The 60,948-nt window shown below is 39.2% G+C and overlaps 1 protein-coding gene and 1 long non-coding RNA gene across 2 annotated transcripts; both read left to right on the top strand.

Annotated features, from left to right (window-relative positions):
• The first annotated feature begins 1,336 nt into the window (after positions 1-1,336).
• Positions 1,337-15,597, top strand: zgc:174356 (uncharacterized protein LOC100137120 homolog). Its single transcript, XM_048974205.1, has 7 exons — positions 1,337-1,453; positions 3,212-3,950; positions 4,239-4,336; positions 7,710-7,848; positions 9,324-9,407; positions 10,821-10,977; positions 15,546-15,597. The coding sequence occupies exons 1-7, from the start codon at positions 1,337-1,339 to the stop codon at positions 15,595-15,597; spliced, it is 1,386 nt and encodes a 461-aa protein (XP_048830162.1).
• A 16,138-nt stretch (positions 15,598-31,735) lies between these two features.
• On the top strand, positions 31,736-47,104 carry LOC125707614 (uncharacterized). The gene is made up of 4 exons (XR_007382308.1): positions 31,736-31,859; positions 32,052-32,095; positions 39,650-46,270; positions 46,745-47,104. It is a non-coding gene; the product is annotated as an uncharacterized LOC125707614 (long non-coding RNA).
• Positions 47,105-60,948: the final 13,844 nt, after the last annotated feature.

The following is a 60,948-nucleotide window of genomic DNA, read 5'->3' as shown; positions in this document are numbered from 1 at the left end:
CGAATGTACAGACACACTCCAAAGACTCGAAAACCCGTTGCTCGGTGTCTCCCACCTCCTCACTTTTACCAATTATTTTTCCGCTTTGAGAAAGGGCTTAACACTGAGTGCTCACTCTCTGTGACTATACTGCCTGCAGGATTTCTCCATCTGGGAAGCGGCACACAACCTTCCACTCTTCTCTTCATTATTGACATTTTATTAGTGATAAATGTTTCTGCGGCAGGCTCTTGTTTTACTTCTTTACGTTTTTGCGATTTACTGCATCGCCGAGCTTTTGCACAGACGTATTTGCATTTCCCAGGTTGTCTGCTTTTTACATGTCAGTGAATTTTGAAAACCATCCAGTTTCCTTCATTATTCCCCCAGATCTTACCGTGATTTCTTCCATTTTAAAATTCCATCCATCCATCCATTTTCCAAACCGCTTATCCTACTGAGTCACGGGGGGGTCCGGAGCCTATCCCGGAAGCAATGGGCACGAGGCAGGGAACAACCCAGGATGGGGGCCAGCCCATTGCAGGGCACACTCACACATCATTCACTCTCACACGCACGCCTACGAGCAATTTAGCAACTCCAATTAGCCTCAGCGTGTTTTTGGACTGTGGGGGGAAACCGGAGTACCCGGAGGAAACCCCACGACCACATGGGGAGAACATGCAAACTCCACACACATGTGACCCAGGCGGAGACTCGAACCCGGGTCCCAGAGGTGTGAGGCAACAGTGCTAACCACTGCAACACCATGCCACCCCCCATTTAAAAATTGTTCAGGATTATTTGAACCTATCTTTTCATGTCATGGAAAAAAATAAAACAAAAATGAAATATCATAAAAAGCCTTTTTCGAAATGACAGGTACAATAAATCCATACAAATATCATGTCAGGAATGTTACATGTTTGGTTGTTAGGTCAGCTGGTTAATTAGTTAGGCCTATATTTGTTTCACACTGTGCTCCGATGTAAGTGTGCCTGTGTGTGTGTGTGCCTGTGTGTGTGTGTTCTATTGCTGTATCACATGAACTGTGCTGAACTTTGTCATGAAATGAGTCATAATTCACACTTTTACAGCTGCTTACAAGTTGAACTCTTGATTAGTCATGACATTCAACTTCCTGCTACGTAGTTGACAAGCATATGAAATATCGCATATCAGTAAGCTTTCTGCTATGGAAAGGCTGTCATATTAAACTATAAGTTCTATTCATTACTACTCTCTGGTACTATTTCATAGGAATTTAGGTTTTCGTCTTTATTTTACATACGATTACTATTATTTCTGTTATTATTTAAAAAAAAAAAAAAACGAAGTATTTTAGTGGTCATTAAACATGCAAAGATTGATTGAGAGGCTAAGAGAACACATCACTGTGGAGCCAGTTATACTACTATATATGATGAGCATCTTCATTTTAAATCCATCCTATCAGCAACTCATCATCACTAAGGTAAGTGCACAACGCGGTCCATTTCAATAGCTAATACCTACTATGAGCACAGACTCTGGTACAAACAAGACCGAATCATTCGCATTGCAGAAAGAAAGGTTCTTTTTTCAGCTAGGATGGAATGTGCTAGAAAGCCATAAATAAAAATGTGCAAAATGAAAATTATGTATTGACTGAATGCAGACGGTTTTACAAAAAAATTTGCAAGACTAATTATTGCACTTGAGGTTTGAACAATGAGGTATGAATCATTGCAAAGCCGCTCTTTAACGTACTATTCGTGTGCAAAATTCACATTCATGCTAAACTCAAGTTAGATACAGTACATAGCTGGCAGTTAGACATATATGTCTTGCAAGGCAATTCTAGAACTCAGATGAGATTTACCCACATAGAGTGCCATGCAATAAATAAAACAGTAAATAAATTGCTTCAGGTGTGTTTTAAATTTCAGTATTTTTACTTAAAAATAAAGAAGAATAATAGTGATAATAATAAACAGTGCGCTGATTTTCCAAACCTTTGTCCAGGACAAGTTCATTTAAGTCTTGAGCCTATCCCAGTCGCTGTAAGGCACATGGAGGGGTTAGGGTTAGGGGTTAGGGTTGGGGTTAAGGTTAGGGTTGGGGTTAGGGGTTAAGGTTAGTGTTAGGTTTAGGGTTAGGAGTTAGGGTATACCATGGACAGAATGTCCACTGCAGGACACATACATGCACACACACTCTGGGAAATTTAGAGACATCAATTGGGCATAAGTCAATACCTGAGTCTGACAGAGAAACTGGAGTTCCATAAGGAAATTCGTTGGACATGGGGATGCAAACTCCACAAATACAGAAAAGAACCGTAATTTAAGCCCCCAAACCTGAAGAGAGACCAAAGGAGCCGCGTGGGCAATAGTGCTTCCCAAAGCACCAAATTAGGACTAATATACATTATTATTAAGCTACTTGGTATGAACAATCTAACAAGAGGAAACAAATAATCTGTACTATTACCCGGTCCCTCACTAGATCTGGGTGGACTAAGACGAAAAGGCTTAAAATTTGCAGGTTGGACATTTTGGTTCTGCCGTACAACAATTGCTCTGTTTGTTGTCATCAGTGGTGTCTCTGTCAATTATTACATTTTATGACATGGAAAGCAAACATATGTGGGTCAGTACAAATGCCTACAGTATTATGCTTTATGCACTCAGTGCAAAATGTTTACAGCATTAAACATTAGGGTGCCTTGTTATAAGTTATAAATTAAGTTTTTTTTTTCCATTATTATCCATTATATATTGGACTGAATAACAACATAAAGTACTTCTGCCATTATACACCGTACATGCATAAAAATGAAAAGAGTTTTTTTTTTTGGCAAGCACATGTATGTTTTGCTACAAAAAACTGAGAGGTGAAATGATGTCTCTGAATTTCCGAAAAAAATGATCTGTGAGGGAATGGGACCCTGTCCTGGGTGTCCGCAGCCTTGTACTGTTAAATACCTGGGAGATGCTGCAGACCCACTGTGATCCTGTGCTGCATGAACAGTAGGGATATAGATCAATGGTTTTGCTGATTTAGTCTTTGACTGAATCAAGAAATATTTTTTACAAGTACATACTGTAGGAGCACAGTGTGAAACATTTCTGTGCAACTTTCTCAGCAATTTTTTTTCTTATGTTATAAAATTATTAATGGAAATATCGAAACATGCCGCATATATTCCCATAACTATTCATTGTGGAAAATAATTGGGTCTGTATTCTAGGTTTGCCAAGAACGGTATGCTGGCACAGAAATCTGCAGGAATCAAGAAAATTACAAGGAAGACAAAGAAATCCAGGAACGTTCTTCCGTCATCCTGCTAATATTCACAGCCACTCTAAGCTTATTCTCCATACCACCGGCTATCTTACTGGGGTCCCGGTCTGACAGAGCTGGCCGAAAGCTCGGCATGCTTTTGCCAAATGCCTTGTCGCTGGTTGGCGGCGGCATATTAATCACTATATCAAAGGTGGAAGGAGTAAATATCTACTGGTCACTTGCTGCAAGCTTCGTCGTGGGGCTTTCAGGGGGTCATGTCTCCATCTTACTTAGTTGCTTCAGCTATTTAGCTGACATCTCTGACTCCAGCAACCGCACCATAAGAATGGGAATTGCAGAGTCCATGATTTTCATAGGTGGGACCCTCGGGGGTCTCCTCAGTGGCTTCCTTCTCCAGAGCTATGATTTTCTAGCAGCTTTTGGGGCTTATTGTGGCTGTCAGATCCTGAGTGCTCTCTATGTGGTTCTGTGGCTACGCAACCCCAAGCCTCCTAATACAAACGTATGCCTGCCAGAAGCGTCCTCGGGAGCAGAATCCAATAGCGATGCTCAAGTCAGACATTCCATCCTGATGTATGCGAAGCGGACCTTCAGGGCAGTGATGAAAAAGAGGCCGGGCCAGGAAAAACAAAAGCTGTATTTGCTCATCCTCTGCCTGTTTCTGAACAACACTATCGCTATGGGTAAGTCAGTGAGGAGATTCTTAACTATTGTTTTCATTGTAAAATGGGATATACTGGCCTTGTCTAATGAAACTGCATTTAGTAATTAGGATTTATCTGTATAATACTTCTCTGCTAACTTTGTGACAATTGTAGCAAATTTGTTTATTGCTAAAGGGCTGCATTGTGAAAGCAGTTGCTTTGTTGGTATAAAGTATCGATTTATAATTTTTTTTTATCGTAAAAAAGCTACATTTTGGCTTTGCAAGCTTATTGCCTAATACAATATATATTTTTATTATTAAATAGGGGATCAAGCCATTCTGCTCCTCTTTTTGATGTATGAACCTAGAGATTTCACAACAGAGCTCTACGGTGTGTTCAACTCCGCAAGAATGATTATATCAGTAAGTGACCCATTATCACCTCTGAAACTTAAGAACTTAGGAACGTTAAAAGAAAACATTTTAAGAATCTGTATTTGCATTTAGATCAAAACTTAAACAGTGGCATGATCCATACCAGAAAATTAACATATACATATAAATCAGTATATCATCATATGCACACTAAATTTTTGAGTGAAGCACTGTATTATATATAACCTACAATTAAATATTTTATTTACGTATTTAAAAAATTTACCTTTGGTAATTTTTTTTCACATTTGGTGGATAATGATTAATGTTTTATTCAGAAACTTCTCTCCTATAAAGTTGACAGATATCTGAATTAAAAGGAAAAGTTGAGCAGCAAACCCGTGTATTTGGACATTAAATATTAAATTAAATTCATTAGCTGTCCTCTTGAGTTAATGCACTCGCTGATATCAACTAGCTCTATAAATATGTAATAAGTACTCTTTCAGTACATGACAGCAATTACAGCAAGCTTTGCCGGTTTGGCTCCTTTTATTGGTTTAAATATAAAGGTGTTAATTTAAAACAAGCTGATTTTTCTGAGGGCGGAGACCATTTATTTTTAAGATTGAATTTAAAGTATGATAATAAATTGTGACATAATAGTCTTGTCTTCTAATTAAGCTGATATGATTTTATGCTGATTGTGATTATAATATGTCTTTATGAATTAATTTGCTTGTCTGTTCAGCATGTACTGTACTTGTTTGCTTGTTTATCTATCTATCTATCTATCTATCTATCTATCTATCTATCTATCTATCTATCTATCTATCTATCTATCTATCTATCTATCTATTTTTAATTATTCAGAGTATGGTCTACATTTTCTCACTTTCTACAAACCATGGTGTCATGCCCGGCTCGTCCGGTCCTCGTGTGTGTGCCACGCCCCCTGCTTACCCACGTGTACTTCCCTGATCGTCTCCTGCTGTGTCTGATTACTTAGATTAGTCTTGTCCTGTTTTAAGTCCTGGTCTTACCTGTGGTCCTGGTCCGTCATTGATGTTAGTTGGCGTTCGATGTTTCCCTCTCCCAGTCCCTTGATTAAACCCCTAGTTTTGCCCCGTATTTGCCTGTCTGCCTGCTCCTTTCACGCCTGCCCGCACGATCACCGCTTCCCGCGAACGGGATCGTAACACATGGCACTTGCATCAAATAAATTAGTAATTTAATTTAAAGGAATGCATTAAGAATAAATACAATGGAACACTTTAAGGCTCCTGCTCCGCCCCTGCAGGGCTTGGGTACAATTACACATAGCATTGGTTAGAGGGGGTTAAAGTGATATTTTGTCAGGGGGCCCACAATTTCTAGGTACCCCTCTGTCTGCACTACTAGAAATATATAAGAGGAAAAAACTTATTTATACCAAACCAGCATTTACAATCCCCCACATAATGCATAATACACACCACAGCCATGTGTATTATGCCTTATGGATGCATGAAATGCTCTATAGATACATTTATAATGCATTATAACTGTCAGTATAAGCATTAGGAATGTTTTTTAACTGCTTTATAAAGGCATCTGTAGTGCATTATGAATGAGAGCTTCATAAAGCATTCATAATGCATAATAAACATGACTGTGATGTGTTATGGCTTTTTAGAAACATTTCTAATCATGTTTATAAATGTATTATTATTTGTTATAAATGCATATAAAACATGGCCTTAAGTAAAGTGTTACCATTTTATTTATTATTATTATTATTATTATTATTATTATTATTATTATTATTGCTACTATTATTTATTAATTAGCTTACTTTGTTATTCGCCCAAATTCAGCACCCAAGGAAAAGATGTCAGAATAGAGACTTCGATATCTGCTGTTCTGCTTTTTTGTTTCTTTCCAGGATGTCAGTATGTGACGTAATAATCCTATAAACATACCTGCGCATTTGTTTTTATGTTTCGTGGTGATGCTTTGCAAATAATGTGCGGAGTGAATTGGCGCGTAATTAAAGTAGGCCCTCGGCAAATTATTAAAAGCCACAGACTTCACTGAGTTGATTGAAGTTAAAAACATAATGTGCTGACCTTTTCAGGGAAATGTTTATGCATTCTGATTATTCTTTCTGCTACAAATTGGGGGGGGGGGGGAGGGTTGATGACTCTAGTGGCTCATCACCCAGAGCTGCGGGGATAATTAAATCAAACCTGTCAGCACAAACATAAGGGAAAAATGAGTCACAGTGCCCTGAGAGTTATAATTTTTTTCTTTTTTTTTTTTTTTTTTTGGGGGGGGGGGGGGGAACCTCATTTGGCTACATTCACTGTCATGCATTCACTCACAAACTTAATTTAAAACTTCTACACACCATGTATTATGAATTAGAAACTTCATTATCTAACAATGCATTTAAACTTGAGCTGTCTAACCAATGACACCAGACTTGTCTGAATCATAGCTGCAGTTTAAAGGAAACATTCGGTTGTAATTGTGTTTCTTTTTTGTTCTCTAACTTTTTCCCCTTTGGTCGGCATCCGAAATATTTATCCATACTCGATCAGCCGCAACGCAAGGTCCTCTCTGGCACCTACTGCTTCCACCAGCCTACGTTGGTGATGAGTAAGGGGCACATTACTACATTGGTGATGAGTAAGGGGCACATTACTACATTGGTGATGAGTAAGGGGGGCATTGCTACGTTGGTGATGAGTAAGGGGCACATTGCTACATTGGTGATAAGTAAGGGGCACATTGCTGTGTTGGTGATGAGTAAAGGGCACATTGTTATGTGGGTGATGAGTAAGGGGCACATTGCTACGTTGGTGATGAGTAAGGGGCACATTGCTATGTTGGTGATGAGTAAGGGGCACATTGTTATGTGGGTGATGAGTAAGGGGCACATTGCTGGTCATATGCCATCTCTGTGGGGACAGTAAAGAGCACTGGCTGGCAGTAGCCGAAGGAGCACTTATCTCACAGTCACTCACAATGTCCCAAGGGCACCGCAGCCGTATGACTTAAACTGGCCAACTTAAACCCATTTTACTGAGGTGAAACTATGATCTAGGGTCTAGGATTTAGCCAGTTCCCTGGGTGAATGTTTAATTTTTTTAAGGTCACCCTAGATATTTTTGCTTAATTTGAGTTTAGTTAACTTTTTTTTTTTTTTTTTTTTAGAACATAAAATAAAATATTTTATTTCACTTCTCTACTATGTTTATCAACTTGCCAGTGACACCATGGGGTCTGAATGGCTGCAATTCATTAATTCATTAGCTACAAAGAAAACTTTAAAAAAAAAAAAAAAACTAATAGAAAACCAGGAATCTGCAAAAGACCAACTAATTGGTCCCAGATTGAGCTCATCCAGCTGTAGTAATGTATCTTTTTTTCTCCACAGGGCATTTTTCTTATGTGCATATTCCCATGGCTCTTACGCTGTATAGGAGAAATGACTCTGGCCAAAATTAGTATATTTTTTCGTGGAGCCTCATATGCTCTTCTAGCTTTTTCAACAAATGCATGGATGGTGTTTCTAGGTAAGACCATATTAAACTCAAGTGCATTTTCTCAAGCATGAGAAAACATAAAAATGTATTGAATTTTATATATATATGGAAGCGTTACAGGGGGCATTACATACCGTGTACCAGTATGACAAGATTAAAAGGTTATCGTTAAACATAACGATGACATTGTCCTGCAGTATGACACAAGCTTAAAATGCCAATAGCCAGTTCTTATTTACTGGGCATTTGAAAGTCATTATGTCATATTGTGTGACTCAGATTATGACTGGAGTTCCTGAACATTATGCCATCATAACTACTAAAGAGGAAAAGTGAATTAACATCGTGACCTTTCTAACCCTTTGGTGTACTTGTCTATAATACAACATGATGGCCTTAAACAAGTGTTTTAACCATCATTATCATATGAAGCAACTTTATGGGCAACACAAAACAAACACTCAATATGGATACAATAAAAATACATTAAAATAAATTAAATACATTAGAAAATACATTAGAATTAACTTGCTGAATCTCCATCCTACATGACTCAGGAACATTGCAAACTTGAGGATGGTGTTGGAGCTGTACGCCGCAGTACGTTATGAATCAGGAAGGTGAACAGGAGTGGCCTGAGTACATAGTCCTGGGGGTGTAGGTGCTCGGTGTGCTGATGTTGAAGGTGACATCCCCAGTGTGCACCTACATTGTAGACAATGTCCCTATGAGCTTCTGGGGGGGTGATGGTATTGAAGACTGAACTGAAGTCACTGAACGGCATTCTTACACTAGTGTCCTTTTGAGATGGGAAGGAAGCCAGATGGAGGGCAGAGGATGTGGCATCCTCAGTGGACCAGTTTGGGCCATAAGCAATTTGGAGGGGATCATGTGATTAGGGGCCACATGACTGGCCTTTCCAGACACTTTATAATGACAGGTGCGAGTGCTACGGAGGCAGCAGGCAGCGGAAGAACACTGAAGAAAACAATACATAAAATATAGAAAATACAGAAAAGGTTTTAAAAGATAACATGGTGGCATCTAGAGTAATCAACACCTGCATTCTGCCGTATTATACGTCTGCAATTATAAAGGTCAGCATGACAGTTACTCAATGTCATCTTCTCCATTGCAATGCTGATGCGCCGTGTCATGGATAAATAAACACACGGATGGGGAGGCAAGGCAATGATCAGACTGCATGTTAGAACATTATCAGTCTGCCTTCTTCACTTGTACTAGTCCTGGTTCTGGTTTCACAGGACATAAGTTAAATTATAACCAGGCAGAAATAAGAATACAATTACCTAATTAAATAGAATTTCATTAAATGATAATACAAATGTCAAATCATTATTAGTATTGTTGTTGTTGTATTCAATAGTGTCAAATGTATATGCAAACAATCTGAATTTTGTTCGGTTCTCTGTGTTGTTCGCAAACAAACCTTCTGTGAGCGTCAGCACCCCGGGATGACATTTCGTTTCATCTCATTGTCCCAGTGGCAGTAGTGGGGGCTCCGAGTGGAATCCCTCAGGCTGTGATTCGCTCCAAGTGCTCCGCTGTTGTTGGACCAGATGAACAGGGTGAGTTTCCGTGCCGCAAATCCCAAAGCGTTGCCTTTTCCAGGAACTTTTATTAGTTGTTTTCAGCGCCAATGTAATGCACAATAGTAAAACTGAAAAGCACCTACGGGAGGAAAGCCAGTCAATTGAAAACCTTTCCTAAAAACTCCCCACTGTTTGCAGCAACTGTCCAATACATCAATGTACCACTAGCACACCTAGTCTGGCTAATCGGTATTTGATTAAGTTATTTAAGTAATTAAGTTAATTAATTAGGTGGTGGTGAAATTTAACAAATACATGGAATGACTGAGGTGCTCCTAAGGAGAAATTTGGTACCAAAGCGTCGTACATTTAGCTACCCAACAAGATACCAGTAACTTTTTGGAAAGCAGGAGAAATTCTTACTTTTAACGTGTAACTGTTAATTTGCATATGTCCGACTATTAAATTGTGTCTTTTTCTGAGGAAATACACTAACCTCACAGATAAATAGCCTTAAACAAGTTCTTTGCACAGTACTGTGCATTTATTCAGTCTTTGTCTGAGAATATTTGAACTCCGCAATATTTGCTGACTGGGCACCTTTGACATTTCTTTCTGTTGACTGGTTCACTCCTAGAACGTTGTGACTGAGTGTTTTGTCCACGGTAGGAGGTTCCTCACTTCGTGTTGGTCAGATTCTCCGTTAGACAATTCAGAATGACCCCTGTCGTCCCCACTGTTTCACTGTCCTCTCCCATTGATCAGCTGGTATCCCAGGTTAATAATCTCAGTTAAACTCGTTGTTAATAAGATTCTAACTCATATACGAGATCAAACTTCAAAACTTCCAGTTACTCTTTACCGTACTCGACTTCTACTTCCATTATATTTGTCATATTATATATCAGGGGCTCTCAAAGTCCGGAGTGTTATCTTGACACGGACCAAATCACATGTTAATCCAGACCCAGCTGATAATGCATTTTATGAATTAAAATAGTTAATGTAAAAAGGCTCAACATAGATGGAAATACAAACATACAATGTAGCACCACGAAACCGCACACACATAATTAGTTATAATCCCCTCCCCCATGACAGAAAATTGAAATGATCAGTGATCAGTTCCCATTATTGTTATATATTGATGTCTATATTGAAAGTCATTTGTTCATTCATTAAAGTTTATGGAATTCTGTTTGGTTAATCTGATGTGGATCTATGAGCCCTGTTATATACAGATTTGGGTAAAACAGGTCTAGAGCATAAAAGTCCAGACCGGGATTTTGTTTCAACCAACTAGTTTAATATCTGGTACTGTGACTCTTTATGCTCAACTGGTTGGTTCAAACAAAATCCTGGTCTGGACTTTTACTCCCTGGACCTGTATTACCCAAATCTGGTAATGTAGCATATGCATGTTTGAACTCATTTTAATTTTCTTCAAAGGTGCGATGTTTTCCTTCAGCGCCTCAGTGGAAGCATCATGCATCCTCATCGGAGCGGTGATATTCAATGGTCTATATTCTTTGACGCTGACATCTTTTCCGGGGATGTCCTTCATCGTTATGGCGGTGTTTTGCTTCATCATGTTAATCTTCCTACAGTACGTTACTACATTTAGTTATATTTTGCTATCATTCTTTTCTACATGCAGTCCTGGGCAAAAAATTAAATAAAACATCAAAATTGCTAAGCATTAAGCTTTTAATGGTCTCACCAGCGAACAACTGATCAGGGGCACGTTTCCTGCGAGCTTATTAACACTATGTCAGTACAGTAAGTTCTACCTTAAGTTATTTCTTAACACTCTGACATGTTTCCTGAAACGTTCTTAGTTAAGTATATCTCCCGTGAGATATTCTTTTGTAAGGTTGGTCAGTGCCTCTCTAAGCTATGGGTGCACTTGCAGACAACTTTTTACAGGAAGAAAAAATCAAAAATGTTAAATGGCTTTAGTTGAAAAATGTTTACTGCTTAGTTTGTGTTTAAAATAGGACCAAATTTTCTCTGTAGGGTCCAAATCTGGACTCTGACCAGGCAACTTTGCATTTTGCCCTTTTTTTATACCTGCTGCACATATACAATGTAGAAAATATCATAAAAGTGCACGAATTTCTGTGATGATGGGTATTAATTTAATCAACGGCCCTTTAACAACATTCTTGTTCATAGTCAAATTATATTTAATGATGCAAAAGATTACCTACTTTCACATTTTTTAGAATGCTCTTGAATGCTGTTAGATTATATAACATGAGTATGAACGACACTTAAATTAAAATTATCTCATCATGGTTAATAAACCTACTTGACTATATAAACTGCAGGACATAAATCATAAAACATATCATTTTAAAATTTAACATAATTATTTAAATATAATTAAATATATTAAATGCTCATTTTCTGTTTCTGCATTTAAAAAGAAGTCTGATAAGAAGTCTAATACCTCACTTTTCTGGATATTCTTCATCATTTTAAAGACATTTGTTAAATATTTACTTTTGCGTAATTTAATTTCAGAATTTATCCAACAAAGCTGCCCATTTTGGTAGATTAGCAAATACATTTCATAATAATTTATAATAACAATAATAAAATGGCAGCATATTAATTTCATTTTAGATGGCATACCTGTTCATTGAAGATATGTTTATTGTGGATTTTATGTGTTATTTATTCATAAAAGATAAATGAATTATTTGGTATACAGATGGGTACGTATATTTTATGCTCCATGCATAGTTCATCTACATCATTAATTTTAAAAAGTAGGCCCCCCATTGTCTCTCATCCATTATTTTAAATGAAACTTTTTCACCTGTTTAGTCATTTTTGTCTGATTTCCTTTATATATAAACAGGCACATTAAAACAATTGAAGTAGGTATTTCTTCAACTCAAAAACAACTAAAGCTTTGAGTTGATGTCAGTTTATTTTCTGGTTATTTTCAAATTATTGTTGAAAAGAAATTTCCTCAAAGCATGGTACTCATTTCATTTAACTGTGCTTAGCAAAGAGGCATCTGTTACATATATTTAAAATGCTATGTTTACACTCTTATTTTTTCGTTCAAAGAGGCAGAATCAACATTGTTTAACTTTTTTAAAGCGCGTCCTTCTTCTTTAGAGACTCAAAATCATGTTTGTAATAGAATGAGTTTTTCTCATCTTCCTATAACAAATGAACCTGAATATATTTTTGTCTTCAAATATCACACAGTGAATAAAAAGTGACAGCTCTGCAAACTAAAAGGCATTTAAGCGAAAGTTCCTTGTGTTTAAAACTATTCCCCCAATGCTTGTGTTTGCTACATAGTATTATCTAGTGGAAAATAGCCTTATTGCTCAATTAAATCCTTGAAGTGGCTGTAAACCAAGTCCACTATTGGCTGTTTTTATGACATAAATGGGGCACAGCAACTATAATACACCGACAATCTATCAAACGTGAAGTGCTCCATGTTAATGAACTGGTGACAGAAAGCTACTGTTATAATGTTAATGCTGTTAAATAGTTTGACTAAACTACGAACTTACTTTCCCCAGTTTTCCTGTTGTTCTTTGACGTTTCTGCATGATTAGCTCAGAATACAAGATTTTTCCTTCTTTTAATACGTTTTAACAGAATCTGTATTAAGACTTTGCAGACAGTAAATTTCATATATACAGATTTTGACCTACTTGTAATGTCTTCACCTTAATCCAAATGACTGACTTGCTACATTATTGACACCGACCAACTTATTTTGGGAATTTGTTAATCTTGCAAATATCAGTTAGTTCCTTGTCATAGCCAATTTAATAAAATCAGACTAATAGTTATTTACGTAACCAAACAGTCTGTGTTAAAAAGGCTGTCTGCTCCGTCAGTCTGTATGGATCCAAGTTTTAGCTACTGTCCTCAGAGGAAAGCAACTATTCTCAAAGAACTAAGATCTAACTGAAATTTAAGAGAATCAATAAAACATTGTTGTTAATGGCTTACCTAAGGGAATTACAGCATATGTAAATTTAGCATGGCTCATATGAATATTTAATTATTTTGCATATTATAAAAGTAAAATGCCTGGCAGAAACCTAAATTTTTAAATTCCGCATGTGATATTGAGTCAAACATCGAATTTTAAGAAATGTCCCATGGGAGAAAATGTTTTTTTTTTTTTTTTTAACTTTTTATATCACCCTCTAGTGGCGAAGATCTACTGACCAAACAGCATGAAACCCCGGGGATTGTCTGCCAGTGTTAATAATAGGAAATACACCATCCAGAATTACATAAAGGCCAATCTTCTTATCTGGGATGACGTATTTCCCCCTTGGCAGTTAATGGAAGTTTGGTGAACTGATTGTATTGATTCAGACACTGGATTTGTGCGACTTGTTAAATCCATACAAATCCTCTCTGAGAGAGACCTCTTTATTGCTCTGCTTCAAGCCAAAATGAAAATACCAGTCCGATCAATTTTTTTTTCTTTGTCTTATTGCTTAATTTGATATTAATTTATTTGAGTGGCCTACTGCATGACGAAAAACATTTCCAGTTTTCTGAAATGTTTGAGAACAATATATTATTATTATGGCCAGTAATAATAATAAGAAGATAGATAGATAGATAGATAGATAGATAGATAGATAGATAGATAGATAGATAGATAGATAGAATAAATGCATGATTTTTCTTCCTTAGTATAGTCTATTATTATTGTTGTTGTTGTTGTTGCCTAAAGATGGGGAAGCTGGATAATGAAAATTAAACATTTATGACTTTGGAATGATGCCGTTTGACTTTGAATGGAGATTAAACTGAAATAAGTCACTTTTATCTTTAAAATACCAATTTAATATACAGTATGTCCTTGCTTGCCCATCTGCTAGAACAGAACGTGTGGCCCATCTGTTCACAATGTTACAAAAAAGCAAGACTTGCTCAGAGTATAATTGAGCAACATACAATAAACAAATAAACAAATTAATAGGAAATGAGTTAAAACCCATGCAAGAATTCCAAGAATATTTGGCTGCTGGGATCACAATTAATATACTGTGTCCAAAATGACTGCTCTGAGGTTCCATCGTTAATAATCAGTTTAGCTGGCTTCGGTTATGTCCTTGTCACAAATATAGCTGAGGTTTGATGAGATTACCTTCAGCTCTCCTGCTGGGTGTGGCACTGAAACATTCAGTAAGTCCTAAAGCTGTCAGGGTATGTACTGTCTGACCCCGCCCTGTGTGACGTTTGGCCAGCAGGCGTTGTTGGCCATTCCGCCTTTCCCCCTCTCTGTCGTTTAGTCCGTTCGTTTCCTATGTGTTCACACCCTGTGTGGCTAGCAGGTGCTGCTGGTCAGCCTGTTCCCTCAGTCTTAGTTCCAAGTCCCTAGTGTGTTTTCCCTGTTCCCTGGACTGCTGTTAGCTGAGTGGGTTGCGTGTGTAGCCCGCAGTCTGTTCACTCTCTGCTTGTGGGTTTGAGGGTCATTTCTTATTTTGTATTTGTTGGTTTTCTGTTATTTCCTAGTGTTTATTAGTAGTTTTTTCTTTCCTGTTTGCAGTTTTCTCTGCTTGTGTCCTGTTCTCGATTTTGCTTTTTCTTGTACGTGTTCCTAGTGATGTCACCCCTAAGCCCTTAGTCATTAGTTAGTTCCCTAGTTCTGTGGTTGATGTTATCAGTTACTTTACCTGTTGCCTGTTTTCCCTGTGCCAATATTTAATCGTTCCATCTGCTGCTAGTTGTCCTGTGCCCTCCGTGATTGGTTGACTGTTTGATTCACACCTGCCGCGTGTCAGTCCTCATTATCTGTGTATTTAAGTGCCTGCCTTTGCTCAGTTACCTAGTCAGTTGTTGCATTTGGTGCCTATGTTGTGGCACGTTACGGTGTTCTGTAGTCCAGCTTACATCCCTAGTCCGGCTCCCTGTGTTGTTCAGTTTGTAGTTTCCCCAGTTTGCGTTCAGTTCCTTTAACAAACGCTTTTGTTGTCTTTGAGCCACCGGTGGATCATCACCCTCATTTCTGCGAGCACCGAGCCCCGCATCCATAACAAACGTGTAAAGAAAAAGCACAGCGCACACAATCTGAAGAAATGCAATCAGAATAAATGTTACTGAACACAGCATGACTGCACTGCTTGTAAATCTCCCATGTGTATTTCAGTAACTGTGTCCCTTCTTTCCTAGGTGGGTTAGTGAATTGCCTGCCACTCAGCCCCATTTCATTTCCCAGGACTGAACGGCTGCACAACTTCTCACTTTATTTTTAACGTGGCTTTGGAACAAAACCTACTTATTTGCACAACTCAGAGTGATGTCAATTATTTTTTTCTGTTAATTTAATATGCAAGATTTGCCGCGCATTGGACAAGTGGATGTAGGCAATGGGTGGATGGATACTTGATATCTATCATTGTCCTATGGTGTTCTCTTTATTATGCTCTACATAGATACATTTTATTGTAAAATATGTAAGTAAATGATGAAATTATAAAGAAACCAAGGCTGCTAATTACATTATCTAAAAAAGCACATATTTCTTCAGTAAAGTAATGGGAATTTTTAAAATAAGCCTAATAGATGACATGTTGTAAGCAAAATAAATGAACTAGTATGACTTTTTATTTACTTAATTTCAAAAAGAATCCAATTTTTTGAAAAAATAAATATATATATTTTTTAAAAGTCTTAAAGTGAACAGGTGTGCTTTAATTGTTTTTAATTCAATTCATGACGTCCAAATGACTTTGAGGAAACGGAGCAGGAACAAAAAGACGATACTGGGAGAACTGACAGAACAGCAGAATGGAAATTGGTTATCTGGAACGTTGAAGAGAGTGGCTCAGGAGAGGCTCCAGCGGGGCGGCAGGAATTCCTCTCTCCATTACACACAAGTGCAGAGAATATGAAGAGAAAATCTATGAATACATTGTGGACACAGGGGATACTGAGAACTCACTAGTGGTGCACTGTCGATCGATACTGAACACTATTACTGTATCGGTGTGCGTAGGTCTTTCAGCATGTCCTATTTGCAAACCCTCATCTCTAATTATTCATAGATAAATAGCGTATCACGCATGACTGGACTGCTTGAATTGCATACTACTCAAACCTGATATGCAAATGAAGTGTATGTACTGCATTTTTAAAATAAACTGAAACAGTTACAGGGGTTTTCAGAGAACCTAGCTTTTTAAGGCTTCATACTGCATTCGTAATGCATTCATAATGCATTCATAGAACATTCATAAGCATCATGTAAGTGTACCTTAATGTCCTAATATACCTTAAGAGCTTTAATATACATTAATAACGAACATTGTATTAGACAATTACAACGTTTGTCATCATATATTATTTGAAAATGAGGTTCATGTAAAACGTCACCAAACCTTCTTGTTCTAAGGTTTATCCTTGCAGTGTTTTTATGTTGTTTTCTGAATCATTTTCCTGTTAAAAGGTGACTTCTCACTCTAAACCCATATCTCTGACTCACACAGGGTTTGCTTTCAGATTTGCCTTCATTTAGCTCAGGGGATCTTGTGCATGATATCAACCAGCTTCCTAGGTTCCCCGAGCATAAGGTCTCCTCCTCCATGCTCGATGGTAGGGATGATGTTAATCAGGCTATCTTCTGGGCTATGTTTATGCTGCATAGTGTTTTACTTCAAAGACAAGTTCAGATTTAATTTCACATACATTTGCGCTCTTGGGAAGGCTTAAAGATTAGCTAGTCTTTTCATAACACTGTGTAACTCATATCATTCCAAGGTTGTACACACAGTTCCCTGGTCTTTGTGGCACCTGACTGGCGTTATGTACATAGGTTGGAATTGTTCAACATGATCTTTCATAAAGATTAAATATGTCATGTACACACAGTCAGCAGTTTATGAGGTGTGTGTGCTTACTGTATATAAGAAAACACCTTGCTTCTCTAAACAGTGAATCATGCAGCTTCCAGTGAATACATACAGCATGCAGACAGGGTCCAAAGGTCTGTGTACTGTGCAATTACACATTAAAATGGCTAAGACACCTGATCTAAGTGATGTGGAATGTGGTTTGATTGTTGGCAGTGCATGGGCTGATTCCAGAATGTCAGAAATGAGCACCTTCCTGGGTTTTTCAAAATATATGGGGTTTACAAAGATCGCTGCGATAAACAAAAAAATGTAGTCAATGGCTTTTCTGTGATCTTGTTAATAAGGAAGATTAGAGAAGAATGACCAGATTGTTCAATCAATGAAGAGTGTGTATATATATTTATATAATGGAGTGTGAGTGTGTGTGGTCCAGGTATACCTTACCTTGTGGGGACCAAATGTCTCCACAAGGTGATGAATACCCTTTTTTTTACCTTATGGGGACCAGTTTCCTGATCCTCATATGAAAACTCTATTTTATAAAAATCCATGACTGCAATGAAAAAACAAAAAATGCAAAAACTCTTGTATTTTGTTTGGTTACTTATGGTTAAGGTTAGGGTTAGGGTTAGGGTTGCTGTAGTTAGCATTAGCATTTTCCCCATAGAAATGAATGAGCAGTCCCCAAAAAGATACGATTACACGACTGTGTGTGTGTGTGTCTGTGTGTGTATGTAACGCAATACATATGAAAAAACTGACTATTTATTCAAGTGCATACATCACGGATGTAGCTTGAGTTTTGATCCTACTGTTATTGTATAGTTTTCTTCATACTGGGATGCCAAACTCTTTTCTCTGTTTTCAAAGACGACAAAACATTTGCGTCTCACCACAACCCATCTTCCCGTTCTCACGTCTTTCTCATTATGGCAACATGCTGGGGACCAATGTACTGCAGGACACGGCACAGTAATTCGTTGTGTTCAATTTCATGCAATGGTTGGTAGTAGCAGCAAAACAACACACAGACTTACTCAAGGCTGTCAGCCCTTGCTTTACCATTGTGACTAATCTTAATTAATGTAACAGTATTTCATTAACAAATTTTGAGTAGTCTCACAGGCACAGGGATAAAAAAACCGAATCTGTCTTTCATAATCAAACTTCAATACGGCAAATTTTCTGAAATGTGAAGTCAAACCAAAAGAATTAAATAAGTGGATCAATAGTTTAATTAAATTGATACATAAATAATGACAAATTACTGTTATTAGGACTTCAGAAAACAAGGTTGAGAATCTATGACTACAATAATACTGTAGCATAAATTATTTAAATTTTGCTGTAGAACAGTTATAGTAAAGGTTACCTAATATCCTTAACTGGTGGTAAAAAGTGGTACATGAGAAGTTAATAAGTGGCATATTATCTATAGTACAATTCTCAACAATAAACAGCACTTCACGTTTTCTACTTTTTGTTCGTATAATGAATTAAGTGTAGGACTATGGCAGTCACATAGTGGGAGATGACACAGCAAGAATGACCTCATTATGTCGACCACATTCAGGTGAAAATGCAATCTTCAAAAAGGAGGACTCCTGGACTGCAAGAAATCGCTTCTTTTGGGGTTTCTCAACTTTTTCATATTGAGACCTTAGTCCTGAATTGAATCTGAATGGCTTTACATTACAACTCACAATGTTTTTCTTGCTATTTTGTACCTTAATACGTATTTTCAGTTTATATGGATTTCTTCCCATTTATCGTTTAATAATTGCTTATAAATTATCAATAAAACTGAAAACATGACAGTAAAAAACTACCGTGTTCCATCTAGCCCATAATGTATTTGCAGCATATGAATTATTTCTTGATTGGCACCTCCCACAGGATTCATTTAGCAGTCTGGATCATCATAATCTAATCCTGAAGTAAAGCTATTTAGCTGTTAGGATTCATCATAAGGATATACAGTAAAACCTTGGATTGCGAGTAACTTGGTCTACGAGTGTTTTGCAAGACGAGCAAAATTTTGTAATACATTTTATTGTGATAAACGAGCGAGGTCTTGCAATACAAGTATTACGTATTCGCTTTGTCTGCCTAGTGTCACGTGATCACGACAGAGCCGATGGTTCTTCTCTCTCTCTCTTTCGCTGCGGGATTGTGGGTAATCGTCTCCGATGCTCGGCCGTGGATTGCCCTTAAGAAACACCATGTTCAAATACAAGTACGAATACATGGAGCACTACAGGCAAAAGGTCAGTGATTGACTTTATAGTTGTGTGACCTGATGTTTTCGTGTTTATCACTTGTGAATTTAGACTTTGTCCATGTCAAGAAATGTATTTATTCTTTTCATTGCGCGTACCGAACCGAAATTGATGTCGCTAAAAGAGCACACAACAAATATGTGTATCACTATAGCCTTTGTCTTAATTTTAAACGTAGATCTGAAATGCTCTTCGACAAAAACTATTTAAATTCATGATGCATATCAGCAAATTCCGATATAACATGGAATTGGGAATCTCTGCCAATTCCCACCACTAACACTTAGACTGATTATGCCAGACTTGACTTTCATGCCATCCAGGCCCCCTTGAAAGTTCCAAAAGTTGTTGCGCCAGCACAGTATTGAATACCAATTGTCATGCAGTACCGTTAGAAATAGCTCTTCGCTAGTCATCACTCTTCTGATGAACACTAAATGAATACTAAAATTTTTTATTTATTGTGGAAAGCATTTCAATAAAACCAGTAAACTCATATTTTGCACATTAGATTTGCCTGTGTTTTTGTATTTTTTTTTTTGTATAAAATGACTTGGACTTGGACTCACGCTCTAATGAGGTCATGGTTCAGTTGTTGCAGCAGCTGAAAGGAGCCAATGAGCAGAAGGCAGTGACTAATCCCAGGACCCAGTGATGGACACCTGTGGTGAGGGAAGCTGCCAAGACGAATGAGGAAGCTTTAAGGGCAGTGTTTGCATGGGGCTCTCCTGAGACTGCTAAATATTACCGACAGGCCAAAAGGGCTACACTGAAGACAGACTGACTGGTGACCCAAAGATGTTTTGGCAAACCATGTAATGCCTCTTCGGGGGGTGGTAGATCTTGTTCATTCTGTGTTCAGCCAGGAAGGGGACCTGCAGACCGCCCTGGGGATATGGTGGAACTCCGTAACTTGGTGAGAACCCTCGTCCATTAGGAGACAGTGTTTAAGACTCCCTGTTTGAGCAGAGTCACTAAGGCTGCAGGAAATATGGTGGTCAGAGGCCTCTGCAGTGAAAAGGCTACAGTTATAGATGAAATCCATCCACAGATGTTGAGCACGCTCGATGTTGTTGGCGTGATATACATGCACATTCAGTGCTGCACAGAAGGCAGGTAGAGTACCTTTAGACTGGTAAGCAAGGATGGCGGTCTTATATTTAAAAAGGGGAAGACGACCTTAGGCGATCACACTTTTCAGGCTCCATAGGAAAGCTGATGTCTGCATAATTGATAGGAGACTCTACCACTCACCAGCTGAACATTGCAGGCTGTGGTGGTAGACTTTTGTGGAGTTGAAGAAGCCATGGGACTGTGTATTATCTAATGTTCTGCCAAAATATGGGGTAGCGTGGCTGCTACTGCCTGTTATGAATGCAGGAAAGGTTGTGCCCACATCTAGGGAACAAAATCTAAGGCATGTAGAGAGGGTGTTGCCCTCTATGAAAAGTGTGTCTTGTCTCTGGTTTCTGAATTTCACCTGTAAGGTATCAAACCGGCTTGAACGGTTAGAAGTGACATCCCTGGTGTTGGTCCCAGCTGCTCGGGATCCTGTAATGTTGCTGGCTCAACATGAATTTGTGATCTTGGATTCCTTTGCGTGTGCATTGTTCTTCACAACAGGGGGGGGGGGGGGGGACTGTTAAGTCAGCTCCAATAAGACTGGACTCACACAGTAAATCTGACATTTCTGCTGCTCCCAACTCAACCCCTCATATCTGTCCCCTGACTCAGGTCACACAGATCCAAAGAAGAATGATTATATATGAGAGAATTTGCTCACAGTAATATGAATGAACGTGATCCATATACTGTACATGTTTGTTCTCATTTGAATGGTCCGAGGTCTGAGTCTTAAACTATAACACATTGCTATAAAGATATTGAAAGTTAGGGAGATATTATCTGGTTAGGAGGCTGTACCTTGCTGGTGTACTAAGAAACTTAATAACCCCATAGTTACCCTTTCACTGAGTATATGTCTTGCGATCCGGTTGCTTATTGATCAATGAACATATCCTCTGTAAAAAGGTTTTGATGCCTGGTGAATTATTGCTCTATTACCATATTCAATGGAAATATATTTAAGTCATTATGAGATTTTTAGGTAAGGTTCATAAGCATGATGCTCTCTCTGTACCCAGAGCTCCTGCATGGTATCATGTCATTAGTACCTTTGTTGGCGAGTAATTCTATATCTAGATTTCATGGGTGGTATTATGTCATTAGCATCTGTAATCAGATCTCTCATGCACATACTGTGTGCATCTTCTACTATGTATGTATGCATTACCCTGAGTCGTCATATTGCTTCGTATGTGTGTGTTATGTAATTGGCAGGTTTAGGTTGATCTCTGTGCTTTGATTTAAATTGCTATGGATGTGTAATATTCCTACACATAATAAATTATGTTTTGATCAATTTTTGTTTGTTTGAAATTGTAGCCTGTATTAAATTCTTAGGTATTGGTACAATCTCTGGCCAGTATTAGTACATTCTGGAGCTTTAGTGCAAAAGTGCTGTGCAATACAATCATTACAATCTAATGGCTCTAACTTTCTGGCTAATCACTTGGGTCGGTTAAACTGGATTATACAGTTATTATACTGTAATATTATATAGACCCTTGCAACCTCTGGGTAGAATCAGTCAGATATACTGAAATTGCATCAGTTCCTGAACTGAATCGATCAAACACACTGAGAACTACCTGGCAGACTCTGAGTTGAATCCTTCAGATATACCGAAACTGAGTCCTCAGTACTCATTTTTCCACAGAACAAAATTGCATTTGTTTTTATTATGGAATAAATGACTGCAAAGTGCAATGTTCATTGTTCTTTGTTAAATTACATTTAAATTAGATCTGTTAAATTAGATCATCTGTATTTACCAATTGTGTGGTGTGGGCGGTGCCAAACTTAGAGCAGTGAGGCTGGCATTGTCAATTATGCAATGTATCGGGGAGGCGGGGGGGTCTTTTACATCTATTGGCTCAGTTTCCTCATAGCTGCATCTTGAGCAGATCTCTCCCAAAAGAATGCTGCTTAGTTCAGGGTGCGGTTCAGCAATGCTTGCCGATAAAAGCATTTACCATCACTGTGTAAGAATCCCTTTAACCCTTGTTTTGTTAGGATTCTACACCTCTTTTAAATACCTGCAATATTGTTGAATTAATATTAAGTACTTGTATGCCCAAGTTTGTCTAATCAGACAAGTCATTTCAGGGACAGTGCTGTATGTATGTGTATATATATATATATATATATATATATATATATATATATATATATATATGAATTGGTATGATTAGGTTATGTTGACTGTTGTCTATATACATATACTTTTCTCAAAATAAACCTCCCCATGTTACATAAATCCTTTATGAAATTTGTGGACTTCATTTTGTGCATTTCAGCATAAAGGCAATAACAGAATAGCAAGCAGCAAGGTAGTAAATTCAAGATATAGATTCATTTTTCACTAACTTTAAATGATTTTCCTGCCCTAGAGATCTATATAACTGAGTGCTAAAATGAAATATCAGTCAATAAGTACCTGCTTGCAAAATGAAAACCATATCTTATGAAGTGTCTACATGAAAGGCATGTCCAGAAGTGTAGAAGGAATCGGTTATTTTCGACTGGCTCAACCTATTACCGGTATGATCATAACAAACGGACACAAGCCCAGAACGCTTGTGGGATTTTCAAGTGATGGGATTAATAGGTTTAACAGAACAGGTGTGGATTTTCCATTATACAGTATGAAATCATGACCAGGCTGTATTAAAAACAAGATTAAATAATGAAATAATCTTTAGACTAAATTTAAATTGAACTGACAATAAGCATTATTATTATTATTATTATTATTATTATTATTATTATTATTATTATTATACTATTTGGACTTTTTATTTCCATTTTATTCATTGTTTAAGTAGGTAGGGGTTTATTACTATCAACTGTCCTGAAGTGCCGCATAGCTATGCATCAACATGCTTCTGGAAGTTTTGCTGATGAAGTACCTTGCTGTGATGAGACATCTCTAGCTATTTCTGACTGACATATTTGCCCCACAGTAATAATAAAGATTTTGCTTCCTTGTTGCGCTAGAAAACATCTGTCAGTTCAACCATCCTTTTTGTATATTATAGACATCGGCAATATTGTGCAAGATTACAAGACGATATACAAGCTTGCAAGGGCCTCGTTATAGAAAAGAATTCTGGGTCTTCAGCTTTTTTTGCAGAGGAAAAGTGCTTTTTTATCCGAGTTAAAAGAAAAATGACAAAAATTGTCTCAAGAATAAGTCTTATTCTTTATTTCTACTATATCTGCACTGTCGTATTATGTGGTAGAATCACTTTCGTGCCATTTGTATTTTTTCTAATAAATGTATTTGGTGCCTATTTCAAACGACAAATGATAAAGTTGAATCACTTTTGCATGGAAATTGAGAGGCTACATTTCACCAATAACACGATTATTAGGGGAGAGACTGTCGCGCTTAAATTAATTCCATGTACATTGGATAGTCACAAGGGAAGAAAACTCGAAGGAAAGGGTAGAAAAATCAGCGATGGATGACAGATGGACGGCAACACATACCAACACAGGAGGTAGATGAGGGGGTGGGAAACTGATAAATATTGCAAGATACACAAGATATACTCAGGTAGAGAATTCCCGGAATGTTCTGACCCTTAAAGCTGTGCACAGTTGAAGCCACATGATCGAATCGGACAATGCAATGCCAAGGCCAATAAGCGGAAGGATAAAACATACCAAGAGACACAGGAGAGAGGATAGTGGAGGTGGAAATGTGCAGTTCGTCATATACAGTAGGTATTTCATCCAAAAAAGTACATTCCAATATGCAGGCTTGTGTTCCAGCCAAAATTTTAATTGATTGGCAACAGGACTCATAACTTTTGACTACTAGTTAAAAAATCTTCATTACTTCTAGTGCGATGCGTTTTGTTGGCGATGTATTTGTAATGGTTTTCTTTGACGAAGCCCTTTAAATGAGCAAAAGAATTAATATTGTGAGAGCATTTAATTTAGGGGTAGTGCTGGGTAGTACTGGTTGGTACTGGGTAGTACTGGTTGGTACTGGGTAGTACTGTTGCCGGTGGTTATATGGGCTGATATCAGGGCTGGAAGCTTGAGTCCCGGTCTTTCTCCATCTGCACTCGGGTTGCGTGTTTTTCTCATGTCATGAGTGTTTTTCCCCGGGTATCCTGATGTTTAAATGCACCATAGTGTTTGTATGTGAAGAGGGACACTAACGCAGTCTGAGCCCCCCCCCCCCCCTTCCCATTTACTACGGTGAAATTGTCGACCAGGGGTGGGTTGTAAAAGGTTAGTTGAGGCCCCTGGGATTCATCCTGTGCCACAAAGTGCCCCTGGCAGCCGGTGATGAGCTGCCGTCTCACCCAGGGTGTCCCGCTAGCTGCTAGCATTAGCCCACCATGACCTTATACATCCAGGAAATTCTGTGCTTACATCCATGACTGAATAACTTGTAAGTATAACTACAGGTAATTTCAGAACTTTTTTAAAAAACAAAAAAAAAAAAAATGGAAATGCCAACATAGACAAATTTAGCTTTTAAAAATATTTTTTAAGGTGTTGATAAAATTGTGATATTTCTTAAGACTCCTTTTGTCTGTGCTATGTAGTTTTTTTTTTATAAACTTAGAAATTTCACAGACTTATAGCTAAAAGTACACATGCTGTGTTTTTAAATAAAAAAAAAATGTTAGCTTCGTTTTTCATTTTTCACATTAAATGTGATACCAGTCTTTGAAGTCCAGGGAAAAAAGGGCTTGTTCAAATGAACACAACTGTTGTTGTTTACAGAGGTGACACAAAGTGAGCAGCAGAGGAGAAGACATTTTAATCCCAGAGACTCTGTACGTGCTTCTCTCCCAGCCAATTCTCACACATCTCGGCCCCCTTTTTGAAGTTCGGACTGATCCATCTGAAACTGGTCTGGGTATGATCCTGTTTGCTGAATCTGAACAAAGACCAGGCAGCAACACGAAGAGAAACATCCAGCCATGAAAAATAAGTAACTTTCGACCCAGTAATCCTGTCACAGCCTCAAATATTCCATCACTTGATGAGTGGAGCTTCTATTCAGGTGCGTTTGCCAAAAAGATGTGTCTGCTCACTAGGCTGGAAGTTGGCTGAGAGTAACTGTGACTCACCCTTTGTTCGTTGACAGAAATAGTCTGAGATGGCATGGCTACCTCCGGCACTTGTAACAGGTGGCAATGGAACGCTGCAAAAAGCAATGTCCAGTCTAATTTCTTCTCCTTTCTCTTTTATATGTTTCAATTAATTTATTCCAGTCAATAGGGTTTTTTGGTACCTTTCCACCATCCAGTATTTATGCTCCTGTGTGCATTGCACTAAGAAGTCTGTATAAACATTTTTTTTCTAATAGAATTGCCCCTGGCAGAAAAGGTGGTATTTTCTCAGCTCCAGGCTGTGATTCACATCTTAGGCTTGTCTTCCACTGATTGTGGCTCTGTCCTCCGCGCATATTGTTCCATGTTCCAGGGAATAAACCCAGGCATCGTATCTGCTGGCTGTACATGTCAGACATGCCATTTTCTTACAATTTGCTTTGCAGGACTGCAAGCTGCGCAAAACGTAAGAGTAGACATGTAGATATGGTCAAAGATGTCATAGATTATTATTCATTCTTTCTACAATAATACAATTTCTTTTCTCTACATTTGCCCTTATTTTTTTTACTGGAGAGGGTGAAGAGGTTTAAATATATTCAGGCAAATTCAAACAATTGAATATTGTAATTGGTATTGATTAAATTAATAACATTGTCATTACTTACACCTAAAGCCCTGAGAAATGGTGCTGTGGGGAGGTCGGTTAAAGTGCCTGCCTAGTAAACAGACGATCCCGTGTTTGAATCCTAGTAGTGGCTTGGCTCAGCCTTAAATTCCCAGTGGATTTGTTGGAGCTCACATTTAAGTAAATTCCCCTTGGAATCAATGGAGTTCATTACACGCCGTGTACAACCACAAACCAGTATAACATGCACATAAGTAACACGTGAAATTGATAAATATAAAACAAAAACATTCATAGATCTACCTTTATCTAACAGACCTTAAGTCATCCATAGAATATATGTACATTAGGAGATGGAACGATCTGGATAAAAGATGATAAAGAAAAGCAGGAAAGGTGAGTATAGGATCTAGTTGCAGTTACAGAGCATTCACTGCATGGATCACTCACTTCAGTAAGTTACACGAGAAACTACCTGTGCAAGTCACAAGTGGCATCATATGATTTTCCTAAGTTGGTTAGCAGGCCCCCTCAAAAGAAAGTAACCAAAAGATCTAATTTCACTGAGGGCAAATGTGTCTTCTCTGACCTTGCAAATGCAACCCCCCCCCCCACACACACACACACCACTGATTTGTAACAGCTCATCATGGAAGAAAAATACAAGAGGATGTCTTTTACATCACCTTCATCGCTATCTGAATAATATGCATTTGCTTGTGGAAATATGACCTTACTATGCAACACGAACAAAAAACGGACAAAATTCAAAAGTCAGAATGACGCTTTGGACATGCGAGCTGTAAAACTCATCAGGCATGAGGTAATGGCTTCTGCAAATATTAATATACAATTTCATGTTTTGATTTCCAGTTTGAAGTTACATTAAGCTGCATTAAACATATGAACACCCTGGGGAGTGGCTGGGAGCGCCCTCGGGTGCAATGCGGGAGGAAACACTATTACCCTGAAGAATTAAGTTAAGCAGGGAATCTTACAGAAGTATTTTGACTTGCATGGGGATATTTGAATCCATTTTGTTTATACATCATGTTTTCTGGTGCATGAAATTGCTTTTTCCTCTCGTTTCATGTTACAAAACACTCAGGGAGTACACTTGTTTAAAACACAGTGAATCAAACCACTTTCAAAATCAGTACACCACAGAAAGAATATGACAATTAGGAAATTATGAGTTTTTTCTCTTTTTTTGCTTTCCATTTATATTCAGATTCCACCATATTCTGCTAAACTAGATTTTCAAACTAAATCGCCAAACTCCTTAAGTAATTTCTATGTACAGTTCTGTGCACGTTTCATAAACTCAAAATAGCTTTTTACAAGCTACCAGACAATAAGCTGTTACAAAGAAAGTAGGGTGTAGTGTTCAGCATCGTGCTCAGGCACGAGGTGAGTAATTAAAGGTAAAGTCAGTACCTAGCAAACCAGGGATCGATATTCATAAATCTGTGCACAATAGTAACTCTGCCTTTACCCTGCCAGAGAGGCCAGGGTAAATCTTAATATACTAGACATTAAATTTTAATAGGAAGGTGAACAAGGGGTGAGTATGTCAAAGCAGAGGTCAGAACTGTCATATGTGTGAATGCAATTTAAGCATCTAATGAAGACCAGAGGATGGTGCAAATATATGAGACTGTGCTGAATGTTGAGTATCTCATATTCAATAATTGATTGTTGTATATTTTGAGCTTGGCTCAGTGTGTAGCACCGATGCCTTATACTGTACCCCCAGGGCTGGGAGTTCATATCCAACCTTTGGTGTGTGTGTGTGTGTGTGTGTGTGTGTGCGTGCGTGTACGTGCGTGTGTGTGTGTGTGTGCATGCGTGTGTGTGTACGTGCACATTTCGCATGGTCTCCCTCACACTATATGCCTGATACACACTGTTTATGGTCCAGTACCATTTTTGCTAATATGTTTATGTTTTCAGCTTTGGGATTGCATTTCTTCAAAATTAATTTGGCTTCAAAAGCAAAGTCAATTGCTATAATTTTATGGTGCACTATGTTGCCTGACACTGACACTTCAGCTCTGAACTTTACTGCAGGAAAACCGATTATTCAATCCTTGTGTAATGGAGTATGGAAAACACATCACTTGTGACTTGGAAAGGGTTTGTCCACTGATCCATGGTGGCTTTGATCTCATAAAATCTCAGAATTATTCCCAGCACATGCTTTTGATATATTTGCTTTCTGCCCGAAAGTTCTTACATCTCCAAGTACCATTTTTCTCTTTCCCTAAAGGCAGAAAACATTCCGTGTGCATTTTTTATGCAACCAACTGTAGGCTCTGAAAGTGCCATAATTATAATATTCAGCCCTTTAACAACTTAAAAAAAGAGGACAAGAATACTGACATATTTGAAATTATAGTTCAAGTGGCTTGCTGGTTTAATTCTAAATAAATAGGGAAAAATCCAATTGAAAGTATCTGTAAAATGCATATTGTAATACCATCTATCATTCATTTTTAATGAAAGAAAGCACAAAAGAACTGTTTTGAACTCAGAATCTAATATTTGACTCTCAGGACATAATGCTCATTTGTACTGGTTAGTTTTTACTTTGTACTAGACTTCAAGACTTCAAAACTCACCTCAAATTTTCATCAATATACGAAATCAGCTGTTGTGATCGTTGGCTCCATGACACCATTAAGATACAGCAAACCGAATTTTGCAGAACGCTCATTAAATGAGAATCTGTTCCATTAGTTTTCCTTTGTCAAGAGATTCCTGATGGAGTATCTAGGCTGGAAGGGAACCGCACACCGCGGATACTGTGGAGCAACCTGCATGCTCTGACTTTCAGAAATGAAACTACACACCCAGAGGAATCACAGGGTCGCTTTACACCTGTCAGAACCAGCGCTGTCACACTGGCAGCTGATCCCAGGACACTAGCATGTGGCACCTTGGACTCTATCTTAGCCTGGGGACATTTACATAAAAATCCCAGTATATACATGGTGCTTAAAAGACACGTTGTTAAGCCCGCAAACAGTAATAATGGAGATTCTGAAAATTGTTTGTCATTTCTACATCTGGTTTTTATAAAACAGGTGGGTCAGAGATTATTCTATAATGATTTTCGGCCCCATGAAAGCTTATCATATTGGGCCCCCAACCCAGACAAGTCCAAATAAATGTTCCAAATATTTTAGGGCCCTTGTCAGTCAGGGGCTCCAGGAATCGCTCTAACTTCCCATCCTGCCCCTGTGAGTGAAAAATGTCCTTCCAAGTGGATCGTCTACCCACCAAAAGTATTGCAGCTCCACCCAGTACACCCCTACGAACAATACCAACACTGGTGTTCACCCAACATACCCAGATCTCCACCTGGTAATGCCATTGATGGAATGACATATTTCATGCATTATGTTCACCTCATAAGACCCTATGAAAATGTTGCCCATCTTTGATATGCTTTCTCCAGGCTTATATTTGATGCTGTTCAGTCAGTAACGTGTCTCAGTCTCTCCATATGTGTTTTGGCTTTTTGTTCTCATCTTGGTGCATAATGGATTTGTTCATCTGAGCCTTGAACTTATGTATATTTGATGCCCATCTACTCTAGACTCAGGATCACAATGTGTTAAATCTAATTTGCTCTTTGTGAAGGTACTTCAACTGACATGTGCCATGGCTGTTTCCCATGGTTTAATGGATAATACATCTTGCAGGTCTTCCTACCCAGATTCTTTATTGCTAGTGACAGAATGAGGCTGCAGTTGTCCATTACTCAATCTTGCTCACATGCAGATGACCATTACACATTGAGTTTGAGTTTATGTATGGATTGTTAAATGATGTGTTGTGACAATTCTGAGAGGTTTATCAGATTGTAATAGGTTGAAACAAAAACTGAAAGCTGCAGTTTTTCGGTCGTTCTGCGGAGTCACATAACGTCAGCGAAGGAGATGTGAGATTTTACCCTTTTCTTTCTTGTGTTCACTCTGCCTTCGTCTTGACCTCATGTGGTCCTTTTCTTTTCTAGTTGTGTTTCTGTCTATTGATGATAATTTCACCCTCGTGGAGCCGCACACGGACTGTCTGTCGGTTCCCATCGTAAACAGATTAATAAAAACAATTACACAAGTGTGAGGAGAAAAAATAAATAGGATGGAAATGTGTGAGTGTTTAAGCTCGAATTACTGTACTGAAAGTGCAACCAAAGTGAAACATTTCACCCTCTCACTCTAACAAGTACAACAATAATTTACTTACAGCCCTGGATGCCTGGTATTGTAATAATTTGCACAATGTAAGTATACATTTATACAATGTCCTATGTGCTTCCTGCATCTACTTCCCTCTGATATGTTTTGTGCAGTTAGAGTACCATTGGCTATGCTTATTCTCAGTGCATCATTTATTTGATGTAACCATTGAACTCCTAGCCCAGTAAAATGGGTTTAGTTTGTCAATTAAATATCTATAAATTAAATGCAAGCAGTGTTCTAATAGAGCTCAGAGTAAGTTCCACAGATGCAGATCTGAGTGATGGAGGTCAGACCGCTTCTATAAATCTTTTTATCAGACGATTTTGATTGAACTGACTTCATTCCACAGAGTGATTTAGCGTGGTCTCCTGCCTTTCGCCTCAGACCTCCGTCAGGCTCCTGTCAATGGTTATTTAACCTTCCCAGGCAGAGGCCACTGATTTGCGGTGCTGAAACAATGCAATGCTTCCAGGGATCTGGATCCAGGGGACACAATTGAGAAGGTGCAAATCTACATTAATCCAAAATGAAATTGGAGAAATTGAAGAACAAGGATAGTTCTTATCATGTTTCGAATTATGTCAGTTTTGTAAATTGCACATTTTTTTTTATTAAAAACAAATTCAGAGTTGCTAGTGCATGAATCCTTTATCTGAAAGAGAAATAAAGACCAGCTTGAAGAGTATTTTTCCTCCCAAAATATAAGTATTATATATTTATGTTACATGTTCACTCACCTCATTCTTCAAATTTGCATTATGCTGCTGATTCTGGTCTGAATAGTGAATAGTGATGTGATATGTCAGTGGATACTGGTCACGACTCCTGGGAATTAGTGTCGTGCAGTGGCGGATCTAGGATTTTTCTGAGTAAGGGGCCATAAAGGGGCCACAATATTCATAGAGGGGCCAAGTATCGCTCTCTGACAAAGGACAGATGAGTGACAGCACAGGGGCAATCAGGGGGCCAATCAGATTTCAGCTGGGGCCAATGCCCCTGTGGCCCCGCCCCTAGAACTGCTCTTGTGAACCACATAAGAAACTATAAAAAGCAGCGGACTGAGCTGCATGATGTATCACTTTTCAGGGAGTGTATTGCCACTGATTTTTGGAGCCATTTTAAAGCACAGGATTCCTCCTGCATATCCATTCACCCTCCATTCCGCCTATGCAGTACCAGGCACAAGGCAGAGCACATATACAACCAGCTGCATGTTTTTACAAAGCTGGAGGAAACGTGTACAAATACCAGTGGAGGATATACAAACTCTACAGCCAAGTGAGCTGGGGACAAGGGGGGGGGGGGGATGTGGATGAGGTGGGGTGAGGTCATAACCCATTTACGGGGAAGCATGATAATTTTGGGGGGGGGTATTTATTACAACTCCCCCCCCTAAAGTTACACAAATGAATAAACTGAACCTCCCTGTCTCTAGAAGGTTTAACTTTCACTTTTTCCCCCCTCTTGAAGGTGCAAGGCTACAGTGCTGATCGCTGAAGCAGCGTGGTGCTCAGGTAATATGAAGTATCTTATTATTTAATTATATAGGCAAACAACCGTGACACTGCTCACCTGTGATGTACTTACAGTAATTAGCTCATGTACTGCATTCCATTGTAATATTTGTGATTATGGACTGTAAATTGTGGACGAGTACTTGTGTAAATTGTGTGACTGGTTTTCTAAAATAGAAGGAAAACAGTAAACATTCCTTTTTTTACTGGAAGAAATTCTCAGTATGTGTCCCTTCTGACGGTAAGTGTGAGGAGCAGACACAATTTAGGACATATTAGTAAAAATAAAAAAGATCACTGAGTTGGAGATCACTGAGTTTTGTGTTTGAATAACTGTCACATAACTGTTTAGCACAGTATTGCATGTGACTTAAAGAGAGTTATAGAAAATCCTTCATCAGTGTTGATGTGAGGGCTGGATGGTGAATCAGTGGCTTGAGTTGTAGCCTCTATTTTTTTAAAGATGAAAGTTTGGTTTGTGTGCGTGTTGGGGGGGGGGGGGGTCATGATTATGTTACTTTGTGGGGACCAAATGTCCTCACAATGTGATGAAATCTCAACATTGTAGGGGGCAGTATTTTGGTCTCATTAAGAGGAAACGCAGTTTTAGAGAAATCTGTAACTGTGACCAAAAACACTAAATATACCAAAAGTCTTGTATTTTGATTGCTTCTGGTTAAGTTTGGGTAGGGTAGGGGTTAAGTTTTCATCGTTGGGACAAGGGTTTTTCCCATAGAAATGAAAGGATGGTCCCCACAAAGATATCAATACAAAGACTGCTTTTGTATCAGTTTGGGCTTTCATTTCAACCATGGTGTGCTGTCCTTCCCGGGACAGACCTTACGCATGCTGTGACCTCGTACTGCATGAATAGTGCTGGGAACATTATACTGTATATATATATATATTTACATCTATTTTTTTCTGCTTTGGAATTTATTGCCAATTGTAATGTTTGTTATTGTTGTACCCCATTGCAAATAATGAGGGGAACATGACTGAGTTAAAAGTTACTATGTAAAAGATTTTTAGTTTATAAGGCAGCAAATGTGCGTAACTTCAGTAGTTTGGTTATAAGAACCAAAAATGACGTTATTTAAAACGCCACAGACATGGGTATGTGGGGCGTGTCTCTTTCACCTACCCTTAGTCACTAATTGCCCACCCCCTTGGGTTCGACTGACTTCAATCCCCAAGGAGCACTACAACATTGCAACAAGTTCACTTTGCCACGGCACCTTATATATTTTTGATTTTTTGTCTCCCTGGTACGGTCAGCTGTGAATGTTCGTTTATTCAGCACCTTATTGAATTATTCACTTAGAATAAAAGTAGTGGAATGCCGAATTGTTTTTTCTTTAGAGTGCTGTTGTACTGCATATGTACATATGTGATGGTTGAGGAGGGTTACCTACTCTGACATGATGTTCTTATTGCTGTGTAAAAGATTGCTTGATGTGTTTATTTCCCCTGGGTCCCTTGGAGTTTGTCAAGGTGGGATCCAAGTCTGACCTTCCTAGTAACACACTGAGAGCTAATGGCACTAGGGCAAGAACAAGACAGGACGACTGTAGAGGCTTCATCAGCAGGACGTTCCATTAAGTCATTGTGTCACTGCCAATCCTACTAATACTGCATATGTAGGCTGCTGGAGGTCTACAGGCAAACATCTGAAGTGAGAGGACTGTTTTTGTATGAGCTAAAAGCGGTCCAGGGCTCTTAGTCTACATGTATCCCACTGGTGAGGAAGGCGAGTATTAACCAGGATATTTGACAACCTCAGTTCCCATGATGCTGGTTGTCATGGAGACATGCACCCCAACATCTGGCCACATTTGACGGATCTTCTCAAATGGCTTTTTGAGGCGACTTTTCTACCACTGTCCTCAGGTTAGGGTTGCTCAGGGAAAGAAGCAAAGTACTGTGGTTAAAGGTATATAGGCATTTAGGCATAAAAAACATTCAGTACTGCTGGGAAGATCTCTTAAATATTAGGCACTTCTTCATATAAGTTTACTGATCTTGAGGCCTTCAGAGAAGCTGGAAGCAGGGAGTTAGCTATCAGGTAGGTCCAGGTGCCTGTGAGTGTAGATACTGTGTCAAAGTGTCTTGGTTGAAGATTATGGAGGGGTAGCATGAATAGTGCATGCATTGCACAATTGGACAGTTTATGGAGTGTTGCTGAAAGTTTATAATCCTCCCCCAGATCCAATTGGTTTGGTTTCAGCATTGGATATGTCTGGTTCCTTCAGAAGTCCAGTTGACAAATCATTTGGTTTTCTGTGGCTTTGTTGGCAACACTTTGAGATAAAACAGAGGATTTGCAATATTGTGGTGGCTCCATTCTAGAAAGTTCAATGTGAACAGCAATTAGCTACTGTAACAGGTTATAACAACCCTTATGAAAATCCTTTAATCTTGAATATCTGTCTCTCTTTCTGTTCCTCTCTCTTATACACACAGAGATGGACCCAGTGATTCCATCCCAGACAACTGAGAATGAGACCTGAATGCCTTGCATGTGATTTAATAAAAATATACACAGATAGAACAATTCTCCTGTTTTTATGGCTTTTGGTAGCTAGATGGAAGCATGAAGTAGGCTTTTTACCAGTAATTACATTTGCTGTCACATTACAAATAGCCTATTAATTGTTTGATGTCTGCATTACTGCACTACAGTTTGTGAAACCAGATTAATGGAGCTAGAGATTTAAATAAGAAAGCCATGGTTTGTAAAAAGCATGGTTTGTAAAGACCATGGTAAAACAAAAACCATGGTTTATGACCAAGATTATACTAGGGATTAACTGTAGCATGATAAAACTATAGTCATGGTTTCCATAGTTACATAGTTATGTCCAAGATAGGATTTAGATTTAGTGTATTTCCAGTGTATTTTTAGCAGGGGTGTAACGTCACATACAACTCATGGTTCTGGAGTTCATTTTATTATTAAAACTGCAAACGCAGTTAGGAATAGCTGCAATCCTAAGGCAATGACTCTGTTGACACGTCTGAATAACAAAATCTAAGAGACACTTATTTAAACAACGTAAAAACAATTATCTAAAATAAATTTAAAAGCAAAACTATACTGTTGCAATATCTGTTGCAATAAACACCTCTATAGCCTATAGGTAAAATCCAGGTAAAAGTACTTTCAGCCTGCAGAGGCTGCTTCTGACTTGCTCTGGTCTTACATACATTTGGATGACGTCTCAAATGAGTTAACATTCTTGCTTATGTTTTCAGCCACATATCCGAGTTCGATATAACAGATCTGGCACACAGTCTTATTCTTATCAACTATTCACTTTCTATAGCGGTGCTGTAATTTATTGGGAAACCAAAACGTTCCCAAACCTCCAATTATAACTGGCAGCAAACCAGCATTAGCTCTAACCAGCTCACAGCCACAATTTGCATGATGTTTCCCATCTGGAACATCTACTTGTGAATTTAGGTTCCACCCGTGTCAATAAACGTATGCATTTGTTTCCTTGTGTGTACCGAACCGAAAATGACGAACTGAACTGCACACGACGAATACGTGAACCAACACAGCCCTATTATTTAACCAAAGTAATATATTCATATTAAATATAGTTGCATGTAGTCAGCGAAAAAAATAATTACAAATTATTTAATAACTTATTATTATTTATCCTATCATCATCTAGGCAATTATCCCTTTGCACGCCCCCCTCCCCCCACCCCCCTAAATTGGGAGCCCGGTGTGGCTGCACTGGATGTAGCACCCCAACTACAACTCTGGCCCCCCCAAGACATCACTATACCAGAGAAGCAAGAACTTCACTAATGATGCTTCAAAATTATTCTTCCTAGACAAATTACAATGGTAATAGGTTATCCTCTGTCATTACCGCAGTAAAGGATTTTATAGCCATTACCTTAACCAATTTTGACCCTATTAAGCACCAGTTCCCATATGCATCCTATACTCCCTAAACTGTAAAATTGGCTTTTGTCTATTAAATTGTCCATTAATTGATATTTTGATGCTACAATCTATTTAGATAAATAACACGAGCTCTGTTAAATGCTTAATGTAGAGCTTGGATATTCATGGGCAGATTGTGTAATGGGCGTATTCACCCTGCATGTTTTTCAGTCGCCTGAGCAGTTAAACCCACGCAAGATGTGAATGGGGAGCATTAGGGAATGTAGGTTCTTGTGGATGTCAATGACTATTTCATAAATTTTATGCAATAAAAATGACACAATTATTTTTAAAAGTATATATAAATATTAGGGTCCAAGCACATGGTCATGCCACTTATTCAGCATCCCTGGAGTATTAAGGTCCTTGTTCAAGGGCCCAAAAGAGATGCGACTATTCTGTTATGGTTTCAGCTCAAACCAGTAACCTTCCAGTCACAGATACAGAGGCAAATCCCACTGAGCCATACAACACCTGGTACTGGGTATGTCCTAAAGTACAAAGAAGAAAAGGGAATTAAGTACAATTCAGTAAGACCACTACAGTGCATGGGAGAGCCATTAAAAGACTTAAATTGCTGAGAGCTCTTAATGTGCAAATGGTTTAATGTTCTTGCATAAAAGCATTTGCTTGTAAATGTCACGTTGTTTTGTATGAATAGCATTTTCTTTTATTTGTCATTTCAGGGTAAGTGTGTCCTTAATTCTTCGTCACGTTCATAGAAAGACGCTTTATATAAAAGCTTTTCATGCATAGCATCTTGAGAGCCAAAATATTCATGACCCACCACTTCCATTGGTAGATTTCCATCCTCTCACTTTATTAAGATAAAAGACAAGATATAATGCAGAATATTTAACCTGAAATAAACTTTACTGGAAAAGCACTAAAATAAATTTTAAGATAAGCAGCGTTCAAGAAATTTAAACATAAAAGTCAGCGTTTGAATTGGTATGGGGATAAAAATGGATAAAGCTCCATTTCACATATACTGTTATTAAAGTGCAATTCACATTTGAAGTAACTAAATTTTCTTAAAAATTCCAATCCTCAATATGGATGGAAAAACAATATGAGATATATCCTATGTATGAATTCTATCATATTAAATTATTATAGCATTAATTTAGGTGGGCTTGAACTCTGACCCTCTTTTAAACCTCAGCAGGCTGATTGACTGCATGAATTCTATTCATTTCAGCCAAGCAATTATTGCTCTGTGCTATTTTCTACCCATTTTTTTCCCCTATACTTAAATAGACAAAGGTAATTGATGACTTGATATTTCCCGTTCAAGGAGCAATAAGTAATAAGCAACTTTTCTCATAGCAACATAACCTCTGCGTTGTATAATTAACACTTCATTTTTGCGCTCTGCTTTGCATTACTTTTTTCCCAGTTTATAGTCTGTTTAAACTGTCATCCTTTGAAATGTTTTATTAAAATTCATATTTATACACATCTTCTAATTATATCTGAAAAAAATCCTTACATTTATCTTTTATGTACTTTAGCTTTTTTCTGTTTACTGTATGCAAATGTTAGTTTTTTGATTCTGGAATTAGACAGAGTCATTTTTAGCTCAAACTTCAAAAGCGCTCTGGGCGGCTCTGGTTGGCGATCAGCGCCTCTTCGTGACACTAGCGCATACAAAGAGAAGATTGAAAAGCAGCTTTGGCGAGTCACATTTAACCCTCCTTGGCAAACAGATTTAGCAGGACACAGCCAAGGACACCAGTGAAAATGCGGCAATCCCAGCACATCGGTTTATTAAAAAATAAAACAACGTGTTTGTACCACAGTATGAAAAACTGTTTTTAGAAGCCCCGTCAGCAGTGGGTCCAGCGGGCTTACACCCCCTGAACTGCGTTTGTCTGTGGACTCTACGCTGTTCTCACCCTTCACTTGTATGGAAGTGTGAGCCAGCGCATCTGTGCTGCTGAAAATTAGGTGTGGGAGAATAGCTAGCATTTCCCTAATGCTACATGTGCAGAGCTGCCATCTCTTGAAAGCAGACTGAGTAAATGAGCTTCCCTTTCAAGATCCCAACAATTTGGTGGGGAGGAGGGAGGGCAGATTTAAGAACGACGGTTCGCGTTGGATATCTAAAAACGACCTTCTAGTCTGGTAGATCAATAGAAGGAAAGCCCGATTCTGTCAGTACATTTCAGATTCTTTCTTTTCCCCTGTTTAGGAGTCACACAGGCCCTGGAGTGCTCCTCCAGCACTATTGTTGCGTGCTATATTTAGTGATGAGAGAGCAGAGGTACGGGTCCAGCTGTACTGAGGATCTAATGCTCAGCACACAAACAGTCAGTCAGGGAACTGCCGGGGAATTGTCGCACACAAGCATCTCGAACAGGCGACTTATTTAATAAAAGCGTGCCTTCTCGCCTCTATCAGAGAGCAGCAGATTTTCCGCAAAGCCACTTGGTAGTCGGTGTGAAGTTATCCGCCAACATTAATGTTCACAACGGGATTTTAATGAATGAGGTTAGGTATAAATTGGACTGCATTACCCTATTACGTAGATATAGATACGCACACACAATTTATAAGATGCCACTTAAGAGATAAAATATCCATGACCGGTTGCATTCATTTCTATGAGCAATGAAGTGGATTAATAGTGGCAGTGGATCTTAGAGTTGTATCTCCTTGCACTTCCACTTATCCTGGTCAGGGTTACTGGGAGCCCGTGCAGGCTATTATAGCCAACATAGGACACCAGACTGGGGTACAGCCTCTATGAGATGCCAGTCCGTTGCAAAGCACACACACAATCACAGTCCATCTGTAATTCAGTGAGCCCAGTTACCCTGTCTACAGGTCCACTGCAGCAAACCCCATGCAATACTGAGAGACTATGCAAACTCCACACATATTTCATAGGGGGCATTCAAGCCTGGGGTATGAGGCAATAGTGTTACCCATTGGGCCACACATATTTGCAAGCCAGAGATAATTTTGTGACTACGTTCAGGAGTATGTTTAAAGCTGGGTACACACCAAGCCGACAGCAAATGGGCTAGCGCCGACCAAGATGAACACTCAGCTCCTGTCGATTGCAAAGATTTGTGCTGGAGCACACCGCGTGACTAGAAGTTGAGACTCAGCCCAGTGAAAGACCTCAGTTTGCTGACTAGCTCCGGCACGACTGGGCATGCTCAGTCCGCCAAAATAGTGCCAAGGAAGACCAGCCGTGTCTGACCGTGCCACACCCACTGGCATGACGGGCAGTCAATGGCTCTCACCAATGCCCTGACAGCTGCAGATGGCTGAGCATCATGTGTTTTGGGCTTAATATGATGTTTGAATCTTCAATACAAAACCCATGGAATAAAATTCATGTTGGTCTGTTGCTGCATATATTTATCATTTTATTGTCACACGATGATGAAACTGAAGTTTAAACTTGTACATGTTTACACAATGGCATTATTTTACAGCTAGAAAAGAAATGGATTAAATATGATCTTATATATGGTTTGATAAATTATATCTTAAATGAATAGTTTACTGTAAATGTAGTCTAAATATGTTGCTTTTCTTTATAAGTACTAACTGAAAGCCCAATCTCTGCCTCTCAGACAAATGTAGTATTTGATGAGGAAAATGTTTCACTATGAAGAAGGTGTGACACCGGCCGAGGAAGAGGGACAGGGATACAGAAATGCCAGCTGCAGCGAGATTTAATGAAAGCACTGAAGCGCTAGCTCCAAAGGGAATGGGCTGAGAGAATGGTCGTGGTCCGAAAGCAGGGGTCAGAAGCCAAGGAATCCGTCCAACACGGAGACACGGGACAGGAGCACACGGGGAAGCGGTAACAGGACGGGCCGGACTCAGCGGGGGAGACGGGTCAGGTTCGGGAACGGGTCTGGGAAGAGGACGAGGAGAAGGCAAGGTGAACACACAGGGCGGACGGAACAGGTACGGGAAACCAGGGAGACGAGAGACAAGAAAACGCTCAGCAAGGCTCAAAGACATCGGCACAATACTTCGCAGCGTCCTCCGGTCTGTCTGTGTCTTTTGACTGCTAGTCAATGAGGATCACTGCGACGCGCCTGGTGGGCTCCGCCCCTGTGGGCGTGACAGAAGGGTCAACTAAAAAAGTATTTCTGACTGAAATAAATTATATGGTTTTGATCTTAAATTTGTCTGGAACAATACAGGTATGTAATGAAATATGCTTCATTTCATAATTGATTCTGTAAATCCAATTTATAATAGTGCATCTATTTTTAAGAAACGGCATCCCAGATACACAGAGATCAATGCCATCTTTTACTTATGCAGAGAATTTGTACATTTTTATGTACTGTGTAGTATATTCTATATTTACTCATTCATCATTTTATCCCATATGCTAAAAAATGCCAAGTTTCATGGCCTCCTCCGTTCCTTAAAATTTTACAGAGACCATGAAAGTAGGACAGGGTAATACATATGCTTTGCCAAATGACAGTGATCAAGAACATAAGAAGTGTAACAAAAAGCAGAAAGTGTTCTTTTAGAAACCCCAAAAAACTATCACTGGTTATTTTTAATGACACATCATGCCCAGCTTCTTTATCATCAAACATTTGACAGCATTTTCTCTGAGCAAAAATCACTTTTTTCAGGCAATTCGGTCATGATTTACCTGGCAATGACAGTGTTTAGTGTTAAGCCAAAATGCAATTACATCATGTATCCTGCATCAACATAACATCAAACAACTCCCCAGACATCAAGAGGGGCTCTCGGTTTTTGCTTGAGCAGCAGCCTTTGGGCATGGCAAGGCACTGAGCGAAAAGTACATTTTGTCCCAACATCTTCACAGTCAAGCCTGAAGTGATCACACACTATTCTGAATTCGGGCACAAAGCATGAATAATTAGCCAGGATATGTATGTGCCTAGTGTGATTTGTTATCATTTGTTTTTTTATTCATCTTTTAGTAAGAGCAATGCATGATAAATGACTAATTAAAAAATGTGGTCCTATATATTGTGTCAGAGGAGGATCTACAGTCCTTATAGCCCCCTGGTTCAGTGCCAGTACATGTGACCTGCACAGTGCAGTGGGGTGGCTTGCAGCTGGGTGTCAGGGGGGCAGGGAAGGACCAGCGATTCCAAGTCTCAGGTCATGGTTCTTCACAAAAAGGGTGGATTGCCCTCTCCTGGTTGAGAGATGAGTTGTGTCAGGCAGAGGCATTTAAGTATCTCCCTGAAACTTGGCATTTTTTAGCACATGAGTGAGAGAAGAAGGGAGCAGGAGATTGGCAGATGATTCGGTGCAGTAATGTGGATTCCGTACCATTCTTTCATGATAAAGAGGGAGTCGAACCAGAAAGCAAAGCTTTCAATTAACCGGTCAATCTTCATTCCAACCATCATTTATGATCATGAGCTCTGGGTAGTGACCAAAAGAATGATACAAGGAGCAGAAATGAGTTTCCTCTGCAAGGTGTCTGGGCTTAGCTTTAGAGATAGGCTGAGGAGCTCAGACATTCGGGAGGGGCTCAAAGTAGAGCCGTTGCTCCTCTGCATCGAAAGGAGTTTGTTGAGGTGGTTTGGGTACCTATCTAGGCTGCCTCCTGGATGCTTCCCTGCAGAGGAGTTTCAGGCATCGTAAGGAGGCCCCAGGGCAGAACCAACACATGCTGGAGAGATTATATCTCTCGACTGGCCTGGGAACACCTTGGTATTCTCCTGGTTGGGCCGGTAGGAGGTGGCTAGTGAGAGGAAGGTCTGGGCATCCCTGCTGGTCCTGCAAACCAACCCCAGATAAGCGACAGAAAATGGATGGATGGATGGATGGATATATTGTGTCTTTAAACTGAACATTCACACATTCTGACAAAAGCAATAAAATACTGGGTTCACTATTAAGTGGTTCTAAAGACATAAAACTAATAATCAATGTTATGCCATGATACACTGAACTACTATCAAGTATAGGGAATGCATAATTGCACACACATACAGAGATAAACACACACACAAACACACACACACACACACACACTTGCAGTAACAACAATCCACCCAGTACAGTACATGTGTCTTTGAAATATGAAATTACGCATATCCATCATTGTGTATGTTTTGGTGGTTATGGTTATATGTAAAAACAAAGGTGAAAAAAAAGATTATATCACAGTGCTTCAACAAACTGCATGAAAACTTTTCTTCAAAAGACTTTGAAAATCTTTCACAATGCTAATTTTAAAGCACTATACTTTATTGTGCAGTGTACTGTTAATGACAAATGTGCAGCAATTTCTTTTTATACTGCTAATTATCAGTGCAAATGGATCACATAAGAATGAATTCTAATTTATGAAAATAACAGGTTCGAAATTGGCAGTGTCACTAGATCTGCACACCTGAAAATGGCAGGTGTGAATATAGTCAGACATTACAGGCAGGAGACATGACAGGTATTACTTCCATTGTTAATTACCCCCAGTATTTCAGGAAGCAGACAAAGGTGAGCATGTGGACTTAAATGCTGAATTCAGACAGGCATACTGGCTTCCCAGGACTGAACTACAAAAAAGAGATAATGTCCAATGCTGCCGACAATGTCAGGCTGTTCACTCGTTGACTCTTTCTCTCCTTGCCAGCACGTTTGTCTCGCTGTTGCTGTAGTTGTCCTGATCACAGAAAAATTGAACCTCAGCAACTTCTACTTATTATTTTTTTTTTCCATCACATGCAGACGCAGAGAAATCGATTTAGCTCCCCTCATCCCCAGGAAATCTGTCCTCCCCTCTTGTTCGTGGCCTTCCTCTATCCTGCTACAGGAAGTTTTCCTTTAATGGTTGAGCACACAATCATCGCTCCTCACATCAAAACCATCCAGCCATACAGATTAAAACAGCATGCCTACCACCTCAAGTATACTCTGTTGTATCGCTGCCCAGGGTTAATAAAACATTCCATAAGCAGACAATGCACACGATTCTAAAACTTATTTTTTTCACGATGGATTTTTTCATAGGCAATAAAATATTTAAATTAGTTATGTGCTAGTAATACATTTTTATTTTACTTTTTAAAAGATCAATAAAAAGTGGTAGGTGTGTGTTTGTTGTAATATTTATTCCTCATATCAAAAACCAGAATTTAAACTGTCTACCCAAAGAGATTAGAAAATAGTCTGGATGCAGCTGCTTAGCCCTCAAAAATCTCCCACCCCCATCACTCTGTACCCCAAAGGCAGGCAGAGGTCACTCAGTGTTCCTTCTAATTATTATTTTAATGAAAACCTAACTGTCCACCCACCTGCATCTCACCATTTATCTATGTGACACCTAAAGTTTACTGAAATATAATGTCACAGAAATTGGTTATAACCCATAATCAATCATATATCTTTCTCATAACTTTGGAATGGATTGATGGATGGATTTTCTCATTAATTGTAGGCTGAACAACAAATCATATGTACAGGCGATGTAACTCTAAAAAACAAGCAAACAAAAAAAAAAAACAAATATTAATAAGAATTATAATAATCCAACCACTTGTTCTATTCAGGGTCATGTGGGGTCTGGAGCCTATCCCGGAGACTAGCAAGGCAGGGAACAACTCAGGATGGGGGACAAACCAATCGCAGGGCACACGCACACAGGCACACCTATGGGCAATTTGATAACTGCAGTTAGTCTCAGCATGTTTTTGGACTGTGGGGGAAAGCCGGAGCACCTGGAGGAAACCCCACGACGTCAGGAGGACATGCAAACCCCACATCCATGGAGCCACAGCGGAGCCTTCAACGCAGGTCCCAGAGGTGTGAGGCAACAGTGTTAACCACTGCACCACTGTACAGTACCATCAATAATAAGCTTCTCTGAAAAGGTGAAATGCGATACACTCAGCACCCGTCTGCATGTTGGCTCTGCATATATAAGCTGAATATACCGCAGTTTGGGCAGAATCCCCACTTTTTCTACAGTGTTAAGTGCTTCTCAGAAGGTCCAAGCAAGGCTGGAACATGGACACTGATGTTTCATCACTGATGATGATGAGTTTTAGTCTCATCCATATCCTACCTGTAAGGTGTAAATGGGATCTATTACATTGTTTGGCAAGTAGATAGGTGGCTTAGTTAGTAGGTATACTTTATTGGGTCCTTGGAGTGAGATTGCTTTTCTGCAGAAGGTTTGGGTACATAGCAAAGACATGAACATGACAGCAGACAACACTGCAATGCAACATGCCAACTACTCACATGTAACTATTGCATCCTGTCACAAATAACGGCACATTCTGTCCTCTGAGCCGTGATAACACACAATGTGTAACATTTAACTTATGATTTAAGTTCTATGGATAATTCCCTTCTATGATATTCCATTTGCGAGCTATATAAGCGTTTCAAGCGTGTCAGAGAGTTTTTGCAGCTGGCCCATGTTGACATTTTGTGTGACGCTGCTTGGGGGCTACAAACATGGCGTCATTTATGTAGAAGTAGGTGGAAGGGTGTCACCTCTTTCCTGGTCTATAACTCTGTCAATCAGAACCCAGAAAATACAACCGGGGGGCTCTATCATAAAGCAGGATTTCTTACTTAGACAGATAACTTGTCAGACTGAAGGTAGTCTGGGCTAAATGTAAGTGGATGAAGATAAAGTCCATGTAAATTAAGGTACCTTAAATCAAAAAAACAATTCATCCTAAGCAAGACATAGGCCCATGTTCTCCGCGCAGTTCAGGGTCCCCTAATTTAAATGGACTTTATCTTAGTTCACTTATATTTAGCCCAGGCTACCTTCGATCTGACAAGTTCTCGACTAATCTCATCTTACGTCTACATGCAGTCACTCACAACAAACAGGGACATATATGTGTGATTTTAGGGCTTACAAACATGTCTGACTGTTAAACTTTGTTCGTTTTACCCGGAAACATTGGTAGCTGTCCAGGGCAGCACTTTGCCACACAAAAAAAGATAGAGGTTGAAGGGGGGATTCATCGAGAAGATCATACAGTACAAGATAGAACTTCATTAACCATAAAAGATTTTAAAAACTATCCAAGACTTAACCTGTACTCCCAGCATTCCCCAGTATCAAAATGTACCTATGCTCTTTTGGACATACTGGTGCTGGCCCTAGTCCATTTTACCTACATTGCAACTCTGCCCTAGCTAATTTTTCTACATGTCCTACCGGTTGAATGCCTGGCTCAGGCAGATTGGCTGCACTCCTCAGCCTGTCTCACCAAGATTACAGAGAAAGAGCAAAACTGTCATATCCAACAGCTAGATTTTCTGCCTGATGATTTCTGAGAATTTGAAAGGGCATCACAGGAAACATGTAAGTGGTGGGACTTGGGGCAGCTCTCGGGAGTCATGGCTTTTGATTTAGATTTGCTTTTGATTTCAGATAGACAGAAACGGGAAGAGTAAAGAAACAGAGCCTTGTTTTGATCCAGGCTGAGGTGCAGGTGGCACACAGGCTAATAGGTTCAAAACCAAAGAAATATCCTGTTAGCAAACACAGCAGCTGGAACAGAGGGATGGGACATGAAGGAACAGAAAAGCAAAACAGAAACTGAAGGAGACTCTGACCATGCAGCCATGCAAAATCAAAATATGGACATCAGAAAGCACGAGCTTAGCTATAAAAAACAAATATCTATGCTTTCACTACCAGAGCTACATGTCTCAAGGGTGAGAAAGGTTTGCTCTTCCAATTATTCAATTCCAGCGCTTCTTACTTAAATGTGATTGCAAGGCTGAGGGTGCAGTTCCTTTCCTCCACTGGCTTAGCAAGACAGTGGAACCCATGGTGAGCCTGTAGCAGGAGTAACCAGTAATCAGACACATTCAACAAACTAAATGCATTTTTGCCTTTATGGGAATTTATTAAGAAGGCCATAATGCTTTGCTTGGTGTGGCAATGGTCTGTAGTTTTCCACTTGTCATTGATCTACCTGATCTGCCCATTTCTTCTTCCCGGATCTCCTAGGAATGTAAAGTCAGCTGATGTACTTAGTGCTCTCCAAATAATTGTTATTATGAGCATTCCTCGGTCAGCAGTGCTTTTCTGCTGGGCTACAACATTGGAATTGGCAGGGGGCCGCTATACTAGGTGCTGGAGGAAAGCGTGAGAGACTGGCATTCAGCTGGAGCAGCAATGGACTGCAGGACCCTAGATGGATGGATGGATCATTGGCTTTGTCATCCCGACGCATCACAAACTGTCATCTGATCATTAGGTAGTCCATGACGTAGGATGCTGTAGTGTCACTAGGTTTGCAAAGAGGGAGAACATTTCTTGTGCATTTCTAGAAACTTTCCATGGGAAGTGGGGTTACACAGGGGTCGAAAACCTCTGGTAAATTTTTTGAAACTTTCCAGAAACTTTCCATGGGAAGTAGGGTCGCAAAGGGGCAGAAAATTTCTGGAAATTTTCCATGGGACATAAAGCTAAGTAATTTTGGAAATATTGAACTCCAAGGAACTCCGTATGAATGTCAGATACAGCAAGGAAAGCAAACTGTATGAATAATAAATACAATATGACTTTGCATTTTGATGCAGATGCTTATTTTGCAGTTTTTTACACACAGATAATTACTCACAAGTGCTACACAACAATATCACTATTAGTGGCGTCAAAATGTTTTTTTTTTCCAACTACATTAAGTTCCACCTGTAAAAATTCCCAACCTCCCCCATTTGTCCCTCAGTGGAAGATGCTGGTGTGCCGAGCACAGGAGAAAGAACATGAAACAGATGAAAGATGCTCCCAATATCTGCTGAATCACTTATACTACATACTGTAAATGCAAGCTGAAAGTTTAGCTTTCCATGTTTTAAAATTAAGATTTTCATAACTCTCCAGGGAACATTTCCTTAGTTTTACAGTGTTAGATATTTAAGGTGTCTAAGATAAACAAAATGTGGAAGGAAAGTTGTGTACAGTATATGGGTTCGGGATACGTCTGTGTAGGTTCTCAATAGAGTCCGGATTGGACTACAAACATCTTAAAATTCATAGCAGGAGTCTGCTGCATTGTATATTTCATCTTCACAACAATGATCTTTATCATGTCTTCTGGAATAATAAAAAGGATGAGTTTTGAAGCTGTGGACTACAGTTCATTTCTTGAATGTATTTAGGTTTCTGCTCTGCTACCAAAAATCAGTACAATTTAAACTTTGTGAAATACTTTTTAAACTAAAAAAGTTATACATTTGTTGCATGATTGTATGTTTTCAAATTAGAAAAATAAGGAGATTCATTTCCGATGTGCTAAATTAGTTTTGCGTGTGTGTGTGTATGTTTTATATATTTTTTAATGATTTTCAGATTATGCTTTTTAAAAGGATAATGAGATGTTATCTACAGCCACACCTCATGTGTTCTCATGGTTATTCTTCAGAGATTGGTGCCTATAAATTCTGTGTGCATGCTGACTTCCCATGCAAGATACCCCAGGCTTAAGTGTCCTGGGGCAGGGCAAAGGTTCACTGCGACCTTCCAGTGTATTCGCACTTATGGACGGACAGACAAAAGTATCCATTATTTGTATTGATTTGTAGCCAGAACTGAGAAATGCTACAGTGTGTGATTTTGACAAAACAAAAGGATGGCGCTAAATGTATTAAAATTGTTAACCCAGACATATGCATATGTCTATTCATACATATGCATATGTTAATATATGCATATGTATTGATTGTTAATCCAGCACAGTATAAGTATAATTTTCTTTCACAAATCATTAATGGCTGGACTATATCATGGCATTGCAATACATTCAAGGAAGAAAAACACTGTGCAATTTGGCAATACTATTTTTAATCCAAAATGTTACATCTTAACGAGAACACATAGCAGCGACGGGACAAAAATATCTTATTTCTGTCATTCTTACTTCAAAAAAACACTGATGGTCCAGCTTCATCCCGATCCTTCCTTCTGCTTCACAGCTAACCTACTTCCTGGGGGGAAAGACTAACTAAACTGAAAAACAGCAAACTAAATACACAGCTTCGCTGCACTACCTTGTGAAAATGAACACATCCTGGTCCCAGATACCAGCAGGATCAGAAACTCTCAGCCCCCCTGAGCCCGGCTCACCCCTCCTCCAACACTCTCTGGCCATGACCTCTATCACCCATCTGCAGTTTCCTGTGATGCTTCTGCTGCTGTTCTGGGAGCTGTCTCCTCACATATTGAGGGCTGTACCAAAAGGTCAGCTGCCTGTCCATCATGGGCTCTCACACAGAGCCACTACACAGAAATGCTCTCTTGGAGACCCAGAACCTTGGGCGTGTGTGTGGGACTATGTGGGCCTGCATGTATATCCGCACAGCTAAGAATTCTCCCTTATTACTGATGACCCACCTTGTTGTTAATGGCAGGTTCAGTTTTCAAGCCACCTGCACCTCTCATCTACTCACAATCAGCAGTACAGACCATTCACACTTAGATGGCCTTTGTTGTCTAACCCCATCTTAAGTTGCCGTCCTTCCATCTTCCTTCAATAACTCAGCTGGCCACCTTGACCTCATTCAGCTGCATCAAATGCCTCTCAAAGTTTCCCTCTGGTAGGTCTATGAAAAACCTGGCACTGTATGGCTAAGCTGCAGCTTGCTGATTCAAACACGTGAAGTTGTTCGTGTGGGAATCGCCTTCGTCTTGCAGACGCTACAGCTATGCTACTGTACCACAGGTGGCGATTTTAGAGATTTAGAAGCTGAGTTAAACTCCATATCCACCTTGCTTAAATATAAACATGATAGTTCGACTTTAATTATATATCTAACAGGAAACATACACTGTAATAGCATATTCAAGTCAATTCTTGTTAAATAAAATGACTTCCAGTCCATCTGAGGTTTCCGTGCATTTGTGTGTTTTGCTCTTTCTCCCAAAATACAGAAAAATGTTCTGTTCAGCTTAACTGGAAATTTGACGTCTATCAGTAAATGTGTGTGTTAGTAGCCAATAGACAATGTCTCATGCAGGGCAATCTTCCGATTATTCTGATCTGACAAAAAATGCACTAGTTTCACGTTTTCTATTGTCACTTGTGTTCCAAGGAACACACTGAAATTCTTATGCCGTGGTAGCAGGAGAGGGGAGGGGTGTATGGGGAGAAAAGGACAAACAGTGCAATACAGGACAGCACTGCAATAAGAGACAAGACAGTGCAGTGTTAAAAGTGGCAATATAGACGCAATAAATAGGTGGTGCACCGGGGAAGGATGTGCAAATAGTCACAGCGGCAGTACAGTGCTGATCAAGTGGGGAAGTGTAATTTTAAGACGAGTACACTGAGTGGATAGATGCAGGTCACTGGTGATTTAGTGACCTTATAGTTTGGGGGAAGGAGCTGTCCCTGAAATTGGGTGGTGCAGGTAATGATGCAGCGGTAATGTCTTTCAGAAGGCTGGACTGCAAGGAGGGCTGAGGATGGAGCTGGTCCTCTTCTGGACGCTGCGGACGTGCTTTGAGAAATATGCCTCAAGCAGTGATTCCCGGTGGTCGAGCCTCCAGATTCTGGACTTAGGAGCAGAGTGGTATGTAGATATAAATGGACGCAGTGCTACACAGAGGCATGGAGCTGACTAGCACCAACATTGGATGGATCAGGAAGTAGGATGAAGGATGAAGTAAGAATTGACAAGCCAAAGATCAAGAGCAATGAAAAATTCAAGAGAACCAAAACAGCAATAATATAAAATATCAAAGTCTTTGACTAAGCGTATAAAAACTGAGAATGGAATGAATAACCTCCTCTGAATCTGGCGTGAGATCCTAGGAAGTAACAAGACCAAGCACTGAATTACAGGCTGTTTATGTACTGTAGGAAGAATTAGTTAAGTGATAGTCTTTCCATTTTACAGAAATGTAGGACCGTTGAAACTGTACCTACTGTATGTCAAATACTTCTCTGGACAAAGTCTGAATGACTGAAAGTTTCTAATGGAATCTGAAAACCACAGCAAAGGTTTTATGCAATTTTCCAGTCTAGGACTGACATGATCCGGTTAGGGTTGGGGTTAGCGTTCTGCCACAAGATCTTTGCTGGGACGTGAAGTCGTGCAACTTGCAGTTAATCTCTACAAAGGCTAATGGGATTAATTAAAATTCCCCAAACCATTCAGGACGATACATTTTTAAATACCCATTCTCGAAAAAGAATTTATGATGTCAAATATTTGAACTGTAATCAGGTGAAATATTGTTCGAAGTTCGGTTGGTTTTTATAATGAATTGCTTAGTGTCACGCAGCCCACTTAAATTACGATGGAAGAGAATAGCACGTTGAAGGTTTTGAGAAGGAAAAATCAAATAACCAACATAAAAAAAAACAGAATAATGAACTCCCTAGAAAAATAAAACCTTTGCACATCACACCTATGGAGACTAATGTGAGTCAGAAAGCTTTCATCTTCTGATGTCTTTTGATGTCCTGAAAAACACTTCCAGTATCTATTGAAAATGTTTTTTTTTGTTCCTGCACATCCTGTGCACATTCATTCAGTGATATCTGTGGACCTTTTCACCCTTCAATATACCTGCATAATAATCTCACCAAAGACTGCTTTACTGTTTTCATTGTCATCACTCATTCCGAAGCTGTGCTGTTTGCAGGTGCTTTATTTATGCTGCTGTCAGTTTAGCGGTTTTATTTACTGCCATCCTTTGTCAACATACTATTGAAAACCAAATAACATTTAATGCATCTTTCTTTTATTTCTAATATCAAATACATATTTTCTTTCTGCTGCCTCTTCTTAGTAACTAAGAAAAGCCTATTAGTGATTTTCCCTCTGACTCAATATTTTTCCAAGTGCGTCACTAGGAGTTTGACTTAAATGCTGCGTACTTCCTAAGGGCACTGTGCCAGCTTTGATTGCCAGTACCCAGAGGGAAAGGGCTCTTTAGCTAAAACAGGGAGCTGTCATTCGCTAAACGAAAAGGAAGAGATACAGGACCAGTCAAAAAGCCTGGACACATTTGCTGAAAATCTTTTTTTTTTTCTTTTATGTTTTTCAAGGTAATGACCCTAAGCACCCCTCAAGGTTATGTACGTTCTGTATTATCTTACGAACACAGAAAGAGATGAGTGCTGTGACAGATGACCGGGCCCCCACAACTTTGGAGTGAGTCAGATTGAAGAGTTAGATCAAGGTGCCCAGAACTTGTGGAAACTCCTTCAGGACTGTTGGAGAAGCATTCCAGGTGGCTACATCTGCAAGCTGTCTGAAAGAATGCCAGGAGTCTGCAACGCTGCCATCGAAGCAAAAGAGTCTACAATTTTTAGATCTTGTAAACTTCTATTGGTTGTTGCAATATCTGTTATGTATGACATCATTGCCTCAAGGACTTTTATTGTAAGGTGAATCTAAAGCAGAGACAAATGCATTAAAAGCAGGTGTGTCCGGACTTTTGACTGGTGATTTATATGCTTATTTTGATTTCCCGTTGATCTTTAAATAGAACAGATCTCTTAGGGTCCTTTAATTAATAGAGTGACAGAAACAGATTTTTAAATAATTTACAGTGCTGTTTTAAGCAATAAATCACTGATACTTTGTCAGTCCTTTACAGTGTTGCAACTGGGCCAACTCTGAGCACTAACTGGGGGCTGAACATACTGGTGAAAAATGCTTAGCTAGCGTAATATTTTGCATTAAATCCGAACTACCGTGTTTTCAACACACTGCCCTGTCCTCTACAGCAATGTTTCCCAAACCAATCCCAGAGACTGGTGAGCAAAAATGTGGACTTTCCGGCAGGGGACTTGGGGGGAGCAAAAACATGGACTGACTGTGGGACCCCGAGGACTGGATTGAAATACAGCTCTAAAGATCCAGCAAATCACATCGAAATTAATCAAGGATTGTGTTTTCTTATTTTATTTTATTAAAAATAACTTAAATATCCATGCCTGTCTGGGCATGTCTTTAAAGTACACAGAGGAAAGAGAAATACTAGCTGCAGAAAAATAAGCTTGAATACACCGGTAGGCTGTCAAAAATTCTTTTCAAATGTCATCTCAAAACTTGATTCGACAGTTGTGAAGCTGTGCTGCAGTTTAGCAGAATGCACGTTTTAAAACACATTACTGCTATGTACCCCAAGAACAAAAAGTTCACATTTCTAGTTTTAAAATGCAGTCTTATTGTCATTTCTGTAGCATACAGGTAATACTGTGATTCCATCCCTTTTACAAAACCAGTGTACAGTTTTGTAGAGTCACTGTGAGGCTGGAGCCTGTCTGAAGAAGCCCACAGTGCACGCCAGGTTTCCAGCCAATCACACGTGAAAGGAAAATTAGAGACACAAACTCTACTAATTGCATATTGTTAGACTGTGGGAGACAGCCAAAATACCTAGAGTAAACACAGGCGAACATAGAGAAGCATCCAAAATCCTCGTACGCAGAGCCAGAGGTGGCAATCCAGCATCCAAGTCCCCAGTTATGCTGCCTACATTGTTCATTATAAGAGAGATGCTAGCTGCTCTCTTAGCCAAGCTTGTTAAATATCATTTCTGTGGCTCCATACCTCACCAGTGTTTTGCCATCGTATCAACATGCGCCTTGTGTTGCTTCGTATTCTACTATGATGTTATTCTGACATTCAGAGGTGGACATTTCAGGTCCAGAAAGTACAAATCCAGACCAAGATTTTGTTTCAGCCAATCAGCTGAGTCCTCTGTGACTGTGACTCTTTAGGCTCAACTGGTTGGTTGAAACAAAATCGTAGTTTGGATTTTTGCTTTCTGACGAAATGAAGTTTCAGAACCATGGAGAGCGGCTGAGGTTTCAACACCACTGGGCCAAGAGCTTAGAAACTGAACATGCACACAGCAGACCTGTGATTACTCCTGCACCCGGAGCTCACACTGTGCTGTTTCTCCAAGATGGGAGGTTCAGACCTCCATCTCGTTTGTTCCCCCAATCAAAATGAAGCCGGACCACCTGCTTTTCCCCTTCCCTGCTGGGTAGTGCTCTCGGTTCAGCATTTGGCTAGAGACTTGAGTCCTATGTCTTTCAAATATGCTTGTAGTTGTTGGAGACCACGCCTGCTAACCCAGCTATTAGTGGGCTCCTGCACAGTAACTGGTGTTTGAACATGTGTCTGTGTAGACGGGGGGATCAAAACGTTCGCAGTGCAGTAAAACCAGAAACGTTCTTACTTTTGGAGACCTTTTTTCAGTTCCTCATTTGGATTAAGGTTAAGGGTTAAGGGTGTCATAGTTGGGATTCGGGGAAATGGATGGTCACCATTTAGATGGGTACGAGGGTATGTGTGTATGTGTGTGTCTGTGTGTGTGATTTTTTAAATCCTTATTTATATATAGTTTTTAGTGTTTCTGTTCATGTTTTACATTGTTATTTAGACAAGGACAAAGTGGAAATTAGCAGAGGTAACCAATCACAATCAAGACCACTTACTGTAAATATTGCTATAGGTATTTTCTATTTGAATATCACCTCTGTACAGCCTATGAGACATTTCTAGTAGCCCTGCTTTTGTTCCTCCCCGGAGTCTGTGCACCATACTAACTTTCACCTTCATGAATATCTTGAACTATGCTCTACTCCTACAGTCCAAAGATAGATGTATATGTGTTTATAAAGTGCTTTACAGTGTACTGCTGTGACTAGCATTAAAGCCTCTGCTCGTTGAGATTGGGTCTGGCCACCACAAGACTAATTACATAAGCAGTTATTGAAAATGGATGGATGGAAAATAGCTTGGAATAAACTCCCCATATATCACTGTGAAGTTTACATCAATATGCTTCAAGCCAATAGACACTCTGCTCCTACTGCTTATAAAGCATTCCTTGTTCGACTTGGCACATCAGGTGGTACATATATATAAAGTGGAAATGACAAATTGGTTTAAAATGTTTTTTTTTTTTTTTTTTTTTGCTTTGCACATTGTCTTTTTTTAATTAAAGTAGGAAATCATTTAAGCCATGCAAACTGATTTCTTAGCGGGCCATTCCGTATAGACTGAGGCATACAATGTAGCCCAAAGGATTATGGGACCAAATGATATCTTTGATCTTTGAATTGTATGCATGCTATTGTTGTTTGGGCTGAAATTATTAATATATATCTGGAAGTTTCCTAAAATTGGCCTGAAGCTTAAGCACTCATAATGATGTTACTGATGTCTGTAAGTAGAGATAGTACTGCTTCCGTCCTTCTCTGGAGTTCAGTGTTTAAATCCTGCTCCCATTCCTTGAATCCAGCATGTTCTCCTGTGTAGCATTAGCATTCCCTTCGATCCCGTGCTTCTACGGACCGGCCCCAGGCTCCCTGTAACTGTTTAATGGGTAAGTGGCTGGAAGAATCACACGGTCACCTTATCACTCTGTTTGATCTTAGCGCAGTTGCTTGCAAAGTTCCCCCATGACTTTGGTCCAGTGAGCATGTCTGAAATTGAGTCTGTTTTGTAAACATTTTTTTTTTTTATTTATTTGGGATATTTTAATATGATCTTTAATAATATCCATTCATAATGACAATAAAGAACATTACCAGCGGTGAAAAGCCTGAGAGGAAGGTCGTAATTTCTATAAAAGAAATGAAAAAGTAACTTACCCTGTAGTGGGAAATTGGTACAAGTATTCAATTATTGAAATTAACTATAAATATATTGTTCTATTATTATTTACCAATATTATCTTTTGAAATAGGCATTTAAATGTTTTAAATTGGATAAATTTTGAGGTTTGGAATGGATTACTTCAATTTCCATTAGGAATGCACCAATACTGATACCGGAATCGGGTACTAGACTGATACTGTGCTGAAATACTCATATTCATACTTGTAAAAATTGTCCAATACCAAGAACTGAAACCACTGCATTTTGTCAGACTGTTCTACTACTGTCAAAAGGAGGAAGGGACAACACACCATTTAACACAAGCAATTTGATCAAACGATGCAGAGTACACTATGCTGCATATATATGAAAGCTTTGTTCAAGTTAAGTCTGACATTCCCTTCCACACAAAGGAATGATCACAGTCTCCTCTATGCAGTGAGGTGTAATCTACAGCTTATTCATTAAATACTGGTATTGGATCGGTACTTGGTATCGGCCGACACCCAAGGCTCAGGTATCGGTCTTGGGACAGAAAAAGAGGGGCCGATGCATCCCTAATTTCCAGTATTTCTTTTGAGGAAATTCTAAAGTCGAACAACTTGAAAGTCAAACCATCTCCTGGAACGGATTGTGATTTGAATTTCAAGGTCCACTGTATATGTAATTGTTAAAAAAAAGACAGTGAATGTCTCATTTAACTCCTGCTGATATCTTTATCATGTTTTTCAGAAAACGTATTCCATTCTGAACTTTTGTGCAACGGCAAGATATTTTTCAGTTTATAATCCGCCGCTGACTGACAACATTAGCCAGCACATTGGCAGTGATGGTTAATATTAAGATCAAATCAGGTTTAATTCCATCTTCAGCATCACTTATCAGTAAGGCAGACATATGCAGTACATTCAGTCGGCAGTTTAATAGCTATAGCTGCTTGGTGATGAAAACATTCTGCTCCTCCGGACAATGAGTCACGAGGCTGCAGTTGAATACTACTCAGGTTCGAGAGGTTCATTCAGTGTCCGGCTTGTCGTTGGGTTGCATGTGGTTCTAGTCCAGTATCTCAGAAATATCTCCAGAGATTTTCACACACTTTAGCCACCATGGTTTACGGGGGATGGTGGAGCGGACAAAAAAACACACGCAGTGGATGACATTCCTGTGGCTGAAAATAACTTAATGAGAGAGGTCGGGGGTAAATGGCTGATTAAGCCTGCCAGGACAAGAACAGCAGCTTTTCTAAAAATTCAGCTCAACTGGCCTTGGAACAGTTTTGGAGCTCGCAAGCAGCATGAGCTAGGTCCTGTATACCTAAGAAAGTGACACTTCATTGTGTAGTACAGTAATAACATTTAAACAAACCCGACAAGTAGAGATACACCTTCCTACTATTGTTTTCTTTTCCCTTAAGTACCCAGATCAAAATAATCAGCAAAGCAGCCATACTGTAATACTCATTACGCTATAAGGCATGAATGATATTCTACTTTAATAGCTATCAGAAGGCTCATCAGTCATTGCAATTAAACTGCTTTGGCAGTATGCATATACAGAAGTGCAAAGTTCTTCATTACAAATGTTTACATTTCAACCTGGCAAAGGAAGACAAAGCATATTTTAATTCAAAATTAACGTTAAGTATTATCCACCCATGTTCTTCTTATATATGGAAATTTGTGCTCTATGCTGCCTGGAATAGGCTACAGGCCCCCCCTGCAAATGTGTATTGGACAGGAACCCGGGTGGAGGGCTGCATAGATGTGTATTGTATGGGGTTTTAGTATGTCTGTCTTGTGGGTGGGTTTTGTAAACCACTTTTATTGATTACTGTGGACAGGTGGCTCATGCACCCAGAATTCCTTCCACGGTACACAGACGTACAGTTTTACTGACTGGCATCTCTAAACTGCCTCTATAATTATACTGCGGATGTACATGCTCTGTGATGGACCGGGATTGGCTCCCGGCACTGCAGAACCCTGCAGTTTCATCTGCTGTTTAATCTTCCTCACATCATACAGTGCTGGCATGTATACTTCCAGTGTAGTCGCACATTAGGATATGGACTATTGATCCATGCAGCATGCTTGCACACTTATTATTGTTCTCCATGCGATTATTACTATTACTTCCAGCTTTACTGATGTTACAATAGTTATACAGTAAGTATTACAGCATTGATTTTATGTTTTACACCCAATGTATTGTCACATTATTAGACAATTCTATACCACAGGTTCAATATACCACAGGTTCTCACCTGTCTTTTCCTAGTCCCAAGGAAATCCAGAGACCTTCTGGGAAACTAGAGAACTATTGTGACATTAACAACCTTGTAATAATTACTGGCACAATGTAATACTCCAGACCCAGGTTGAACGTGCACAATGATGCATTCCGGTCATATCTGAGAGCAGGAAGGATCTAAGAGAATCGCTCATGATCACTGTCAAATGAATGCCTGAACGGTTAAGGGGCTTAATGCCGTAGCAAGACAACTATCTTCTTGACAGCGTGCTCTCGTTCCCAAAGGCAATTACTGCTCGGGGCAAACGCCTGGCACAGCATCGGAGGCCGTGCCTGCTTGACCCCTCATGACACCTTCGTACTTCTCCAGGGGCCCATTTGCCTACATCGGAAATCTTAACCGGAAAAACAAATCAAGCCGTTCACATATATTATAGGAAACTTCACCAAGGTGCCATCATGTGGTAAGCATCAATTCTTAATATAATTTAATAACAGCCAAGGTGATTCTGTAGTTTGATAACAAAACTATCTATTTATGAATATACACACAGTGTGCATGTGTGTATGTATGTGTGTATGTATGTATGTATGTGTGTATGTATGACAGTTAACTATTTAGACAAAGGTGACTGTGTAGGAAATTTTGTATAAAATAGTCAAATGCCACACCTTTACAATGTGAAATGCGATTAGGTGGATTTCCAGTATATAACACCCTTAGAATATAATAACCATCCTTGTAAAAATGTAATATTAACTATCTGTGAAACATGCCTGTGTAGCACGACCCTTATCACTCCACAACAATATCGCATTAAAAATTCAAATATATTTATTTTTATACAATGACACATCTCTTTTATATGTTGAATTTTCCTGAGGCAAGGGCTGAGGGTTTAGCCTGCTGACAATGGGTAAAATATTTAAATGAGTGAATTAACTATAATGAAAGCAAAAAAAAAAACAAAAAAAATGCTTTATAGCATTTCCAGTTTGCATGCTGTTGCCCAAGGAAATTTTTGATTTTACTGCGATTTGTGCAAACTGACGTTTTCTGGGACTGATGTTTCTTCTGACTTTTAATTAAACAAAATATAAAAAAGTACTTTTCTGCTCCTTACAAAGCTACATTACAGACAATTTCCTCAACCAGAAATATTTTGAGAGTTTCGCAGAGACGGAATAATTATGTGTTTGTGTGAGTGATGACAATCAAACAATGGACCTTAGGGAGAAGCATTGACCTATATGCAATATCCATCCATCCATTCTCTAACCCGCTTATCCTACTGGGTCGCGTGGGGGGGGGGGGGGGTCCATAGCCTATCCTATGTGCAATATTTATTTTAATTTGACAAGATGTTTCCATGCAATACAGCGAGATGTGTAAAAAAATATAATTACATAACATGAGAATGTTTAGTAGATATTGTCACAATTGTCCAGCATCGATAATCAGATAATGGAGCCTGGGCTGTGTGATTGTGCTGTAACCCGTGGTCATTAGTTCTGAATCATACAGAGCAGGGACCATTGCTGGCTACTCAGTCATCGTCTTTGCTCTTAAGGCTCAGAGCTTCAGTTGACTCAGAGTCCAGTTTGTGGGGCTTCATATAACTTTTTTTGTGTTTGTGTTACTCCTGGGTTTGCGTCAGGTTTGCCAGCATGGTCACTGGCTTAGCGTTTCTGGGTACCAGCATTTGCTTTCATTGGTACTTCAAGGTTAGCAGGCTGCTCCTGGTTAGCCAGCGTTTTATTCTCAGATTGATTCGGCAAAGTTCTGCAAACTGTATAACAGGCGGCTGCTGTCTTAGGTTTATAATTATTATTAGGTTTATTGTGATTATAATGATTTTGTGTTTCAGCCTCACTTCCTGTTTCCTGTGCTCTGTTTCCTCTTCCTGGTTTCCCTGTCTGCAACACGCCCTGGAGCTGCCCATCCAGTCAGCAGTCATGGGTCACCAGTTTCCTGCAGTGTGCTGTCTTATGGTCTCAGCAACCAGTGTGGATGAATGGCCCATAGAGTTTGTGTGCTCTGCTTTGGTTGTGAAAAGCCCATACAAGTGCTTTGACTGTGTGCTCTGAGTCCTAGTCTGATACGTAGGACATATGAACCATTTCTTTTTATGGAGGCAATGGGCAATATCTGTAGTTAAGGTTGTCTTCCATCTCCCATTGAAATGTAACTATATATGTATTTAATGTGGAGTTAGGGGAGGAAATAAACATAAAAAGTTAAAAGCAAATGATTTGTTCCAATAATAATTAGGCCAGATGATCACAATCTCGTTATGAGACAAAGGAGAGTTGGTTGCTCATTACTTTTGTAATGAGCTAGAAATTGCTATGAATGGTTTCTCTGCATGGCACAAGCCACAAGGGTAATTTAAGCAAACAAATGATGCTGCACCAATATTTATTACAATTAAAATACAATTATTGCTTGATCGAAACATAGGCATTTTTACTGACAAATTCCTAACCATTTAACACCGCTTTAAAAATGGCAAGTATTTGACTATTACAATAAAAACTAAATGATTCACTAGTGAGCTGTATCATTTTAAGTCTGTGTTACCAGTCACAATAAAGAGGACATCGCAGACGTGAAAAACTGTGCTGAAAAATTGATGTTTCCAATAACAGTAGTAGTCTTTTTGATCATTTTTTTTCCAAGCTGGAATGCTTTATGTGCTTAGAATAAATAAAATTCTAATCATACCCGATGCTGTCATTGAATCACAGTTTAAATGCCACTCTTTCAACTACTCAAAGTATGACCTTCAAGCTCACTGGAAGCTCTTTTCCACCTTGTAATCTGTCATGTAAAGGACAGACACACATACAATCAGATGGAAGTGGTATACATTCTGCTACTAAAAAGGCAGAGCCAAGCATGAAAGTGAGAACCAATAACCAGCAATGTGGCAACGCAAACCAGACATGCAAGGCAATAAGAAGGTATAATGTATGTATGTATGTATATATGGATGGATGGATGTATTTATGGATATATGTATGGATGTATATGTGTTTGTTTGTTTGCATGTATGTTTGTTTAGAAAATATTAAGGATTTTACAGAGGGTGGAATAACTTCCAATTTCAAGGGAAATCGCAAGGGAAAGTAAGGTTACCCATCATGTCCTATTGATTGGGTTCACTCATTGTTGAATCGTGCATTAATTCTTGGTTTCTGTTTTAGTTTTGGTTAGTAAACCAAGCTAAAATGTAAACAGAAGAAGTCTAGCCATATTATACGTATTTTTCATTGACTGTGATAGCTGCAGCGTACTTTTTGAACTATTTCAAGAGTATGGCAGTTTATGGCTCTGAGCCCATGACTGGGCTGCCGGTTTAAATCCCAAAACAGCAAGTGTGATTTCACTGGTGGGGCCTTGAGCAAGGTGCTCAACCACAGTTTCTCCAGGGAGTGGTTGACTGCTCTCTGATTCTCAGTTGTATCTTGCTTTGGACAAAAGTATCAGCTAAATAAAAAAGGAAAATCTTACGGTTATATTTTTTTGTCACTTTGTGAAGAATAATCCTCACCGGTCACTACCTTGTTATTTTTGGAAATGAAACCCTAACCTTAACCCCCAGTGAATCTCAGCCCACACAAGTGTGAGTTGGGGCCACCTCTCACCAGCAAGGAGCTGTCAAAGTGGAGTCTAATCAGGGGGGTTCTACAGATATTAATGTTAATGATGTAGCTACTGTTTGGTCAGAAATTGATTGTGTTGGACCCATACATTGACATTCAAATTTAATAAAATCTCCCAACTCAGGCTGGTGTGTTAAGAAAATCACAGTGAGATGTTATTCTACTTAGCTGGTGCATGAAGGAAATTATGGGAAATGTTGAGCTAAAGTTTTTAATCAATTGGATATGGAAAGAACAACTATTGCAGATAATATTAGCGTGATTTTGCCATATATTAGGTCCAATAGAAGGTTTGAATGCATGAGCATTGAGCTGCCTGATTAAGATAATCTATAATTTGTTCCAAAAGCAGAACTAAAGTTGCACCATAATGAACCTTCGGCATTAC

Source organism: Brienomyrus brachyistius, chromosome 14, assembly GCF_023856365.1.
Source record: "Brienomyrus brachyistius isolate T26 chromosome 14, BBRACH_0.4, whole genome shotgun sequence".
NCBI classification, from domain to species: domain Eukaryota; kingdom Metazoa; phylum Chordata; class Actinopteri; order Osteoglossiformes; family Mormyridae; genus Brienomyrus; species Brienomyrus brachyistius.
Note: the sequence above shows the minus strand (reverse complement) of the source record. Positions and strands in the feature narration are given on the sequence as shown.

Coding starts and splice junctions, on each gene's coding strand:
- zgc:174356 (XM_048974205.1), top strand. CDS start 1,337: ATGCAAAGATTGATTGAGAGGCTAAGAGAACACATCACTGTGGAGCCA. Junction 4,337..7,709: donor CCGCAAGAATGATTATATCA/GTAAGTGACCCA, acceptor TTTTCTCCACAG/GGCATTTTTCTTATGTGCAT. Junction 10,978..15,545: donor ATCATGTTAATCTTCCTACA/GTACGTTACTAC, acceptor CTTCTTTCCTAG/GTGGGTTAGTGAATTGCCTG.